The following is a 66,243-nucleotide window of genomic DNA, read 5'->3' as shown; positions in this document are numbered from 1 at the left end:
ACACACTACAAATAAATAAGATGATAATGGGTCTTCTTATACCAATTCCCATGAAGCCTCAAATGAAGAAGTAGGCACCCTATTTAAAAGTACCATAGAGCATTCTCAATGGCTTATGTATAATACAAAAATATAAATTATTTGAAGAATTGTTCATAAAATGAGTTTCGTACAATTATGTAACAGAACATGTAAAATAGAAATCACTACTATTAACAACGTGTTTCGTAGACCTTTGGGCCAAGTCCTCAACGGTCCGGGTCATATGTTTCAGGGCCTACAACAATGAAGAGGGGATCGGAAAGGTGGCCTTGGGATGGCCTAGGAAACCTTTGATGCTAAGTTAGCTTGGATTTAATAAGTAGTGGAAAATTAAGGAGACGATGAACATTAATCTATCTTTAGTCAGAGGATTCGATCCCCTTATCTGGTGGTCGAATGGGCCTTTTATACTCAATTTGGAGAGTCAAATGACCATACCTTAAGACTAGGGAGAAGGAAAATCCTCCCGAAAATCTTTCTGCCATGCTATCTTTAATGCAGTGTGGTCTTCTGGACTCAATCATTTAATACGGCGTGGTTATCTGGTGAACCCGATTAATGCGGTGTGGTCTCCTAGAGTTGATGGGTAGTCTGGTCTCTTCCCCTTGGAGTGCTTCCTCTTCCTTCCTCCGACTTGGTTTCCCGCACTTCTTATGCAAAGTCTCATCTCAATATGGGCAGTTATACCCGACCTATGTAGGTCATGGGTCGATTCTAAACCATTGGGGGGTTCCCTATGGGAGATTCCCATAGGGTCTGGGAGATATGCTAGATGTTGGGCCTGGGTCAACCTCTGTGGGCATTGAGGCCCCCGACAAAAATCCCTTTAACAGTTACCCCGCCAATTCTCATCAGGTTGACCGATGGGAATTTCTTTTTGCTCCCGCTTAGTGCTGCCAATTACTCGTCTCGGTGTTGAATAAGAATATTAAGGGTCTGGTGATTCCATGTGCCCAACTCTGATTCCTCCGTTGTCGTTCCACCTTCTTCGCAAGGATGACTGTCAGACGTTCTCTATTTTGTGCGATTGTGCTATTGTACAGGGCCTATAAATCCTTCCTTCTTCGCACTCGTGGTACTTCAAGAATCAATAGCTTCGTCAATACTCATGTTGCCTTTCTCTTTACTCCTCCTTGCTTTCGACCATTTACGCTTCTCCCACTACAGTTCGACTCTTGTTGCCTGGATGGCCTCTCAGAAATCTGCCAACCCTGCGAGTTCTGGTGGCCGCCCCGAGGTTGGTTCATCAAACCCGGGCTACACAGGCCACTCCTAGCATTCCAAGGCCACTTTCGACTTTCTTCTCTTGCTGGCGCTGACTTACCATATCCTGGATTCAGTGGTTCTCGAGATTCGGGGGCCACACGAAGGGGCTGTGAGTGCTTTCTTCCCCAACATGTTTTCCTGTGGATTGAGACTGCCTTTCCTTCGCCCGGTTTTTCAAAATCCAGTACCTCTTAGGCTTGGTTCCAGCTCAAATTCATCCGAATGCCTGGCGGATTCTGATCTATTACTATATTTTGTGGTGACAGGTGTTGTCGAAGACTAACTCGAAGCATTCTAACCTTACTTATCGTGAATTTCTCCTGACCCATAATGTGAAGAGGAGGCGTAGGGAAAATCTGTAGTTTCAGGGGAATGCCTACCCTGATTGTACTGGAGCTGAGGTACTACAAGGTATTAGATTGGATCGGCAAGTTCTTCTTCCTGTCTGGCCAAGGGTGGGAGTTTCCAATGGGCCAGGTTGGCTGGGCTGAGTTTCCAATTAGGGCTTCCTGTGGGATCGTGTTGAGATACAAGGTTGTGCGTCTGACTGCCACCCCAAGCGTGTTGTGCCGTATCGCAATCATTAGGGACTAGGTAACCAAAAATCCCTTCCTTTTATACTCGAAAGTTCTCCTTGGAAAGGACAGCCTCGACACTTTTCTCCCTCCAATAGCTCATGTTGCTCCTTCCGCAAGGGGTATCGTCATTCATCCACTATTGGATTCTTCAAGGAAATGAACCTCGGAGCCTCATCCCGAAGGTAAGGGCAAGAGAGTCCATTCAGAACCCAACAAGGATGATCCATCCTACCTAAAGACCTTGGCTCCGAGGGCCATCAGCACTAGACGCCTGGGTCCGGGCAACCCTTTGTCCCTCTTCTTCTGCCATGCTGGCCTAGCGCTATGGGGACGAGGAATCCTCGAATCCAGGCACATCTGCTACGCCCTTTTCTTTTGTGGCACAAGTTTTTTATTCTAGCCCAAAGGCTCCTTGAACCGCTACTAGGGTGCAAGATGTCTCTTGGAGGGCAAAAGTGGTGAGCATGCACTTATGGAGTGCTCTTCTAGATAGGGCATCTCGCCAAACTCGAGTGGTGGGGCAGCCCCCAGAACTAAATGTGAAATGTCTCTTTCCTCGGTGTCCATAGTTTGATCCTTGGTCAAGCCCTTTGTGTCTGAGGATGCCTCGAGCCATCTTAGGGTGGACTCAGGACCTGTCAATGAGTGCACATCCATTTGTAGGTCTCTTGGTCCGGACATTGCTGTGGATGGTGTTCCCTCCGTTGCCACCGTTCTTGGGCCAGTGCCGTATGCAAACGTCAGTGTAACCGAGAGTAGTCAATTGGTGGCCGAGCACAGCTTTCCTACCCCGCCTAGTCCTGGAGAGGCCACGGCAGGCAAAGCTTCCACCCTGACCCCGCCGAGCCCAAGGATGGCTGTGACAGCAGCAGGGAGTCTCAATGAGGGAGATTAGAGTAACCATGGGGGTGAGAACAAGGTGCCCTTTGTCATGCTTCCCGCTCAGCCAGCAGGTGAGAGTGCTCCCGTTTCTTCAAGCCAGGGGCCATACGAGGAAGTTCGGGATGAGCTCACGAGAGGGGAATTGCATCCTCTGAAGGTGGTGAAAGAAGCCACTCCAGTTTCCCCTAGGCCAGGGGGTGAGGCTTGACGGGAGATGGCTCTGGAGCGGGAGGCCGATCTGCTATTGAGATTCCTCACATAGGTCCTTTGCTTTCTTCACCCTCTAAGCTTTGTGTGCTTTCTCTTGGTTCTAACATGCTTTCTTCCTTTTCTAACTTAAGGATCTGCAGGTAGTTAGGAGGTCCATCGAGCATGTAGTAAATGGCCAGGAGGCTATAGAGAGAGAGAGAACCTGCATCTCCTATCCCTGGTGGAGCGGAAAAGGGAGGAGAGGAGCTGGTTGGAAACGAAGTTAGCTATGGCTAGAGAGTGGGCAGTGAAAGCACAGGGGTCACTGAGCAAGCTGAAGGAGTCACAAGATTTGCTTCATATGGAGAGCAAAGAGTTAAGGGGCCTCCGGGATTTCGACACCCATCAACTTAGAATGTTAGAGGAGGAGTGCTCAGCCTTGTCGGCTATTGTAGAGGACAGGGGGACCTTGTTATCTACAGCTAGGATTCGTGAAGAGGAGGCTCTGGCTGACTTGGGGGTGGCCTATAAGAGGATTGCCACCTAAGATGTGCTCATTTAGGATCTGTAGAGTGACTTGTCATAGGTGTAAAAGGTCGCCACATGGTTAAGCTAGCACCTGGGGAAGGCTCTTTACGTCCGTGATGAAGCCTGGTCCCACGGGTACTTGGAAGGTCAAGAGGATGCGTGATTATGTCATCCTCAATCCTTAAAAGGATTTGGGGCATTAGAGGCGCACTTGTGGGTGGTTAAATTTAGAGACCTCGAGCCTGACACGGCTGCCCTAAACCATGCTGGCAAGATAGGGCAAGAGCTAATCCCGGATGCCCTCTACCCGGAGGATGATCATCCCTCCAACCTCCCTCCCAGAGATGATTCCGGTGTCGACTCAGGGGGAGGAAGCTTGGAAGGAGCTTAAGGTTTACCCCGGCGAGCCTGCACAGGGGCCGAGCTCTGTCGAGATAGGCCCCTCTGACTGTGGGGAAGATCGCAAAGCTTCCTGATCTTGACTTCTTTTGGCGTTGTTATCTTTTTCTTTCTTTTTGTAGCCTTTTACTTTGGGTTTGTGCCCGTAAGGATTATGGACACTATGTGTCCCTTTACTCTCATATGCCCTCTTAATTTAATAATATATTTCCTTTATGCTCTGATTGCCTCCCGATATTCATGTTTCTTCTTCTCCTTTCTTTCTATGTTTTTTTTGTCTATCCGTCTATCTACCATAGGCTTTCCTCCTTCTGAGAGGACGCCTCATGTTCTTGCCTCTTTGGTTTCCTTGTCGCACACTATCTTTTAGTCTTCCCATGAGACTAGTTCAATGGCCAATGTGCCATTTGTGATTATGTGATAATCTTGTGCAATTGCCCATTCAATGCACGCCCATCAGTCTCTTCATGTTTATGGTGTTGGATAGTGCCCCACGTTTGTCTTGGGATTCATGTGAGGCTCTTCGCGAGATTCGCCCTAGATTTGATGGGGCACTCAGTGCACAGGTTCCTTGAATTTCAAAAAGTGAACCATTGCTCCCTGCCTATAAATGGCTCTATCATCACCCCTTCTTGCCTGCTTTCCAAGCACGTGTTAGTTCTATCTTCTTTTTGTGCTATTTTTGGCCGTTTTTGGTTTTGATGGATCTCATGGCCTTAGACTAGCCTTCTGGTATTGCATCTTGCAGTGGGCTTTTGTGGAGACATGCACTTGGCAGTTTCTTAGAGCTTTCAGAGAATGTTTTTCCAGAAAGTATGTCATTTTTTATCACTAGGAAATGCCTTGAAAAGAAGGAATTTTCTCAATCCTCCGACTTAGCCGTTCGATGGGTTTTTCTATCTCAGAACTCCCTGTGCAGTTCACATTCCGCCCTTACACCTCAACTCGCCCCCTATCTAGGGCGGAGCTAGACTTCTCCCTCAGGCCTAGTTATAGGAGGAGATTTCTGACGTCCTAAGCCTGCTCGGGCTTAGACACGTCCAAGTCGGCCAGGGGAGGAGAAAGAGGAGGCACTTGCGCTAACTAGAGGGGGGCTATTATGGAGACTGTGTAGGGTTTTACCTTCAACTCGAGGTCTCTGTTGTCCCGCCTTTTTTAGGGGATTCCACAGAGGGGTGGCCTCTATTTGTCAGTTCCATATGGGCTCCCAACCTTTGCATAAGTGGTTTTGACTGAGGCCGGTTTCCCTTTCTTGGTTGTCCTCGACGATTGTGTAGTTCAGGAGCTTAAGTTGATCGATGCTGCTCCCAGCTCCTTCCCCGTTGGGCTCGTCTTTGAGGAGATTCTTGTCCTGCAACCCCTTTATACTTTTATGATGGTGCCTCTTCGGCAACCCTATCAATGCCACCTTTTTTGTTGATGGTGCCTTACGGTACCCTGCCGAGTCCGACATAGCTAGTGGATTACTTTGATTTTCTCTTTGCATGGTTTCTTGCGGACGTGTTGTAATCTTTCCGTTGTAATTGTTCTGACAGTTGATGAATAAAATGTTCTTTCATTTATACTTTCAAACTTATCTCTTTCCATATTGCTTAACAATGCTTTGAGCATGCCCCTCACGGGTGGTATTATGTTGGTTGCTTGTTCGAGGCTTGACCTTTTTCTTTCAATCTCGATAAATTAATAACCTTTCGGGTTGTACCCCGTCAAGTATACTGGCTTCTCCATCCACTTATCTCTGTGAGGATTGAATACTTGTCTGAATGATGTCCCGTTCACTTTAAACTTCTACTAAGGCCCTATGTTGCGTGTACAAGGCCTTTTCAAGAGTTTCACGGTATGTAAAATCGGGCTGACTTCACTGATCCTTGTGAGTGGTGTGTAAGCTGGAACTCGCTTAGATCCTTTGTGGAGGTTGAGCGGTATGTAAGACTGGGCACACCTCGCCCTTGCGCTTAGCAGAGAGTACGTGTGAACCTGCACTCAACGAGAGGCTCTACATTAAGGTCAGGCAGTATGCAAGACCAGGAGCACCTCATTGACCCTTGCACCCAGCGAGAGGGGACGAGTGGCACGTAAGCCTGCACTGGCCCAGATCCTTTCCAGAGGTGGCGCGGTATGTAAGATCGGGCGCACCTCTTTGACCCTCGTGCTCGCCGAGAGGGAGCAAGTGACGCGTAAGCCTGCACTCGCCCCGATCCTTTGTGGAGGTCGTGCGGTATGTAAAACTGGGTGCAACTCGTTGACCCTCTTGCTTGGAAAGAGGGGACGAGTGGCGAGTAAGCCAACACTTGCTAGGGTCATTTGTGGAGGTCACGCAGTATGTAAGACCAGGCGCACCTTGTTGACCCTCGCACTCTACTAGAGGGGGTGAGTGGTGCGTAAGCCTACACTCGCCCGAATCCTTTGTGGAGGTTACGCAGTATGTAAGACCGGGTGCACTTCGTTGACCCTCGCGCTCAGCGAGAGGGGATGAGTGGCGTATAAGCCTGCACTTGCCCAAATCCTTTGTGAAGCTCGCACATTATGTAAGACCAGACTCACCTCGTTGACCCTTATGCTTGGTGGGAGGGGACAAGTGGCATGTAAGCCTGCACTCACCCAGATCCATTGTGGAGGTTGCATAGTATGTAAGATCGGGTGCACCTCGTTGACCCTCGAGCTCGACGAGAGGGGACAAGTAGTGCATAAGCCTGCACTCACCTAGATACTTGTGGAATTCACGTGATATGTAAGACAGATTGCACATCATTGACCCTCACTCTTGGCAAGAGGGGACAAGTGGTATGTAAGCCTACACTCTCCCAAATCCTTTGTGGAGATCGTACAGTATGTAAGACCGGGGGCACCTCGTTGACCCTCACACTTGGCGAGAGGGGGCGAGTGGTGCATAAGCCTGCACTCGCCCGGATCCTTTGTGGAGGTTACGCGGTATGTAAGACCAAGTGCACTTCATTGACCCTCACGCTGGGCAAGAATGGATGAGTGGCGCGTAAGCCTGCACTCATCGAAATCCTTTGTAGGGGTCATACAGTATGTAAGACTAGGCACACCTCGTTGACCCTCATGTCGACAAGAGGAGACGAGTGGTGCGTAAGCCTACACTCGCTCGGATCCTTTTCAGAGGTCATGCGATATGTAAGACCAGGCACTCCTCATTGATCCTCGCTATCGGTGAGAGGGGACAAGTGGCACGTAAGCCTGGGCTCACTCAAATCCTTTGTGGAGGTCACGCGGTATGTAAGACTAGGCACACATTATTGACCCTCTCACTCGATGAGAGGGAATGAGTGGCGTGTAAGCCTGTACTCACCTAGACTCTTTGTAGTCTTGCTACAAAATCAAAGCCCAAATATACGTATTATTTTATTTGACAATTACCAACATGCCATGCCTGAGCAACGCGGTGAGATTCCTGGGTCTCTGCTCATTTTTAGGGCACGCGACATCTTTTATGATTGAGATGGGTAGTCTTGGGAGTATCTAGCACCCCACTAAGGGAGGGGTAGGGGTGCCTCAAGCCACACCCTCCCCTTTAGCCCCCCTAGGGAAGTCATCATCCCTTTTCCACGATGGGATGGGGTCAATATTTGAGAAGCTTCAAGGTTAGCCCTGCTCTCCTCTGCAAGGAAGGTCGATTTAACCCGGGATTAGTCCCACCTGTTAATCCTTACATGGAGGTAGTATATTCGGGTAGTATGTCTGACTGGACCTGCTCCCATCTGTTGACATCGCAGGAAATGGGAATGAAGGCCAGGCTGAAGTTATCCCATTCTTCGTCATGGTGAAACATGGTATGTTCGGTCAACCTTAGGGCTGGACTCGCTCTACCCCATGGGAGGGTCGAGATGGCCTCCGGCTCATCCCGCCCTTTGGTACCCCCGAGAGGAAGTTGTTTGTTCAGACAGTATGTATAACTGGACCCGCTGCCGTTGGTTGACGCCCAAGAGGAACGTAATGTGGGTCGGCTGCTAAGTACAGACCTGCACTCTACCAAGGGAGAGGTAGAGGTGCCTTAAATCACTCTCTACCTTATACATTCCCCCGAGGAAGGTAGTCGACAACCCTTGGACCTAATTACTCTTCATCATGGCGGGATGGGGTTAATGTTCGGGCAGCCTCAGGGTTGGTCCCGCTCTCCTCTGTAGGGGAGGTCGGTCTAACCCACGGTTAGTCTCACCTGTTGAACCTTACGTAGAGATAGTTTGTTCGGGTAGTATGTCTAACTGAACCCACTCCCATCCATTGATACCACAAGGTAGGTGAGGGCCAAGCTGGAGCTATGCCCACTCTTCGTCATGGCAGAACGGGGTATGTTCGGGCAACCTCAATGCTGGACCCGCTCTCCCCCACGAGAGAGTCGAGATGGCCTCTGACTCATCCCACCTTTTGGTACCCCAAGGGGAGGTCTTCTATTCAGCAATATGTCTAACTAGACCCGCTCCTGTTAGTTGATGCCCACGAGGAAGGTAGTGTATATCAGCTATTTGAGGACAGACCCACACGAGGAAGGTAGAGCAACCCTTTGGCATTATACTCATCCCTTTGTCACCCCACTAGGAGGTGACTAGTTAATGTAGAGTTAGAGTTTAGAAGTAATTGCAGTGGAAACTCGCTTCATTGATTTCTTGAAAAAAAAAGAAAAGAAAAGGCTAACGCTTTCATTAAGTAGAGTTCATACAAAAAAGGGGATCGAAGTTATACAAAAGAGAATAAAAAAACCGAAGGTCCTTCTTCCTTTTCCTTCTTATGCACCCCTCTTCCTCCCTCCAGTCAGTATAGCTCGTGTGATGACATGAGCTTGTCGCAACTTTATGAGGGGTGCCTACTCGTGCTAGGGGTTGCTCCTCCCGCCATCAGCTTCAGCTCCTGCACATAGCATTCTCTTGCTGATGCTTGTTCTCCTCAGAGCTTGTCCATCCCTTGGGCCATTGGGAACTTTACCTATAGGTGATAGGTGGAGGTAATTGCTTTTAGTTTGTTAAGCGTTGGTTGGCTGATTATGGCATTGTAGGATGAGAAAGCTCTTACTATCAAGAAGTCGACCATGACCGAGGTGTTCTGAGGTAGGTTGCCGACCAAAACAGATAGGGTGATGGTTCCTACTGCTTCAACTGTTTTCCCCGAGAAGCCCTTGAGCAGCATTGGGGCCAGTAGGAGTCGAGCTGCATCTATTCCCATGAGGACGAACGCTTCACAAAACAAGATATATGCCGAGCTGCCACTGTCGATGAAGATCCTTCTGGTGGTGAAGTTAGCAATCTACATGGTGACCACTAAGGCATCATCATGCAGGTAAAAGACTCCCTCCTTGTCAGTTTCTCCAAAGGAGATCAAAGAAGTAGGCTCGCCCCTACGATACTTAGTGGGGCGGTAGGAGGCCGAGTAAACTTCTCGATTTCGAACCTCTCTCATGTGTGCTTTCCTTCCAGATGAGGTTGCGCCTCCACTGACAAAACCTCCCGCGATGGTGCAGATTTCTCCTGCCGGGGGCACCTCTTGAGGTGGTTGCTGTGGAGGGGCGTGTCATGGGTCCTGTTCAACTTTCCTCCTTCTATGGCTTTCCCACCTCCTGTGCTGCCTCTGCCGGGACTCTTCTCCCGAGAACGCTCTCACCAGTGTGAATAGTAATGCCCCATGCTGTGGGTGGATGACTAATGGTAGGTGCAGTAACGACACTTCTCTGAGTTTGGTTGTTTGTCCTCCTTCATGACAGTGAATGTTGATCGGTTGTGTCAGTGTGGTGGGTTCCTTACGGTGGACTCTTCTTTCCTTACCTCCCGTTGCTTTCATTCACCCTTCTCACAGGTGTGGCTTTTGGTGTTGGTTTTCCCTTTCCTACTTGCTTGCTCTGGCTCTTATCGTCTAGGTTCAGCCAATGCGTAGAGGGTATCCTTGACATTTATGAAGTTTTCTGCTTGATCCATGAACTCTCAGAGGGTCGTGGGGGTCCTTTCGGCCAGTTCTGCCACGAACGCCGATCGGGGCCAAACTCCCCCAATGAGTGCTACTAGGGTGATCTTTTCGTCTTGGTCCTCTGCGGTCATTCATTCCTTTTGAATCGAACTAGGTAGGTCTTCAAGTTTTCATCTTCTCTCTATTTGACGGTAAGGAGGAAGATGGCAAGGCACATTTTTCTCCTGCTGGCCATGAAGTGAGTAAGGAATAGGCGAGCTAGTTCGCCGAAGTTTTGGATGGAGCCCAGTGCTAGGGAGCTCAACCACGTCCTTGCGAGTCCCCTTAAAGTCAGCGGGAAGGCTCTGCAGGCCAACTCCCTAGGAAACCCATGCAACATCATGTGAGCCTTGAAGGTTTCGAAATGCTCAAATGGGTCCCAGGTCCTGTCATACTTCTCCATAGGCGGGACCTGGAACTTTGGTGGTAGCGGAACCGCCATCACCTTCGTGCTGTAAGGACCCATGCTGATAAGTAACTAATCCACTGTAGATGAGCTCCACATTTTTCTCATCATTTCCTCATACTTTCCCTTGACGTTCAATAGCTCATCTTGCATACGTTTCCTTTCTTCTTGGTCATTTTCGCCCTCTTTTTCCCTCTCTGAGACTCCTGGTGCTCACTAGATCTCGGATCCCCAAGGTGCACCAACTCCTGAAAGTTGTCTTTGAGGGCCTAGTTCTCTGCTCGAAGGGCATCCATTTCATTGGTGAGCTTTCCAACGAGCTGTTCCATAACCACCAATCTTGTTTGCATGTCGACCAAGTTTTCTTCTTCTACGTCCCGCACCAACTGAGAATGGGTCCTCGCAGGCATATGAAAGATGCATTTGTTTTTATAATTTTTTGAATCACACAGATAGCACCAACTATTAACAACTTGTTTCATACACATTTGGGCCAGATCCTCAGCGGTCTGGGTCTTCAATTTCAAGGGTCTACAGCAACGAAGAGAGGATCGAAAAGTTGGCCCTAGGGTGCCCTAGGGAAACCTCCGATACCTAAGTTAACTTAGATTTACTAAGCAGTGGAAAATTAAAGAGACGATGGGCATTAATCTATGTTTAGCCAGAGAACTTGATCCCCTTACCTAGTGGTCGAAGTGGCCTCTTATACTCGGCTCGGAGAGTTAGATGGCCATGCCCTACAACCTGTGAGAATAGGAAATCCTCCCGAAACTCCTTCCACCATGCTGTCTTTAATGAGGCGTGGTTATTTGGTGAACCCATTTAATACGGTGTGATCTCCTGAAGTTGTTGGGTAGTCCGGTCTCTTCCCCTTGGCTTGCTTCCTCTTCCCTCCTCCGACTTGGTTTCCCGCGCTTCTTCTGCAATGTCCTATCTCAATGTAGGAGGTTATACCCGACCTACACGAGTCACAGGTCAATTCTGAACCACTGGGAGATTCCTGTGGGTTTTGGCCAGGCCACCTTAGGCTACTCGGGGTATGGGAGACATGCTGGATGTTGGGCTTGATCCGGCCTCTGTGGACTTTGAGGCCCCTAACGAAAATCCCCCTAACAACTACAGTAAACTACTACATGTAGCGGGTACTGTTACTTTCAAACAACTTTTTAATTATTTATACTTCATTTACTCCCTTATATCCTTTTACTTTTACATTTCAATATAAATTCTTTTTATTGTTCATCATTTAAAACACCTCTATTTTATTTTTATTTTTTTCTAAAAATGATCTTGGGAATATTATTTATCCAATTTTTTCATATTTTGATTTTATTTTTAATTTTTATTGGCTTATATATTTTTATTTTGTGTGTATAGAACTGAATTATATTACATTGTATATAATAATATATTGCAAATATAAAAACATATATATGGATATTACAAATTTATTGGTAGAAATGAAATGCTTCAAAAAAATAAAAAGATATTATTTAAATGATATGAAGAAAAAATAAATAAGTTGATGTATAATATATTGTAAAAATCAGTATGTAAAATAAAAATAGTGAAATTTGGTAATATAGTTTAAAGGATAAGATAAAGGAACCATTATGAATACTCTTAGAAACTAAGTTTATACATGATAATACTAGATTCACCCACTTCTAATCAAAGCCCAGTTTCAACGTAACTTTTCAAGAAATCCTCACATTATCATAAGTTTTACTCATATCCAGCTTTAAAGACATCATACACTTTCTTCCTCTTCTCCTCTTTCTAATACAATGCACAATTTCAAAAGTTACAAGCACATTATCACTAATTAGGCGGCTTGGTACAAAAGCATTTGGACTATTCGACACCATATGAGGTAAGATAAATTTTAGCCTATTAACAATGACTTTAGATATAATCTTCTAAGCCAAATTGCACAAGCTAATAGAAATTTCATAACTTTTTCAGGCATTTCTTTCTTTGAAACAAGAACAATAAAAGCTTCATTCAGAACAATAAAACTTTAGGTATCACCACATTGTTTAATGAATCTAAAACTATTTTAGTAATCAAAATACCCACAATATGCCAATATTTCTGAAAAAATTGTGGACAAAAACCATCAGGCACTGATGCCTCCAAAGGGTGCATTTGAAATAAAGCATACCATACTCAATCCATTGTATAAGGCTTCATAAGATCAACATTCATATCCTCTGTAACCTTTGGAGTGACAGATTCTAAAACAAGATTCATACCCGTAGGGTGAGATGTAGTAAAGAGACCTTGAAAATAAGATAGAATAAGAAAAGCCATGTCCCTGCCATCTTTCCAACAATCTGAATTATCTTGAAGATGAGTAATAAAACTCCTTGTTCACCTTTGGGAAGCTTATGAAGGAAAAATTTTAAATTCTGATCACCCAAATGAAGCCATAAAGCCTTTGACCGTTGCTTCCACACAGCTCCTCTCGTTCCAATAGAAGACTTATATCATCTCTAAGTAGTCCAAATCAGACTTTGAAACCAATAATGGATCACCACTACTAACTGATTGCGTTTCCTTTTTTAAAGTACATAATTACCCAAATTTTAACTTATAACATACATTATACGAAGAACTAATCAAGGTTCAAATTTATCACTTGAAATCTCCTTCAATTTTTTTTTATTGATTATGCCTTTTACTTTATTACTTCATGAGAATTTTTAATTTATTAGTTATCAATTAAATAATGTTGCCCAGATGACTAACACAAGAGGGGGGGTGAATTGAGTTGTATTAAAAAAAATAACAATTATAAATCAAATATATAATATAAAATATAAACAAAATATGAAATAACAATAAATATAAAGAGTAAGGGTAAGAGAGAAGCAAACTCAGTATGTTAACGAGGTTCGGCCCCACTGCCTACGTCCTCGCCTCAAGCTACCCCTTGAGGATTCCCAAATTCACTATTCAACCTCCTTCAGGTGGAGATAGAAACCTATTACACCTTTGAACAACACCGCTACAAAGGATCCGTGTAGAACACCCTCTACACTTGCAATCACCTTACACGTGGTGATTCAACTATTCCCTGTGTAGAATACTTTCTACACACACAAGGGTTATACACACCCTTTTTCTGATACAAAAGCTGATAGTGGGTAGGTTATCAGAAAACACTCCTCAACGAGTGAAATAAGAACAATACAGCGCAAGCTATATCTCTCAAAATGAACAAGGATTAAGGCTCAATGTTTAGAGAAGAGAGAATGAAAGCTTTGAATGAATGTTGTATGCTCTTGGTGTTGTGAATGTGAAGCTCTCAATTGATCTATTTATAGGCATATGAGACTTCATATTCAAATTTAAAAAGATTCACATGTCAAAGACAACATCATTCACTTTTTCAAAAAATTCAAATAAAAGGTTCTTCTTTTTCAATTGTCAAAGACAACATCATTCATTTTTTCAAAGAATTCAAATAAAAGGTTCTTCTTTTTCAATTGTCAAAGACAACATCATTCACTTTTTCAAAAAAATCAAACCTAATCTTTTACTTTTGGCATATGACAAAATGAGCACACTTTCATTTTCAAAAAATTCAAACCTAATCTTTTACTTTTTGTATAAGTCTAAAAAAGCATTAACCACTTTTGAAAATATTCAAATAAAACATGCACATGTGAAAGATGACAATCAATCATCTTTAATATTTTCAAAGTTCAACCCTTTAATCAAGGCATGCACATGCAAAAGATGACAATCAATCATCTTTCAAAATTTTCAAATTTAATTTTCAAAAATATTCATGCACATGTGGAAAATGTATTTTAATGCTTTATGATAAAATATTAATTTTGAGCATTAATCCTAATTTCGAATTTTGAAGAGATTTACAACATTACTCTATAATTTTAATGTGAACTTGTTCCCTTCTTGCTCATGCTTGTTTCCTTGATGTGCTTGACTCCATTGTGTAGACAACTTGAGCTTGAGACTTCTTTATTCTTTGAATTCATTTGTTATCATCAAAATCCATGTGTAGATTTATAATCACATGAAACTTGAAACCTTGAGTTCAACAATCTCCCCCTTTTTGATGATGACAAATATTTGATAGAACTTGAAACCTATATTAATACTTAAGCTCCCCCTGAAAATATGCGTTAGTTTTTCAAGCAAAAGTATAAATATAATTCCAAGCATATATAACAAGTTTAGCAATTTAAACAATGTTAATGTTCTAGTCTAACACTTCTCCCCCTTTTGGCATCATTAAAAAGGATCCGCAACAAGTAAATGGACTGAAGAAAACGATGCGTTTAATAGTCACTGTAGATAGTTGAAAAATGGAGCCGTCCGTGACCCGACAAGTGCTGCAAAGCCTCGAGGCCTAACTCTATGAGTTTAATACGGCTGAAGATTTAAACAATCGCCTGATGTTGTTGACAAACGGGATTGAAGGCTCCGAGTTTCTATAAAAAAAAATGATCATTTTCATCTACCGGATGCCAAAAAAATAATCACTTCTTGACCTGAGTTCTGTTTTTCCACAACGATAGAATGGCTGAGCAATTCTCTTCCACTAATGTTCCAGACTTGAATCAAGAACCCTTGACGCATCAATCATCAATCTTCTCTCCTGAGGCCGTCAATACCATGATAGGAGCAGTGAACCGTTTTTCTAGTAAGGCTGATTCTAAGATTATTGCAGAATCAAGAATGCTCAGTAATCAATATGCTGCCTCTGTTACGATCATGTCTCGAAGGTTAATGGCGAGGGTGAGTGAGATTGATCATCTTAACATGCAAATATCTGAGTTACGACAGAAGCTTGCTAATAAGGATAGTGAGAATAAAAGGCTAAAGCAAGAAAACCAAGAGTTGAAAAAATTTGCAGATTGGTATGCTCATGATCTGCAACCACGAATAGAAAAGCTGGAACGAGAAAGGGTTCAGATACAAGGTCAACATCGGCAGATAACAGCAGAGGTTCATCGTTTACTAGAAAAATAGGGACAATCTACTGTTAATCTCGCTGGCTTAGTAAGAAAACTTTTGACAATGTGTGTCCAGCATATCTTGTATTTCTTTTGACTAAATAAGATTTGAAGATAAAATAGTTTGTCTTATTCTTTATGCTATCTCTATAAAATCAGTCCTGAAGTTCATCTAATCCGCATCAAGTTTTCATCTCATCTCTATAACTCATCTGCATTCCTTCAGCATCCTCGTTTTAAGCCTTCTATTTTTTTCTCAATGGCTCATTCTTCTAACATTTCTCTAGATCCATCCATGAGGCATTCTGCATCTCAACCTCCTGTTCTTTCTGCAGCTACCATTGGTGCCATGTTGCAGCAAGAAAATAATAATCTGACTAATAAGTCAGATTCTGATGCTATTTATGACTTGGTGAGTCTTGGGACTCGCTACTCTTCCTCTATTGTGGCTTTTTCTCAGCGGCTACAAGCCAAAAATCACGAAGTTGAAAAGCTCAAAGAACAAATTGTTGTACTTCAACAAATTGTTCAAGAGTCTCACACAAGGGAAGGAATCATTCGGCAGAAGAATAAACAGTTGAAATCTTTATTAGATTCTTCATTCCGCTTGCCGGTTCCCATGAATAAGAATGACATGATATTGTATGAAGAGAATGAGCGTCTCAAACATGAGGCTAAGAATCTCAAATTTATGTAAAAGTAAAAAAAAATCTATCTCTATTTTTATTGACTCTGGTCTATCTTTTAAGAGATATTCATAGCATGCATCATACCTATTTCTCTTCTGATCATACATAATCTATCTTCTGGTAAAGGTTTTGTGAAAATATCTGCTAACTGATCGTGTGTGTTTGTGAACTCTAACATTATATCACCTTTTTGCACATGATCTCGAAGAAAATGATACCTTATTTCAATATGCTTAGTTCTAGAATGTTGTATTGGGTTCTTTGAAAGATTTATAGCACTTGTATTATCACATTTGATTGGAATGTGATTATACATGAGTTTAAAATCTTCAAGTTGTTGCTTCATGTAGAGAACTTGAGCACAACAACTACCCGCAGCAACATATTCTGCCTCAGCAGTAGATAGTGCAACAGAATTTTGTTTTTTACTAAACCAGGAAACTAATGCATGACCTAAGAAATGGCATGCTCCACTAGTGCTTTTTCGATCTATTTTACAGCCAGCATAATCTGCATCTGTGTAGCTGATTAGATCGAAAGATGTGTGCTTAGGGTACCATAACCCTAGGTTAATTGTACCACTAAGATATCTAAGAATGCGCTTAACTGCAATTAAATGTGATTCTTTTGGAGATGATTGAAAACGTGCACATAAGCACACACTAAACATAATATCTGGTCTACTGGCTGTTAAATATAATAAGCTACCAATCATACCTCGATATATCTTCAAGTCAACTGGCTTACCGGATTCATCTTTATCAAGTTTAGTTGATGGGCTCATTGGTGTTCCAATTTCCTTAGCATTTTCTATCCCAAACTTCTTCAGTAATTCCTTAATATATTTTGATTGATTGATGAATGTCCCACTTTTTGTTTGCTTAATTTGCAATCCGAGAAAGAATGTAAGTTCACCCATCATGCTCATCTCAAATTCTTCCTGCATAGTCTTAGCAAAAACTTGACACATATTTTCATTAGTAGCACCGAATATTATATCATCAACATAAATCTGAATCAAAAGAATATCATCATTTTCATATTTAATGAAAAGAGTTGTGTCGATTTTTCCTCTTGAAAAACCTTTTTCAATCAAGAAACCACTGAGTCTCTCGTACCAAGCTCTAGGAGCTTGTTTAAGTCCATATAGTGCTTTTGTGAGTTTGAAAACATGATTTGGGGAAATATGATTTTCAAAACCTGGAGGTTGCTCAACATATACCTCTTCATTTATAAAACCATTTAAGAAAGCACTTTTAACATCCATTTGAAAAAGTTTGAAATCTTTATAACAAGCATATGCAAGTAGCATTCGAATAGCTTCTAATCTTGCGACAGGTGCATATGTCTCATCATAATCGATTCCTTCTTCTTGATTAAAACCTTGGGCTACAAGTCGAGCCTTATTTCTAGTAATGACTCCAGACTCATCTTTCTTGTTTCTAAAAACCCATTTTGTTCCAATAATAGTATAATTTTTGGGTCTAGGAACAAGTGTCCAAACATCATTTCTTTCAAATTGATTCAACTCTTCTTGCATAGCTAGAATCCAAGATTCATCAAGAAGTGCGTCATCAATATTTTTGGGTTCAATTTGAGATAGAAAAGCAGTATGATTACAAATATTTCTAAGAGATGATCGAGTACTTACACCTTGTGAAGGTTCTCCCAAAATTTGTTCAACTGGATGATCTTTCACAAATTTCCACTGTTTGGTTGCATCTTGTATTAAATTTTGATGATCTTTCCTGATGGCTCCATGTTGAACTTCCTCTATTGCTTTCTCTTTGTTGAGATTGAGACTTTCTGTGTTATTTATACCTTCTGTTTCTTCATCAATAGATTTCTTGGAGAGTGGAGAATTAGATTCATCAAATACTACATGCATAGATTCTTGTACAGTTAAAGTCTTTTTGTTGAATACTCTATAAGCTTTACTATTAGTAGAATACCCGAGAAAAATATCTTCATCAGATTTTGCATCAAACTTGCCTAAATTATCTCTGTCATTCAAAATAAAACATTTGCATCTAAATACATGAAAGTAACCAATGTTGGGCTTTTTCTCATTCCAAAGCTCATAGGGGGTTTTATCTAATTTAGACCTTAACATAACTCTATTTATAACATAACATGCAGTACTTACCGCTTCGGCCCAAAAATAACTAGGCAAGTTGTTCTCATTGAGCATTGTTCTTGCCATCTCTTGAAGAGATCTATTTTTCCTCTCTACTACCCCATTTTGTTGAGGAGTTCGAGGAGCAGAAAAATTATGAATAAAACCGTTTTCATCACAAAATGTTTCAATATTTTTATTAACAAACTCTTTTCCCCTATCACTTCGGATACTTGAAATAGTATAGCCCTTTTCATTTTGAATTCTCTTGCATAACTTGGTAAAGGCATTATGTGCCTCATCTTTATGAGCAAGAAAGATGACCCAAGTATATCTAGAGAAATCATCAACAATAACAAATGCATAATATTTTCCTCCTAGACTTGCAACTCTATTTGGTCCAAAAAGATCCATGTGTATCAGTTGCAATGGTCTAGTAGTGGAAATATGTTTCTTAGTTTTAAAAGAAGTTTTTGTTTGTTTACCAAATTGACATGCATCACAAATTTTGTCTTTAAGAAAATATGTTTTTGGTAAACCTCTCACAAGATCATTTTTTGAAAGTTTGGAAATAAGTTCCATGTTGGCATGACCTAATCTTCTATGCCATAACCAACTAGTTTCATTTTGAGCTGACAAGCAAATAGCATCTTGTGAGGTAATTTCTTCAAAATCAATTGTATAAACATTATTGTTTCTAAAAGCAATAAAACAAATATTACAATCATGATCATTCAAAATAATGCATTTATCCATTTTAAAAGTAACTGTAAATCCTTTATCACATAATTGACTTATGCTCAAAAGATTATGTTTTAAACCTTCAACAAGTAGAACATCTTCAATTATGAGAGAAGATTCATTACCAATTTTACCTATTCCCACGATCTTCCCTTTCGAGTTGTCTCCAAATGTCACGTGTCCTTTTTCTTTAGATCTAAGATCAAAGAACTTAGTCTTGTCTCCCGTCATGTGTCTTGAACATCCACTATCTAAAAACCACTTATTTTTGCTTGTGGATGACTTCATGCATACCTATAAAAACAATTAAAATGATTTTTCTTGGTACCCAAGTTCTTTGGGTCCTTTATTTATTAGTATTAGAAGAAACAAGATTTTTAGGTACCCATATGGCCCTAATAGTCATTGTATGATTTCTTCTAATAGGACAAGTATGATAATTATGACCATTTCTATTACAAAAATTACAAATAGCATGTGACATATATGAAAAACTTGAATGATTATAATAATATCCTTTTTTGACAAAATTATTTTTATGAAAAGAATTTTGAATATTAGTCTTTGAGGTAGAATGATTATCAAAGAAATTTTTATAAGGTTTGTATTTTTGTTTTGGCATATATCCCAAACCTGCCTTGTCAAAAACACATCTTTGACTACCAAGAAGTTTTTCAAAATTTCTTTTTCCATTCGTAAAGTTTTCAATAATATTTTCTAAATCGGTTTTCTTCTTATTCAATTCAAGATTTTCATCTTTCAAAATGATACTTTCTTTTCTTAAAATTTCAATTTCGTTTGTTAAAGAAGAATTTTTCTTTTTCAAAGCAGTATACTTGATACCCAATTTTTCAAATTCCTCATAAATCTCTTCTAAAACATTTTGCAATTCTTCATATGAAGGATTTTCAATATTATCAAGATTTGTTACCTCAATGTCATCTTTAGCCATAAGACAAAGATTTGCTGATTCTTCATTGCTTGCTTCACTATCTGAGCTACTTGAATCATCATCCCATGTAGCTTTCATTGCTTTCTTGCCCTTGTTTCGATCTTTCTTTAGCAGAGGACAATCTGGCTTGATATGACCAGGTTTATTGCATTTATAACAAATTAAAGTGTCGTTTTTACCTGAATCTTTCTTGGAAAACTTTTTGAAAGATTTCCTCGGAGGAGTTCTATTTTTCTTCAAGAACCTCTGAATTCTTCTTGTTATCATCGCAACTTCTTCATCTTTATCGTCATTGTCCTCATCTTCATCACTTTCACTTTCATGAGGAACAACTTTAAGTGCTAAGCTCTTCTTTGGTTTTCCTTCTTCTTCTCCTCTTTTCAATGTGTACTCATGGGTGATAAGTGACCCGATGAGTTCATTGACTTCGAGCTTCTTGAGGTCTCTAGCTTCAAGAATCGCTGTAACTTTTGATTCCCAACGTTTTGGTAAAGAGTTGAGAATTTTTCTTACTATCTCCACCTTGGAATAAACTTTGCCAAGAGCTGTCAAGCTGTTTATGATGTTAGTAAAACGAGTGTGCATACTAGAAATAGATTCATCATCATTCATCTTAAACATTTCATATTCATGAGTAAGAATATAAATTTTTGATTCCTTGACTTGCGAAGTTCCTTCATAGGTTACTTCCAAGTTATCCCAAATTTCCTTTGCCGTAGCGCAATTCATTATTCTATTAAACTCATTTCCATTAAGAGCATTATATAATAAATTCATAGCAGTTAAATTTAAAGTATAAAGTCTATCGTCTTCACGATCAAACTCTTCTTCTTCCTTTTTGACCTTTACTCCACCAACCACTTTTGTTGGAATATAAGGTCCATTTACAATACATTTCCATATTTCTCTACCTTGAGCTTGAAGAAATATTCTCATTCTAACTTTCCAGAATGAGTAATTATCTCCACAAAAGAGTGGAGGCCGACTACTAGATTGACCTTCACCAAATGAAACTGCAATGTTAGCCATAAGATCTTAACTCAAAAGATAGTTAATCTTATAATAGAGCTCTTAGCTCTGATACCAATTGTTGCCCAGATGACAAACACAAGAGGGGGGGTGAATTGAGTTGTATTAAAAAAAATAACAATTATAAATCAAATATATAATATAAAATATAAACAAAATATGAAATAACAATAAATATAAAGAGTAAGGGTAAGAGAGAAGCAAACTCAGTATGTTAACGAGGTTCGGCCCCACTGCCTACGTCCTCGCCTCAAGCTACCCCTTGAGGATTCCCAAATTCACTATTCAACCTCTTTCAGGTGGAGATAGAAACCTATTATACCTTTGAACAACACCGCTACAAAGGATCCGTGTAGAACACCCTCTACACTTGCAATCACCTTACACGTGGTGATTCAACTATTCCCTGTGTAGAATACTTTCTACACACACAAGGGTTATACACACCCTTTTTCTGATACAAAAGCTGATAGTGGGTAGGTTATCAGAAAACACTCCTCAACGAGTGAAATAAGAACAATACAGCGCAAGCTATATCTCTCAAAATGAACAAGGATTAAGGCTCAATGTTTAGAGAAGAGAGAATGAAAGCTTTGAATGAATGTTGTATGCTCTTGGTGTTGTGAATGTGAAGCTCTCAATTGATCTATTTATAGGCATATGAGACTTCATATTCAAATTTAAAAAGATTCACATGTCAAAGACAACATCATTCACTTTTTCAAAAAATTCAAATAAAAGGTTCTTCTTTTTCAATTGTCAAAGACAACATCATTCATTTTTTCAAAGAATTCAAATAAAAGGTTCTTCTTTTTCAATTGTCAAAGACAACATCATTCACTTTTTCAAAAAAATCAAACCTAATCTTTTACTTTTGGCATATGACAAAATGAGCACACTTTCATTTTCAAAAAATTCAAACCTAATCTTTTACTTTTTGTATAAGTCTAAAAAAGCATCAACCACTTTTGAAAATATTCAAATAAAACATGCACATGTGAAAGATGACAATCAATCATCTTTAATATTTTCAAAGTTCAACCCTTTAATCAAGGCATGCACATGCAAAAGATGACAATCAATCATCTTTCAAAATTTTCAAATTTAATTTTCAAAAATATTCATGCACATGTGGAAAATGTATTTTAATGCTTTATGATAAAATATTAATTTTGAGCATTAATCCTAATTTCGAATTTTGAAGAGATTTACAACATTACTCTATAATTTTAATGTGAACTTGTTCCCTTCTTGCTCATGCTTGTTTCCTTGATGTGCTTGACTCCATTGTGTAGACAACTTGAGCTTGAGACTTCTTTATTCTTTGAATTCATTTGTTATCATCAAAATCCATGTGTAGATTTATAATCACATGAAACTTGAAACCTTGAGTTCAACAAGTAACAATACCTATATATATTTTGTATAGAGTAAAATTGGATGAAATTCAATTCAAAAATAAACACTCTTGTTTTTCCTAAAATCTTCTTGATTGATAAATGCTTCAAGGGCTCGTTTGAGAAGTAAGATGAGATGAGAATTCTGTGAATAATAGTGAAATAGTTTGATTAAGCCTACGTTTGGATACCAAAGACTTCTCAGGTATTCTTAAGCATGTTCATACGGATGAGAATACTCATGCATCCAAACAACATTTGACCATATTCAAGACACTTCCGTCAGAAAGCATGTGCATTTGATATTATTGAACTGAAAAGATGAATTCCTTATTACTCACAGCACCTACCTCTCTCCCTTTGTCTGACAGCCTCCTTACTGTTGCCTTCTTTCCTCTTCTCTTTCTTCCCCAACAAGCTTTCTCCCATCAAGTCCAAGCAATCACCACGCATGGTGCACTTAACCATAACCCCACTACAGTGAAAGCTAACCAAGCTCCAGCGAGCATACCTTGATCGAGCTCTCCCTCTCTCCCATCATAGATGTAGCATACTTTCTTCCATTAATCTCTTTTCCTCTCTCTTCCTTTTTGTCGATAGCAACCTTTCCCTTCTTCCCCAGATCACTTGTCTCCCATCACAGTCCAAGCCATGGCTTCCCCGAGAGGAATCCCCCCAAAGTGAAAACTAAAGCATGCCAGAGTTCATACCCTGACTTCACTTTCCCTCTCTCTATCTCTCTGCAATGCTATCACCATACTTGCTTCCTCTCTCACTCTCTCTCTATCTGCGACTTTTTCTCCTCTCTGGCCCTTCTCACATCGAGGTGAATCTGAGTCACTGTGTCCCTATTAGCTCCTCAAGCCCGCCTAATCCATGAATAACAGCTTTTTTAGATTGATTTACCACTAGCCAAAAGAAAAGGGATTTGTGAACTCGTGCCCTAGGTTTTATTTAACTCTAGGCATGCCGAAAGGCACAATATGCACCACTGAGGCTCGGCTATGATCACAACAACACCCAAGAGGTGCAATAACCAGATTAGTCATCACAGGGCTGAGAACGTGCTCATTTAGGGTATCCAAAAATAAACTCCCCAATCCTTATTATAATTTGTTTATTATTCTATGAGTTATGCCTAGTTCAGTATTTTCAAATGGATTTGTTTGCATGAGATCGAAACTATTTGGTAGCTGAGAATAGTTCCTAAGAAGAAGTCATTTCGGGAATGTACCCTATAAAAAATGTTTGGAAGTTAGCACGAAATTTTCTAAAGAACTATGCATTACGGAGAATCCTGCTAATTTTTTCGGAGTTCTATTTTGAAATAGAGCTCCTTTATTTTTTGTTCAAGTGATTAGTATACGCATAATTAGGTCCCATGTCATCCTCTCTCTTGCCTAAAAAAAAACAAAACAAAAGGGGGATGCACATCAAGTGTTTGACACAATACCCAGGAGAAAGAATATATTGTCACTTACTGTTCTTTCATATTGAGATCATGTATTTACAGACTATATACAAACAATTGTTGTTCCTATCTTTTTTCCATAGTGGTAGGATTAGATGACACTTGTGCTATACATTACATTATACACTAATCTTCATTTCTCTGATGTCCATGCATGGTCTCTACTGTGAGTCATTTTCTCTTCTATGCATGTATTCTTTCTGTTGTGAGGGACTCTCTTTGTTGTGCATGCATGGTTGTAGAGCAATACTACCTGGATGTAAATTTTGCAAATAGACCATATAAAACATAAAGTTTCCAAATTCTGAAAACCACATTTTACTATTGTGATTAAATACAAAAGATAAATGTCCTCTTTACATAAGTTTCTACCAACACATTTTCTAACAACATAGAAAATGAGAAAATTGCAAATCTACCGACACAGTCGGTACAAAATAATTGCAAATCCAGTACAAACCACCAAAAAAAAAAATTATATTCTCTTGAAGCCTTCATGGTTTACAGTGCACATCTCATAAAATTATACAAACCTCTTGCACTCATTGTTCATTATTGTTATATTTCTTCCATACCTACCCTGGGAAAAGGGAAAGAGCTTTTGCCAGTATCATATGCTCATGGTTGAATGAGATAACTACTCCTTAAGAATTGAAACATGCATCATGAAAACTATATCAATGGATGTGATATCTTCTACTTATGTTAATAATGGTGTGTACCATATATCGATGGAAGATTGCTAATGTTTTATTATTTGTGCTACGGACAATTTAGAGAAGTATTTACATAATTTGATAACTATCTCTTTTAATTCCTAATATTAGTACCAGATGGATTTTTTAGATAAGTCATATACGACATAATTGATTTATTTTTTCTAATATTCATTATTAATAACATAAGAATACACACTTTTTGAACTGTATGCAAATGGTTAGATGTACTTTGCTGATATGTTTTTAAAACTGCAAAATGGACAGAGGAAGTGGGTCAGATGATGAGTATCACATGGTCCAAACAACGTGTTAAATGATGATCCCCAAGTGGAGGCAAACAATGCCAAAGAGGGAGGATTTGGTAGCTCCCACTATCCAACATGGGAGGAATGGCAAGAGTGGCAGAGGAATGATCCCAACCGGTTTAATAACCTAGCCCTGCTTATAGCCACTGCAAAACAACAATTTGTCGAGCCAGCCCATGGGCAAATTCCCTAGCGTAATATTGGGATTCACGAACGAGATTATATCACCATAATTCTCAATGGACACCCAGAAAATTGTCTGAACATGTTTCCTATGGAAGTATATGCATTCCAAGCGTTATGCAATACATTACATGCGGATGTCATTCTCAAATCAACAATGGAGGTTTATGTGGAGGAAATTGTTGTAATGTTTGCATGCACGGTCGGCCATGGCTCAAATCAACGGATCGTAGCCGATCGGTTTCAACATTCGGTTGAAACCGTTAATCGACATGTGCTCAAAGTGATGAAGGCACTATGTTACCTTACTTCTGAAGTGATAGCACCAACACAAGGTGATAGGGTGTCGCCTTATATTCTCGGCAATCCACGGCATTATCCATGGTTCGAGGTAACAAATTCTTCCTCTTCCATAAGAAAAATTCAATTATCAGTTGACACAATCACAGTGTACTCGATCTCATTTACTATACATGCATAACTCAAAATTTGGGGATATGCGTGTAGAGATGTCATGGTACAATCAATGAGACTTTTATCGATGTAATGGTGCCCACGCAAGTAACTAACGCGTATATAACTCGGTATCATCGAGTTAGTCACAATGTCATCATAGCATGCGATTTCAATATGATGTTTAAGTTCATATACTCCGGGTGGGAGGGCACTTCCCATGATGCTTGAGTATTTATGGATGCGTTGTATCGTATAGACACCCAATTCCCATGGCCTCCTGAGGGTAGGTATTATATATTTATTGATTTCTGGATATGTGATATTGCATAATTTTTGAATAAAATATTAGTAATAGAATGTTTATATTTTTCATGTGGATATTACTTAGTAGATTCCGCCTTTCCGTGTATTAGGGGATTTATGCTACCGTATACGATGGTGCAATATCACAGGTCTGAATGTCACGGCAATCGTTCATTCCAATGATATCAAGATTATTTCAATTATTGGCATTTTTCCCTACAGAATGTTATTGAGTGGACATTCGGTGTTCTAAAGAAACAGTTTAAGATATTGCGATACATGAATGGGTATAAGCTAACCAGGCAGCAATATATTATCATTGGATGTTGTGTTATACATAATATTATTCGAAACACTACACCGAATGATAAATATTTGCGTAAGTTTACCAATCCAGAGACTTATTCGGGCCAGACAGTTGAAGATGATTCAGGGCGAATGTTGCATGTTCTAGATATGTCATCTTTGTCTACACAGGCCATGGCAGCAACAAGGGATTCAATCGCACTTAGCATGTGGGCGAATAGGAGTGAGAATTAATTATTGCATTAAATTCTATGGTATTTTATGACTCTATTTGGCGAAAGCCCCTTGTTTTGGAAAAAGTTATTCACTTTATGTCATTATATTTTAACATATTTTATTTGCAAACATGTGAACTTCAAAATTGAACTTATGTTGAAGTTGGGTGGAAATAGATGTAGAAAAATGAAATTGGCTTTTATTGCTTATATGAGCACACTAACAAGAGCCAAAATTATAATTGGGGAGACATGATGATCTCCTATTAAAAAATAAAAAAAAAAGCATTTAATTTTTTTACAAGATTGGAATTAAATAATTTTAATACTTCTTGAATAACAGCATTACAAAGCACCTTTTTTTTTTATTTTCTAATTCTTATTATAATTTCGACTGGATTTAATTAAATAAGTCTCAAAGTGCCAAAAATATTCTATAGAACGTATCTAAGTGTTTTAAAAAAATATACAGCCAAAAATTGATTTTTAGCTTAATTTCGATTTAAATAAATTTTTTTTTTAAAAATGTGTGCAAAATTATTTTTAAAAGATGTTAACAATTGTTGTTTCTCATAATTATTATATATATATATATATATATTAAACAATATATAAATAAAATCATCATTTCACCATCATTATTAATAAATTCTATTATTGATGAGACCCACACATTTTTCACCTTCCTATTCAAAAGTCAACTTAACATATTTCATATATCCAAACAACTGAAAACATTCTCAATGAGACCCACAAACCCATTCCAATCTCTACTCACTACTATTCACATCACTTCTCAAGTATTCTCACTATTCAAACGTGCCCTAAGATATTTTATTAAATTTTGAGAAATGAGATAAAAAAGTTAAATACAAATATTAGAAAGTTAAGATATTGGTAAAATATCATTTTTTTAATATAATTTTTGTTTTGAAATTTGAAAAAGAAATATTGTTTTTTGTGTTTTGTTTATAAATTTGAAGAAGTTGTAATGGTTAAATAATAATTAGATGAAAAAGTTAAAAATTTAAAATTAAAAAGTGTTTGCATTTAAGTGATATCTGAGAAGAAAGTTATGAGAAGTTTTAAGATGAGATGAGACCATCTTACTTCCAAAATAAGCCTTAACTCGCGCACATGCATGCTTTGCTTGAGAATTCATGTAAGAATTGCAATGAAAGTTGAAGTTTTCAAAGGAAAGTTCATTCAGTCCGATGGCCCCTAGAAATTATTTGTACCCAAGATTAATCGAACCTGAGACTTGGAGGGAGTATACCACCAAGATCAACCCATTTACGACTTGAGCCAACCCCTACGAGTTATATATCCTTCTGTTGTATAAGAGGCTATTGGCATGCAAACAGTAAATTTTGTATGATGTTATTAATTACATTTAGCCGCATGTGAATAGTGAAGAGGGCAACCGTGATAGCTTACGCAGTTGATTTGATTAAATAACCCTTTGGGCAAACCACCAAACCCAACACATGATCAAATTCAACAACTTGGAGGTGTGGATGAGTGGCTGAAGGCATTTGTTTGCTAAATCGACATACAAGAAGATTGTATCATGGGTTCAAATCTCATTTCCTCCAGCATGAGAGTGGAATGAGGGGAGAGACAAAGACTTACCAGCGTGCAGCAAGATCGGCAACACCAAGGGTCAAAGATGAAGTCAAGATTATAAGTTTGGAAGGGCCGGATATTTTTAAGTTTGGAACAAATAGTTAAATTAAAATATTTTTAAGAATATCTTTAACGAAGTGATAAAAAATATGTAAATAATAAGAAAGAAACAAATAAATTTTAAATTTTTATTTTTCCATGAATACAGGTAATTTTACACCTAAGCTTTTCATATATTGCAATATATTCAAAAAGTGAACTGAACTATGAAAACGACTATATAGGAATTATATAAAAGAGGTAATATCATAATATATGTAAACAATAAACTAAGTTCTGCCTTTCGCTGGATAATGTATTGCAATAGCATATATTTAAAAAGTATTTAATTGGCATAATTATATACCACGCTGCTAGCTATCTAGTGAATATGGAGGGTTTTGTTAAATATGTTTTAACTAGATAATTACAATTTTAAAAGAGAACTAGTCTACAATGAATATCGTATTTTAATTTAAATTTTTAAAATAAAATAGAAAAAAAATTAATGACCATAAATATTTTTAGGAAAGGAAAACACATGCAGAGGAGAGAGGAAAATATTTTAGGGGGGTCATGGCCACATAGCCCACCTTGGCCTCGTCACTGCCTAGGATAGCAACATGGGTGGTGGCAGAAAAGAGAATATAGAGAAGAGAGAGGAAAATAGAGAGAGAGAGAGAGAGAGAGAGAGAGTTGGGGGGGGGGGGGGGGGGAAGGGTTGAAGAGAGGGGAGCTTACTGGCATGAGGTGGCACAATCGTTTTGGCGTGTAGATTGGGGTATGACAAACAAGGAGACGACAATGGGAGCATGTTGTAGCGGAGATAGAAAATAGAAATAGAGAGAGAGAGATGTTGGGTAGGGGCTGGATATGAAGATGAGGGATTTAGGAGTAATGTTTTGAATACCGTACCGGATGCCGTACCAGTCAAAGCACTGAAATGAAATATTTCGATACTGATACCATTTCGTGTACCGTTTCGAGATAATCAATATATGAATAAATTATATATATAAATATATATTGATTATATTCCAAAATAATAATCTATATATAAATAAATTATATATAAATACATATATATATATATAAATTATAAATAACCTGATATGAATTTAGAGTCAAAAAATAAACTTGTAGTTTGAAAAAAAAAAAGTAAAGGTCGAAATACCGGCCGGTACAGACCAAAATATCAAACGGTACGATCGGCCAGCTGGTATTTAAACTGGTACAAAATAAGTATAGTTTTTATACTAGATCAGCGGTCAGTAGGGTACGAAATTAAAAACAGTACTTAGGAGCCTAGGGCAACCCTCAAGAATCAAAACGTACCGTTTGATGCTGCTGCTTCTTTTTGGGCGGGTTTGATTAATATGTCTTGGGCTGGCCTCAATTGTCCACAATAGATATTATTTATTATTTATTTTACATAATTATCTCGACTATTATTTATATTTTATTTATATCATTTTTATAAGAATTTTTGTTTCATTTCCACATTTACATTTTTGCCCTCGAGTTAGAATAGTCAAATAGCCTCATGATTTGCACAGTTATTTTTTTGTACTTGATTCATTATTAAAAATACAATAAACTTTTCTGTTATTCTACTATTAATTAGAATATAAATAATGAAATAATAATAACTTATAAATACTCTAAATTTAAATTTTTGATTTATTGAACATTTGTGGAACAAATTAACAACTTAGGATATTTGTTATATTTTTTTTTAGATTTAAAAATAATAATATTTTCTCTATATAATATTATTTAATAATTATTATTATTATCTTCTTATTTTTCATAGTAATTCATAAAAATAAATCATAATCATTAGACTAATAATATTTATGTTTTAAACTATTATTAAAAGGATTAATAACCCTTTTTTTCCTTTAAAAATATTTTGGTAAGAATATCTTTTTATTTTCTAAGATCAATATTGCAATTCCAAATTTGAAAATAATAATATTATTATGTTGAGGTTCAAAAATGAAAGTGTGTTATTTAAATTTTAAAAATAATATTTTATTACTATAAAATATTGGTTAAAAATAATTATCTTCATATTATTTCTCATAATAATAAATCATACTGAATAACACTTTTTAAATTAATATTATTTTCAGTTGGAAAAAAATTATTCTTTTTTAAATTTCAAATTAATAGTCTATTTTTACATTTTATCATTCTCAAAGATAATTATATCCATGTAGTTTTCTCAAACAATTACATATAATATTTTTTTTATTTCTTTCATTTATAAAAAAATATTATTATTACCGTTATTATATGTACATATCTAATTGGTCGTATAACGAGTGAAGTAATGCACGTCCTATTACGATTTCAATATAATTGATTCTAATTAACATTAGATCGATTTGTTATGTATTTAATAATTTTACATGATTTTTTGTTTTGTTTTCAAATATAATTATAATCAATTGTAAATGACTATCTTTACATTTATTATTCTTATTATAAATTGATATACATCTTAACATTTATATTTGTCAAAAAATGCAGTAGCACTTTCAACACACTATTAATATAGAATAGCACGTCGGCTGCTACCAATATATTGACAAACTAGCAGCTCAAAGGTGGTTGTTTAGGTGGATGTCCGAAAGGTAAAGTAAATCGTCAAGGCAATGGCATGATGCATTAAGGTCGGTCGACCTTACTTTTCCTTTAGCGCACGCGGAGTGGCTATAACTAGCTAGAAATGGGGTTGTGTTACTTGTGTACGTGTAATATATATACACATATACGCGCTCCAGCACCGGGGCTAGCTTTATCCAAACTCAATTCAAAGATCTTTTCAAAGCCAATTAAGACCAATCACACGCAGTTGCTTGCATTCCTGATTATAGTAACCGGCCGCCAAGGTAGAAAAAAGGCCAATAAAGACCAAACGTGGAGTTTTACTAGTTTACAAACGGCAGAAAAAAGGCCATGACCCTGCAGTTTCATTATTTTTGGGTTGGTTGGTTGATATCTATATTTTGATATTTGAGATGTGACACTAGTTGAAGAATCCATACGTACGTGTCTGCATGAGAATCACGTATAATGAATCATGAATGTGGGGGCATTATTGGCTCTTCATAAATTTCTGGTTTCTGTCGGTTGGCACAAATGTTACCAGTATTTATGGGGCAATGCTTTTGGAGTTTGGAGCTATCCCATCGCACCAAAGGTTGAATATTCACATCTCCAATCAATGGATAGTACTTGTCATCAATGTAGAGAGGGGGAATATGAATCATTAATATTCAGACCACTTGGTGATGCACATTTCATGGCTCAGACCAACCGCATAAAAAGATCATAGAACGAGTATATATAAGGTTGATATTTACTTTGCCAGATGCTTTTCCGTAGCATTTCCTAAAGGCATATTTAATTAACACGCCCTTTGACCTTGAAAATGGGCAATTACTATATCTAATCCGATTCACTTCCATTAATGTTGTTTATAGATCAACCTCTTTTCATTGACTATTTCTTAAATTGTTCCATCTTTATTGATGAGTTTCTTTGTGTGGAATTTGATAAGGATTTATTTTTATTTTTTTGAAAAATTTTTAATGAAATTTGGGCCATAGAGTGGAGGCCGCCTTGACCGTTTTGGATCTTGATCAAATACAATCCGTTGATTAGGGTTTATTATATATTATATTAAATCTTTATTTAATCGTTACATTGTATCTTTGATTATCATCTGAATAAAATTTTCTACGACTCCATAAATATTGGCATGTTTATTTAAGGGACAATTGCAAAATTTATATAAAGGGGGGACTGTATGATATATAAAAGTTTATATATAACAAAAATTACTTAAAATTGGCCATAAGTATATAGAAAGTTGTAAGTTTGAATTTGAAAAAAATATCTAATATGCCAATTGATCTCATTGTTCTTTCAACAAATAAATATCATGCTTCAATTATCACATCCTTTGTTGATATAGACTAGCAAATAACTTATAAGAAAGTCATCATTTATTTTGTTTCAAAACATTATCTCAACAATATTAAAACTGAAAAAAGTCCATTCAATTTATTTCTATTCCAAAACTTAGTTTTAACAATGTTTATGATATAAAGTTTTTGGCTTGTCCATATTATTCAAATTAAGTTTTCAAAATAAATGGTAAAGAAAATGACCCATGAAAAATCATATTATGATATTCAAAAGTAATTTAAACATACATATAACAAATAAAACAAATTAAAAAATTCATATTTACATGATGAATCATGGAGCATATATTTATATATATAGATATGATTTATGGACAATAAAACATATTTGGGATTAAATAAATTCACATATTATCATTTTTACATAATTTTGGATTAAATTAATTAAAAATATCAGAATATTTTAGGGGTTGGGCGTGGCCCCTCCTAAATCTGTCTCTGCTTATATCGTGTGTGATTGATTTTATTGTTACTTTATTATTTTTTCTTTCTTTTTTCTTTATCATTCCTAATGGATACGTCGATTGGCACACATATATCTATATATATATATATATATATATTTTATCAAGATTGGCACATTTTCTAGTTTCTAAAGCTGAGAAGAATAAGTTTGGGGAAGAAGAAATTGGTATGAGTTAATATAGATTGTGATATCAAATACAAATGGACTTTAAGTTGAGACACAACACATTAAATGCAATTATAATTAGAAACGGTTGGCTAAATGCATGGTTACATCAGATCAAATGTTTTCCTAAATCTTATTCAAAAATAGCTCCCCATATATATATAATATTGTATATTTCAACTTAAAATCGCATCTGATATTTCAAGTTAAATATTTTATAAACAAATAATTTATTTATTTATTTAAGTGAATTTGAGCATATTCACTAAGCACTTAAATTTTTTAAAAAAATATAAATTATTTATATTATATTCTTATAATTCTTATCCACAGCGTAAACAAAATTTATTGTAGTAGTACTACTTCTACGTTTTAAAATATGACATTTTTATCATTTTTAAATAATTTTTTATTTTTTATAAAATAATATTTAAAATTTTTTTATTAATGTCATCTCATCGTAAGGAGATGAAAGTATAGAATGTAATATTAGTGTTAAAATTTGTATACACTAGTAGACTAGTTATTTATTTGTTTATTTATGTATATGATGGTTGATGGGTTTGGTCCCAAGTACACCAATGTCATAAACATCCAAGTGTGCACCTGGCCCATAGCGACGAAACCCATTTGCAAGTAGTCTTGCTGTATCACGGGCTTTTGAGCTTCATTCACTTTTAATACTACTTAGCATTCTTATTATTATTACTATTATTTTTTATTAGTACTTAAGCATCCTTTGTGGCTTATTATATATATAGATAAAAATAAGAGGTTGAAAAATTAATAGTTGAGACCTATTTATTTATGGGTTTTAATTTATTTATTTATTTAGTCTTAAACTCTGCACACTTGTACACCTCCAATATAGTGTCATTTAGTTTTTGAGCAATGCTATACTCTCTATATCACATCTTATTTGTATCTTATTATGTAAAATGTGAATTATTTAATATTATTAGATAATAAAAAAAGTATCCAATAAAAGATCATTTAATAATAATAAATGTGCAACATCCTACATAGTAAAATATAGAATTTTTCTTAATTTTTTGGAGCATTTTTTTGTGTTAATATTACTTTCTAATAAAATCATGTCATGTCAGTGCAGAAATTCTTGAGCCTAATTTATCTCAGAAAACCAATTCAATAAGAGAGGTATGGGCTTTGATTATAAACATACCCAAGACCTTGTCTATAGACAATTAAGATTATTCTTCAACAGTACCCTCTCTCACATACAGATCAGTATTTTTTTTAATACTTGTTATAGGATAAGTAGTATGAGTTCTTATTCGTCTTATGGCAGACTCTGATATTATTAAAAAATTTATGAGTCTAATTCATTTTATAAAACTGATTCAATAAAAAAGAATTATTTATTATTTATAAATATGTCTAAGATTTTATCTACAAATAATGTAACATTATTCCTCAAGAGTAAGTATTGTAGAGAGTGTTTTACATACCTACTCTAAATATAAATTTTTTTAAGATAAAAATTAAAAGTGATGTGAGGAGAAAGATGGTGGGATTCATAGGATTTAAAATCACCAAAGTGTTGCAGGTGTCGGCGATTGATTCACAGCCGTCCATTTTATGCTTTGTTTGTTCAGTTTGTTAAGTACAAGTTAAAAGTTATCTTAAACATCCCAGCATTACCAATCTTGTGACCAATGTTTAATCCCTTCCCTAACCCGTGACTCCCCGGAAACTCCAACCCGTGAGTTGCCATCTTACACGTGTCACCACTCCATCTGCCCATTCAAAGAAAATGTTCCGATTTCAGATGTCTTAAACACGTGTCACCACTCCATCTTCCCTTAAGTCATCTTAAGTATCAGCAATATCAACTTATAGTAGCATGTGAGTCCCTCTCTCTCTCTCAATCACTCTTCGCCATTATGGAGTGTGGGAGGACCCCACACGAGGCACAGCAAGGCGGGTCCCATGAGCAAGAGACCAATAAGAGACGGCGAATTTGTGTGTGGGGTACTGTAGCTGAATCCGACGTGTCATGTCTGAAAACCACAAACACATAAACATCATCAATCTCTGTTGTCAGATGCATAGCATAAAGTGCACGCCAAATGCTGTTTAGAATATTTTATTTAAGTCCACCCGTGAGAGTGTGCACGTGAAAGACAGAGACAAACACATGCATCTGCAATGCATGCCAAAACAAAAGTCGTAAAGGCAAGATCGATCGATCCACCTTAATCCTCTATAAAAAACCCTCTTCTCCAGACTCCCATTTTCAATACAGCTAAACCACCCATGTTTGGCACCTGTAAAGCACATCAACGTGGGCTAGCTTTGCATGCTGACTGAAACTTCCCTATATATTAATCCACCTCTTTCACTCAGGTGAATTTATGCTGCTTTTATTCCCGCTCTTTGTTTGAATATACTCTTTATCTTATTTTCATTATATTATACTAACGTGTAATACTCGTTGATTTCTAGATCAGTTCTTTAATGCTGTCATGTCGACACAGTATGATAGAATTATAATGATAATAGACTAGCATATTATAATACTTTTATTGTTAAGAATTATGCTATATACTGCGCTACTCTCATCCTAGTTTTATTACGGTATATCGAGATGACATTGTCTATCAACCATTACATCAATTCCAAGTTTTTGTATATATATAATTTGGTTTGAAGGGTCACATGAGATATAAAGGCATGGGACTCAAGAGTTATCTTTTTTTAGCCTTTTGGACGTACGAATTAGCCATAGGAATTGGACATGGACAGTACCCGTGGATGGTTTAATGCTAGCTGTTGCATGTCTCAGACCTACTACGTACATGCATCTTAGCTACATACATAGCCACAAGGAGCTAAACAACAACAAGAAGTCACGAGTTGTATGCTTTTTGCATCAAATCCTCCCACATCCACCCATTGCTTCAGCTGATTTTTTTTATTTATTTATTCTCTCATTCCCACATCTCCAAACTATAACAGGACACGTGATCTCTCTCATCAATAAAGGAGTTCACGAAGCAACAATTAATTAATGAAAATATAATATATCAATGGTATCCACATGAAATGTAGTAAATGCATGCATGATATGGGATGACGATACATGATGTGACATCCACATGGCCTTAATTTAAGCTGAATGTACTGATCAAGGTATATACAAAACATCTCGATCAATATTAATTGATGTTTGATTTAGCTGACGATAGAGATAAGGGAGGCCGAGTTAATGGGGAGAGAGTTCAGTAATACAAATAAACATGGCATAAAATCATCGTAATCTACATATACTGTAGTGTTTGGAAATTTCTTAGTTGTCTACACTTCTATGTATCTTCCTTTTCGATATGATTCCCTCTTATATACACTATTAAGGCCAGGAAAATTGCTGTATTCATGATGATGATGATGAAAACTTTGAAGATTCGCGCGCGCGCATATATATATATATATATAAGGTATGAGATTTTAAGTTCAGAGCTAGCTATGATCTGGGTGCCGCTCATTAGGTTAAAACCAAACGGGAAACTGTCGTTCGAATGGATATTATATCTGGGTGCTCAGTGCACAGGAGATGCTTTGAACGACAGCACAAATTAAGACAAGAAACCATAAAGAATACATTTAAGTTTTGGCACTCCTTTCTAGGATATGATAGGGCCTAAAAAATCAGTTCACAAGCTTAAAAGTACTGTTGAAGATTCAATTCCTCACAGCTTGATCACCTCATCACTAAAGAACAACAGGGCAGAAAACATGAAATCTTTGGACCATATGAAATTGAAACTAAATGAGGGAAAATAAAATGAGAGAACAATGAAGGGTGAGAGACGATCCACATCCACTGAAGGACAAAGACTACTTTGCTAAGGTTGCCATAGAAGACCAACCTCCAAGAGCTCTACAAAAGCCTCCAACCGTTCTCCGAGGGACAATGACATCACAATCAACTGTAACTTGACAGGTGTCAACCGTTAGGCATGAGATTAGTTCTTCTGAGAAACGCTCGGTTGAATATAAATGTGAGCCTTCAAATGGTCCTTGCCTGCCAGAATACTTCATTTGAGGCCTCTAGGAGTCTTAACTCACTCCTTTCTTGATCGAGTTTTAACTCAATCCTTCTTTCTTGATCTTCGTTCTTTCTCCTTCATTAATTTTCTGCAATAACTCTGAAGACTGAAGTTTTTGTCACTTTCCAGAGGAACACTTGGGCAGCATTCTGTGGTGCTACCTGCTCAAACATTAAGAGGCATTCTTCAGAAACCCACAGGGTTGAAAGATTGTCTTCATATAAGCCTTCAAAAATTTGCTTCTCATGGAACTTGCTCGCACGCTCCTTGTCATATGGATCACGGCGAGCCTTTTCTTCCAGAATTCAAGCAATGTGGAAGGAAGATACCATTACCACAAGAAGCCGAAGGCTAAAAGCTCCCCTGCTCCTCCCTCTGAATCTCAAGACCCTTCATCCCCTGCTAATCCCCCTTCTGCTCCTTCTGACCCGAACCCAAATGACCCTGGAAGTTCTAACAACAACGGGGTTTTCGATGTAACATCTTTTGGGGCAGTCGGAGATGGTTGTACCGATGACACTGCTGCATTCACAGCAGCATGGAAAGCAGCTTGTGCAGTAGAATCAGGAGTGGTCCTAGCCCCAGCTGACTATCGTTTCATAATTACTTCAACAATCTTCTCAGGGCCATGCAAGCCAGGACTTGTATTCCAAGTAAGCATTTCAAACAGAGATTCCTCGCTCTTCTGCTAATTTCATCCAGTTGAGTGCTATATAGAGAGTTTTGATCTATACAGCTCAGTTCAATCTAAGCTTCATTTGTGTTAAAGGTGGATGGAGTCATAATGCCACCGGATGGACCAGATTCCTGGCCAAAAGCAGACAGCCGGAAACAATGGCTCGTGTTTTACCGACTTGACCAGATGTCTTTCACAGGAAAAGGAACCATTGAAGGGAATGGCCAGAAGTGGTGGGAGCTCCCATGCAAGCCTCACAGGGTGATTTATTTATTCTAAATTCAATTGACACTATGTTAAACTGTGCATATTTATTCATTTCCATGGAAATGAAAATATTACATTACTGAATGCGAGCGTTTTGCCATTTCAGGGGCCCAATGGATCGACAATGCCAGGACCATGCGACTCTCCTGCAGTAAGTAGAATCATTGAAAACCCAACTTAAAGATTCAATAACCAAGTTGGTTCTTACTGACTAAACAACAATCCCTTTTTTTTTTTTTTTTTTTTACAGTTAATTAGGTTCTTCATGAGCTCAAATTTGGTGGTCAGCAATTTAAAGATCGAAAATAGTCCTCAGTTCCATATGAAATTTGATGGCTGTGAAGGAGTATTGATAGACAAATTGTCCATCTCTTCACCTAAACTTAGCCCCAATACTGATGGGATCCACATTGAGAACACCAAGACTGTTGGAATATACAACTCCATGATAGCCAATGGTAGGAAATTTAATTCGTCTGGAAATTGTTTTACTTGGTTATTATATATAGACCTTCATGTATTATGCATTAGATGTAATAATGCAGATTGATTTAATGCAGGCGATGATTGCATTTCCATTGGACCCGGGTGTTCAGATGTTGACATTGAGGGTGTAACTTGCGGGCCTAGTCACGGGATCAGGTGTTTAATCAATCTTTGATCCTAAATAATTTGATAGTCCAAACCTTGGTTTTTAGCTCAGTCGAGGGAAGTTGTTTTTTTGTATTCATTTTTACTCAGTCTTGCTGAATTTCAGGGATAACATCTTTTAGTTTAGTTTACCTGAAAGCATGTACATGGAAAATAATTTGTGACCACAAACCTCAAGAATTCTTTAAGTAGCATCTGGGAGGTATATTCATACGAGCAGAACAGTGAAAAAAGCAACAGGGGAGGATGGCACTTATTGACTTATAATTGTTCTTTGTTGTCATATAGAAAGCAAATAACACTTCCTTTAGGAGCATGTTTTGCATTTAAACACCCTAGAGTTTTTATCCAAACTCTAAGGCATAAAATAGAACAGAGATAAACACATACAAGGGGTCCCACAGCACTTATTAAGTATTTAATATCTTGAAACTACTTTACATATCTATATCTCTTCCAATCTTGGCGTTAGAGTTTGGGTAAGAACTCTAGGAGATCAAAATCCTGTTATTTCTTAAATGCTCCACACATGTAAGTGCTCGGAGCCATGACATGCTAACTCCTTTGTTTTCTTCTGCAGCATTGGAAGCCTTGGAGTGCACAATTCCCAGGCATGTGTTTCTAATATAACAGTCAGAAACGCAGTCATCAAGGAATCGGACAATGGGCTCAGAATCAAGACATGGCAAGGCGGGATGGGTTCTGTGACAGGCATAGCATTCGAGAACATCCAAATGGAGAATGTCATGAACTGCATAATCATAGACCAGTATTACTGCATGTCAAAGGCATGTTTAAACCAAACATCAGCTGTACATGTCGACGACATTTCCTTCAGGAACATAAAGGGCACCTACGATGTGCGCCAGCCCCCCATACATTTTGCATGCAGTGACACAATTCCCTGCACAAATATAACACTCTCAGAGGTGGAGCTTTTCCCACAGGAAGGGGAGCTGTTGGATGATCCATTCTGCTGGAATGCCTACGGAAATCAGGAAACCTTGACTATACCTCCCATTAATTGCTTGCGAGATGGGGAACCTCAGACTGTGGCAGAGCTTTCAGCATTTAGTTGCTAAGACAGTGAGTGAACTGGTTTTGGTTATTGGTTTTTGATATAGAATTAAGAATACTGTATAGAGCCCAAAGGGTCCTTATCTGTTATGGGTCTTTATTTATTACTTAGGCTCCATCCCTATTTGGGTTTCCTGCCCTTATTGTGTGATGAGATATGGAAATGGGTCTACCCTTTTGGCCTATATTGTAATAGATTTGATGCATACTTGTTATATGCAATTATTGGCAGTTTGAATTTCATAATCATGATGTTTCTTCTGCATTGTTTATTGGTAGAAATGTATGCCACAACATCCACCACCGAGTTGCCTACTCAAAGGACAGTGGTGGAGCCAAGATCTGGGTTCATCACAGCGGCCAAAAATAAAGATTTGAGAACTACAACAACTATAAAGAGATTTCATAATAATAAATTCACAAACTAATATAGTTTCATACGGTATATTAGATCTCATTTACAATAAGAGTAGTTTTTTAATCTAACATACCACATCAGTATATATGTTTACTTTTGTGGAATTTTTTTGTATCTAAAGCATTAAATATAAAGATATATATATATATATAACAAAAAATTAAAAATGTTATGATTATGTAAAAGATATAAACATAATTTCAATGAGAACATATTTGCAATGCTTGAGACAACATATCCTTGTCCCCACAATTTGCTAATACTCTAACCTATTAGGCGCTTACTCAGTTGCCACCTTCAATATTGCAACTATTGGTATTGCTAACACAAAGCAATTGGCAGTTGTGCTCTTGCTGATACCTCATGAGATCCATCAACGATGATAGCAAACAAAATCTCCAAGATCTTGACACTAGCATTATAGTATCAACCGCTACAGAATTTGCTATTTCTTTATGATTGTCTTGTGTGGCCATTTGATGATTTTCATGAGTATCTTTTAGTAATGCAACTTGTTTTCATTGGATTATTTGGCAAGGAAATGGTATCAACAATCATTCAAGAAGCGTTAGGCCAGTTTTTTTTTTTTTTTTTTCCTTCTTCTTCTTCTTCTTCGAGTTCTTGTTACAAACTCTAGTAGATTGTGATATTGAAGGAAGTATGGTTTGTGTTATAATCAAAAAATGTCATATAATGAATAATTATTAGGTGCTCTCGGAACTCAGATTTGTAGCATTTCTATTCTATCATAAGATGCCATATCAATTAAAATTGGTATTTACTTGTATAATTTTGATTACATGACATGCAGTAATAGGATGACAGTATCACATCATTCGAAGCACCCTTACATAATATAAAGAAAAAATTCAATAGACACTTTGATGCCATGGGCTGAGGCTGAGACCTAATACTGTGATACAGCCTTAGGTCACTTAGGCGGAAGGCTCAAAGGCGCGACTTGGGGTCAAAGGGTTGGATGTGCAGGTCGCGTGCTTGAGTGAGTTTTTAAACAGTTCTTATGTTTGAATTTAGAAAAATTCTATTTGCAATCCTGAATGGGCGACTGTGTCTACAATTGTATTGATGAATATATAGGTAGGTGAAAAAGTATCATTTTAAAAAATATATTTTTATAATTTAAAAAAAAAAATTAAACATAACTATATTGGCTTATATGAGTAGTCTCCTAATATATATGTAGACTAACTCTTGAATTTATAAATAAAGAATCCTTCCTTTGAATCTCTAACTTAATTTCTCTCTTTATTTCCTGCTAATATTTACAATTTTTGTAAAGATTCACTAATTTTCTAATTACCATTTTCACTCAATTATTTCAACAGTTCTTTCTTTCTTGTGAGATAAGAAAGCAACTGAACCCGTTTGGATATTGAATTGAGTTGAGATGAATTAAATTCTTTATAAATAGTAATGAGTTAAAATGGTGAAATAAGTTTTGTGAAACCCACCTAAGATGAATTTAATTAGATATGTTTGGATATTAATATAAGTCTAGATTTATTTATGAGAAATTAAAAAAAGTTATAGGTCTCACATGTAAAAAAGTGTTGAGTTCAAAAAAGTTATGAGTCGTATGTGTAAAAAAAATTTGAGTTAAAATGAGTTTAGTGATTTAAGAGTTGAGTGTTTAGATATTAAACTCAGTTTAAAATTAGACCAAACTCCAAGTTCCAAACGGGACCTAAACTATCAGAGCATTCACATCTCATTCCCCATAAAATTTCCTATAATTTAGCTTAAAAGTACATTCCTTAAAATTTTTCTCTAAATTTTACTCATATTTCAAAAATTCCCTATATCTCATTCCCTATTATTTCTCTATTCTATTAAAATAATATTTCTTTATTCTTTCTTTACTACATTTTTCGCTCACCTCCCTTTATAAACTTAACTACAAATAATTTTATAAACTTAAAATAATGGTTTGGGGACAACAGTAGATTCTCATATTTAGAGATTCTTTGTAGCAACCTCATCCATTCACCCCAAAATGGAGAATGGGATGGGGGTGGTTTGAGATGAAATCCTTAAATATTTTCTCAAATTATGAAAAATCCGGTGCTTTGGAGGCACCGGATGGGAATGCTCTCAGACACTTAATAGGTGCTTACAAATCTTCAAGCTAGACAAGAATGTAATGAATAAATTAATAATTCTATTCGAGACTTCAACAAAAGATAAGTTTTTAAGAGAGTTATTTATGTACGCTCAACTTGTAAGGGACATGCCGTTCTGGATGAAAGCTTAGACGACCGGGAGTAAAACCAAAATCTCATAGGAGTAAAAGCATGCTTAGTGGAAGGCTAAAAAACATGTAGGACTAGAAGCAACATCTCAGACACAAAACCATAAAACTCCTAAAAGGGCTACCCTTAGGTAAATAATAAATAATGCATGTACATATTTTAGCATATATAGAACTTGGTATTGCTATTCATAAAACTTGTAGTTACAATTGCACCCCGCGCCCAACATAATTTCCCAAAGAGTAGAAGGCAGGACAGTAGTTATTGCAAATTTCATGTTCAACTCCAATAATTTCTGCCAGTGCCTACGTTTTGGTAACCTGACAATAGAAACACCGCCAGTTTTTGCTATTTCACATCTAAGTTCTAACCAGTTTTCCCTAAATTAGATGCTCTTGTTCCTCCAGTTCTCGGACTAAATGGCCCTCCTCCGCCAAGCTGAGGGCTTTGATCCCCTCTAAGTTCACTTATGCGAGGGCTGTATACTTTATCCACTTTATCCAACAACTGTGGGCTCTGAATACTTCTAAATTCTTTGGAGGGTGTTGCAGTGCAGCTTGTTATCTTAAGACTGCACATCCGTCTAATCTCACCCCGACTACGGGTTACTATGCCATCTAGAATCTCTCCATCATCGGCAAAAGAAGCTGCCCGACTCATCAGCCCCTCCTGATAAGGACACAACCAACACCAAAGATACCTTGGTACATAAGTGAGCAGTATTGTGGCGTTTCAGTTTAATCCTAAATGTACATTCATTAAATTAATGAAACAAGAATCATGCTACTCGAATTTACAGAGCAAAAATATATTCGCATATTTCAAATTTGGACCTACAGGTTTAACGGAAAGAACTAAAACTTACAGTTGTGAGGTTGAATGGTAAAGCTGGCACCTCTTCATACTCTGCTGCATCTAAATCTTGAAGATGTGCCGCTTTAAAAAGCTTTGGCAAAATGTATTGCCTCACAGGAACCAAAAGCATAATCATTAAAGGGAACAGAACGCCAGCATTTGGAACCCATGTAACCCCAAAACAAAGAAGAAGATAAGCAGTCTGGAAGATTGTAAATATTGCAATTGTCTTGAAAGGTACAGTTTCCACAAAAGTGGCATGATACTCCCCAAGTACTCTGAAAAAGGATGCAAAAGAATCCACATGGTTAATTCCTTACTATTAAGATGTATAGGTAAGATGATCAAAGATATTAAGAAATGAGATGAGAGGCTACTTGTATCTTCTGCTTGGAGCCGTGAAGAGCAATAAGATCCTTTCCCAAAACTGGTTACCAGGTAGGCTTTCAATGGCCATGAAGGCAAAATAGCCCCAGAGGACTGAGGTTGGGATCTTCTTGAGTAAAGGCATGGCTGCAACACATCCTCCGATCATTATAGCTTGAAGCAGGTTACTGAGTCGCTGTTCTTTCACCTCAACGGGCAGTAAATCATCGATTTCTTTCTCAACATCAAACACACTCTCATCAACTGGGACATCTATATTCCCCATACTTGAAGCCATTTGAATTGTTGTGTTTTTCAATTCCTTTAATCCCTGCTCAGAATACAAATTAGGCAAGGTCACATAATTATCGGCACCATACTAATTTATCAAACTTCTGAAGAATTAAAAATGGTAACGAGAAGAATGAAAAAAACCATGACTATTTTTTTATTTTTTTATGTCAGGAACCTCTCAAAGGCGAGGCCTTTCAGACCTACCCCTGCAGAATAAACCTCAGTCCCGTGCACTGCACCCTCGAAAGTTTCCCTACACGGAACTGGTTAAATCGCTACTTTTCACTAGAGGATGTGGCCCCAAAAGATTGTTTGCACCCATGAGGCATTGAACCTTGGACCTTGAGGGAAGTGATACCTAAAGACCAAGGCCTTCACCACTTGAGCCAACCCCTTGGGGTTACCATGACTAATTATTGGAATGACATTAAATATTAAACCATCTTAGCCTTTATGTTCTCTACAAATATTGTGTGAATTATTGAAAACTTCACAATTAATATGGAAATATTGAAATACTTTTGGAACAAAGAGTCCAATAACCAAGCTCTGCCCACAAATAAATAGACAAGCCTTTGGCATTTCAATACAGATGCAACAATCAGCCCAATTTTATGTTATGTAACATCGAAGAAAGAAGATATGAAGTTGTCATACCCTAGCTGACCGTTCCTGGTAAATTAATGGACTCTGCATCTGTTGGTAGGCTTCCTGCATGCTTCCATACAATTGCCCCAAGCTTGCATTATTTCTCATAGACATACGTGCTGTAGCTACAAGTCGATTTCGAAGTAACTGCAAAACAGGATGGTATTGCTATGAGGATATACGTACACCTCCTCAATGGATGTGTGTTTTGTGTGTGAATGAGTTGTGCCTGCTTCCTGAAAGCTTTCTTTAGTCGCTGTTCCTTAAAAGAGATGTTTGGAAAATATGAATTTGTAGTAAACTGGCTGGCAGCCTCATGGTTGTAACATAAATAACAATGAGACTGAGCCACTGATTGGCTGGTAGTAATTGGCAAGCTCTGGGTTTAGTAGCTGAACAAGGAGCCCAGGTTGTGGTTTCTTTACCTACCTGGTGCTTCAGCGTAGCCAGAGTTTTAGTATGCATTGGAGACTGTGGAATAACACCATTTGATGGAGGGATCCCTATTAGACCACACAAAATGACCTGTCATGCAGCAACGGGATTAGAAATTCAATGCAAGTGGATGCGAAGCACCTTATATTGCAATTAGAGAATAAAAAAAGAACCAAAATTTAAAGAAGACTTTTCTACAACACAAGAAAGGTGAAAGGTGTGTGCAAGGACATTTACATACCATGAACCCCAGAAGAAGTAAATCGTAATGATAAGAGGAGGGTTTCCTCAAATTGAATTCTTTCTGCTGAGCGAGTTGGGAAGCTACACTGTGGTCAAAGTAGTAAAGCACTGCAATCATTGTTGCAGGAATGAAAGCCCCAAATATATAGAGAACCGGCACATTTAGCATGTCCTGTCAGTTTTTTTGTTAAGCCATTTAACACGTACTGTGCTTAGGAATCCAATTAAAGGGGATAAGAGTACACAATGCTAAGAAGAACATGCCTTAATGACAGTCCAATTCTCGTATGCACCCAGTGACCATGGATTTGGACTAAAGAGGCGTCTAGGGATTCCTTTCGGAATACTTCGAGCAGTTAAATAGGAAACAGCAGTCCAAACTAGGACCATTAGTGGCACACCATAATCTGCAACAAAGCCTCGTAGCCATCCTGTGGAAGTTAAAAGGAACTCCATTAATTCAAACATATTAGAGCGCTAAGGACCTATAGCAGCAAATATGCTCACATACACAGGTTTAAAAGGTCCTTTAGTTTTATCTCTCTTTGAGCTCAAATTGTGCATGTTCACAAACGAGTCCCTTATTGAAGCTACCAGCAAATTGAAAGAGCTTAAGAGCCTGTAATATAATTATTGAATCTACCAGGCTAAACAAGATAAAGGGTGGAGTGGAATTCCTTGAATGAAAATATACTGAAAAGCTGATCAACTTACCAGATCCATACCGCCAAGACCTTGCTTTTCGGCTTCTTATTGCGGTAAGCAGAAGACCAAATGACAGGACCAAAGCAAACATTCCATTTGCAAATCTCCATGAAGGCTGAAACTCAATTGACTTTGGATTTTCTCTTTCAGGCATGCCAAATTCACCGACAAGTCCCTAGCAAACCCAATTTAAAATATAAAATTCAAAAGCAGAATTTGGAACTAATCCCTCGATTTTTATTTTTTATTTTTTTAATAAGGGAACTAATCCATTGATGTACCAAAAAGTATTCATATATGTACTTGGTAAAAAATCTCAATCACTTTACCAGAGAAGTGGGAAAATAAAAAAAGGATGGTTCTTACTCTTATAGCTTCTTGCATGAAGAGCATTGCGATAAGGAGGCCAAATAATTCCCCTGCTAGCCGAGTAAACCTATTAATAATGGAGCAAGCCCCTAAGATAGCCAGCAGGAACAGCAATATCGCAGTCCAGACACATACCCTGTCCATCCAAATGACCATATAAGCTCAAAAAAATACAAACAAATAAACCACAAACTACAATATAAACTCCTGATTATTAAAAAATAATAATAAAAAAAATAAAAAAATCAATCAGATTGTAGAAATACATCAACAGCATAAATTCCACAATCAATCCATTAGTTGGCAAGAAGAAAAAAATGATACCATCCAGTCCATGCTAAAAAGAGCTTTGATCCCAAATCTGGCCTGTCTTTAGCAAAATTGTACATAAATGTATACATAATTACAGTTGGTTCTGCCACTCCAAGAATCAGCAGAGGCTGACCTCCTATGATTGAATGTATAATTCCACATAGTGCTGTAGAAGCTAATGTTTGAACTGCTGTTAAAACCCCATCTGTTGATACCAGCAATTATCAAATTCACAAAATCTTGAGATATACAACACAAATATTTATAGACTTAGATATATGCACCTTTTCTAAACTTGGATAAAAATGATGAGTGCTTATGGAAAACAAATAACAACATTTTCACAATATTCATACAAGAGGATACCTGTCTCTCTTTCCAACTGTTCTCCAAATGAAATAACTGGGATTGCTGATGCGAAGAATATATATGTGGTGGGGGCCAAAATCCTAGGAAGAATTCAGCAAGTTACCAAGCTAAAATCAGCATTTTGAAACAAAATTCAATACTTGAACGTTGCATTCATTGCAGGAGAAAGATATACCTGAAGCCTGTCCTGAAACCACCAGTCCAGTCTTGTCTGTAACACATCAGCCTCCCACGAAGATCATTCCTGATACCACGAAATGGCACAAACGTCTCCTCCATAGTTCGTAAGGAAGGTGCTTATGGCAATCTAATTGGTAACGAGGGGAATGAGTTTGACATTGGAAAAATACACATTCTCCAGTTTATATTAAATTACATGAATTTGGCAAAGTAAAGAGGGAGCCTAGATGTCATTAAGATTCGATTAAATGAAGATGTTGCAAAATGACCCAGATACGGAAAATTTAGAATTCTGTTCAAGACCCAGAATCAAGGAAAAATAAATGAGGGAGAGAGAGCAGCATTGCAACCTAGTCCCAGGGAGAGGTTACGTGCTTATGGGCGTACGAAGCTTCAAGACCCAAAAACATAATTCAAAGAAACTTGAAAATAACAGAGGCGTTGAATGATTAAGCAACAAATAGGACTATCCCTTTTCTTGAACTGAAGTTTCTCCTTAACGCATTGTGGATGCAGTGAAGGGTTGTAACGAAAGCTCAAGATGTATAAGGCTGAAAAATGTGGTTAGTAATGTGGGACTGTAGATTTGATGCCGGTAGTAATGTGGGTCAGAAAAAGGAATGAGATTTACATCGCTATCATTCCTGACCACCACCAAAACAAAAAACAAAAAACATAATCTAAAGCTTGTATAAAGAAGCTTTCAAAAGGTAACGACCAATAGAAGAAATTTAAGCATATCAGTGAAAAAGAAAAGAAAAAGGAGAGAGATTCAAAGCAGATGCATTGTACAATACTTACCGCCTTAAAGCATTGAAAGTGAAAACAGCAGAAAGAAATGCAAGAGATTTTTCTGGCTTTAAAAGGGAGTATGGAGAGAGGTGATAAAAGGGGCCCTTTTACAGTGCATATGGTATGAGACTGAGAGGGAAGAAAGGGTGCCAGTCCACGACAAGCTGGCCTGGAGAGAAGTACCCAAGTCCACTTTTTTCTCTTTGTTATTTTTATTTATATTAGAATACTCTATCCTGAATTTTTTAAGTATATCCGTATATTTATCTTGTGTCGGTATTGGAGAACAAACTGGAACGTGTGTTCTTTATAGTCTCTCAATAAAACTACTTATAGAGAGTTTGGCATTATAGCATATGAATGCATTGGAAAGCAAAGCACCAAAATTAAATAAGAAGTTTTTTAAACCTTTTTCTGGGCAAGATCATGTTGTCTCTGTACCTACTATATTTTGAGCTGCACAATGTATAATAGACAAATTGGGCTCTATGATTCAATCATCTGTCCAGACTCATATGCATTTACTGTGTATCACACTGGATTTTTCAGAAGAATTTTACCAAATAAATGAGTGGTACATTGAATCTGAAAATGTACAATCATCTTTAAAAAAATAAATAAATACGAGACTTATATGAAAAAAAAAATTAATTTTTTAATAATGAATCTCATTATTTTTTAAAATAACTATACAGCACTTGCGTATTTCACGATTGTATGTAATATTATTCATCTAAAAATAGAAACAGCAAGTAGCATACATTAATTGAGTTCTAGCTTTAAATCTAAATATAAATTATGTGATAATTGAGAAGGAATAATAAGGATGGGGAATGTTTGAAGTTCAAAATTGTCTGTTGCTAGTCTGTGCTAAACGTTTTTGGGTTGGGACAAGATATAGCACACCGATGCGGAGTCTCGGACCATTTATTCCCGGGCCCTGTCTCTCTCAAACAGTAAGCTCTCCCTGACGAATGAATGGAACATTTTTTTTTTTTTTCTATTTATTTTTGTTGGCATGAGCGTTGAAACTAAACGTCGACTAATTTCGAGTACGAACAAACTCATCAAGAAGTTTTCACGTGTCATTCAGACAGAAACTTCCTTAATCCCCATATAATATACGTTGTAAAACAGCTGTCGTTCTTGCTTTTCAAAGTAAAGATTTGCTGGACGTGGATCAGTTTGTTGAATCCATTACCTGTCTTTTCTATTGTATTTGCTCTATTTGAGTTATGTAGTCGGACTTCTCCGCCTCCACCCCCCCCCCCCCCCCCCCCCCCCCCCCCCCCCCTTCTTCTCTCTTTTCAGTTTGACATGACTTAACATTACAAATACGTGGGATTCAAGATTATCGAAGGATGAAGAAGAACATGAAGATTCAAGATTATTCAAGAATGATCATTATTTTTCTAAAATGGTAGAATATTTGCAAAACTATTGGACAAAACTCTAATAGAAGATAAAAATCTAATGACGAATTGGAGTGACTTAACGTAATACATCATATATACTTTAGAATAAAATAATAATTTAAAATATTATCACGTCAATTTATCAACTTTAACTTTACAGGAATTTCTTCATTAACTGAGCATTTCTCATTCTAAATAATTGTGCTGATCAAACTTCATGTAGAGTTTCCGAGCATAGGATGATATACTCCACATCTGCAGGCTTTTTACAACTAAACTTTACTACATATTTAAAGTGAATAGAAAAAATACACAGCTACAGATTTCCAGATAAGAATGCAGGTCGATGAAAAGATGATATATCATATGTGTGATGTGATCTATCGGAATTGAGGAGGCCAAAGCAACGTTATCTCCACTACTCCTTCACCTTTCGGTCTTTTCAGTTCTGGTTCTTAGCCATTCTCATGCATTACGAGCCCAAAGCAACGTTATCTCCACTACTCCACCTTTCGGTCCTTTCAGTTCTGGTTCTTAGCCATTCTTATGCATTACAGCAAAAGATCAAAAAGTCCAAAAGGACTTTGCTAAACAACAAAACCACCCATCAAAACACCCCACCAAGCTTTACCTCAATTATCAGAAATGCCAGGTGAAAATTTTACAACTTAAATTTTAACCTTCAAAAGTGACAGTCATTCATAATAAGTCTATCGACTTGTAATTATTATATTTTTTTCACTGCAATGAAATTTGTTTGTCTCTCTCGAAACAGATTCACACCCCTAAAACGACAGGTTTAGGGCAAAAGACAGAGCCAAACTGTGGGCAGGACGGGAAAGGACTCTACTTCAAGCACCGACTCAAATGGTTCCACAATACATAATAAGTGAACATGGTTACTTCCTATGCTTGTGTACAGTTTGATAAACGGTCTTCAACCGTGACACTTGGCAACCATACCAAACATGGCTTGAGGGCCCACGTAACAACATTACAGGACTACATTCATTTAACCAATCCATCGTCATCATAAACAATCATTCAATTTTGTTCAAGCTCCCTGGGGTATGTCCATTTCTTCAATGAGCTGTCAGTTGCTATTGGCATCTAGATGATTGTTTATATAATACACATATAAATATGGACAAGTGTAGATTCAACACCTGTCCAAAATATGTACAAGTGTTAAATCTACACATAAATCTTATACAAGGAAGTTCAGGAGCTTGAATGGCTTTATATAATACATTAATCTATTTTACAATAAAAAGAACTTCTACAATATGATGGATCCCATTGCGAAAGAGTGACGCTAAAAGAACGAACGCATTTGTTTTGGATTGCTTTATGTTAAGATACGACAAACGTCCAAAAGTAACTAACATGCATCTGTTTCTAAGATACATTATAACATTTTAGTTTTATGTTTTCTTTCTCATTTCACTTATATTCCTCTTGCTCAAGAGGTGGAACATGCTTTCATCATGTTAAAGAGAAGAGAAGTCTTTTAGTCACAAAAAGATTTTATACAAATAAACTCATAAATTGAAGCGATTTCATGTGATATATTAAATATACTTTATAATAAAAATAACTTTATAATATGATATATCACATCAAACCAAGTCAATTTGTGAATTTACTTTTGTAAATTTCTTCATGACTAAAACATTTCTCAGAGAGAGAATTTGATAATATTACCAAGCTCATAGAAAAGAACTATATTATTAGGCATTGATGCATTGTTTATATGTGACGAAAATGGCTAAAAAAAAGCACATATGAAAGCAATGCATATCTACCAAACTCGTTTTGCCAAAAATTGAATACACACTTGCACGCATTTCCACATATAGTTACGGGCAATGCAATAAAGCTCCTCTTGGCTGCCGAGAAATAAAAATAAATAAAGAAATTCAAAACCTAGTTCACGAAACATACCAAACATATATTATGATTTTAGTGACTAACCCTAAAGTAATAAAAATCTTAATCTTATGACAGTATCATTTTGGAGTTTACCTCCTTAAAAGAAGAATCGAAATGCCAGAATTACATAATTCATCATCAGAGAGATATCCCTGGCAAGCAATTGGTTCACGACAATATGCAGTGGAAAAAATAGTAATATGGAAAATCTCAATCATTGTTATTAAATAATTATCATTTAAGAATTCTTATTTTTTGTCGTCTGATAGACGGCCCTAATTTAGATTGACTGCAGATCTTTCGTTCTCACTCCAACTCTGACATTACACCTAACAGTAACAGCAATACTATCAAGTTGAAGGAGAACATTCAAGCAGAAGTGCAGACTCCCTTGACCTTTCCAGGGTGGGTCAAAAACAAAAAGCTTTTTATGGCATCTAATCCAGATACCCCATAGATCTACATGACATTCGGCTCACAATATCAACTTAACATCAACCACTAAATTATAATAACAACAATAACGATAATAATAACTATATCTGACACATTGCATTCAAATGTTAATGGAAAAAAAATGAAACAAGAGGAATATTTCCAACTCCATTACCGTACCAAACAACAATTCTTTGTGTCTAAACGAGTTAATTGACAAACATTATGCAGGATTGCGAATTGACCAACAAAGAGAATTCTTTTGTTTTTGTCCTTTTTTTTTTTCTAAATCTTGAATATATTAGTGAAAGAAACGGGAAAAGAATTCTGAAAGAAAGGTTACAAGTATTTGAACTTGATTTGGGCAGAGCAACAAAAGGAACCTTACCTCACAGAAAATCAAGACATCCGTATAAGTGTTGATCAAAACAACTGCAGCAAACGGGGAGGGAATGAAAACCAAACCAAGATGATCTCAAACATGTATTGCAATTCACCAGCTCATAAAACCACTATTGAGTATGATATCCTCAATGTAGAACATTAGTCTTTCTGCACAAAAGGAAGAGCATCCTCCAACACAATAGTTCCACAAAATAACTAACGCTGTGAAAAACCTCTGGCATTCATTAACGTTGGGATCCATTGTTAACAGAAGCACCCCCCTTGTCAAGCTGCAGTGGCCTACGATCAAGGGGAATAGTCCCAACTGTTAGAAAACCAGATTCTGCAAATCCGTTAACTTTGATGGGCACTGAGCCTACTTTGACAATATCAGCAGGTTCAGTATTAGCAGCTGGCAAGGGCTTATTAGGCTCAGCTTGCTTTGGGTTTATGGTAAGTGAACCAATCTTTAAAGTAGATACTACATCAGTTTTTGTCTCGACTGCAATTTGCTCGTCATTTCCATCTCCAATACTTGGGTTGATAACAAAAGAATTAGAAGAAACCTGCTCGGGAGCAGAGACCCCCGTCTTTATTGTTGAGCTATTTGAACCGTCGTTGGGCTTGGTAGTTTTTTCATCTTCTCTGGGAGGTAGCTCAAAAACACCATTTAGCCTGCGAGGGGGATTCAATGAAGGTATAAAATACGGAACTTCAAAGCTTTTCACAAGTAACCTGGCTTTCTCTTCCTCCATGATTTTCTGACGATTTTCATAGTACATGAAGTCATCAAGTAAGGAGGTCTTTAGCATGTAATTTTTGAAGACTTTCAACATCTCCAGACCTTTCTTATACATTACCTGCATAAAACGATAATTATTTAACAGGCTAATTTTTAGGTAAAATATAATATAACTGCAAACAACCTATTTCAAATGCCAAACTCACTATCCCAAATCCAGGATAAATGAAGTTGCTTATTACTTATAGTTGCTCAACAAAGCCATGCCCTGACTACCTGTAGTTGGCTGCACAGATCCCTTTTTGCTTTTTCTACTCCGCTCTATCTAGGATTGTGCCCTCCATCACATCCATATTAATGAAGAATTCTCATTTTTTCAACCTCAAACCAATTATTGTCAACCTTTCTCTACTTCGATGCGTTCAACTTGAATTATTTTACAAAACCATCATCATGATTTTCAGTATATTCTATCACATCTGCTGGCTTTGTGATTTGCAAGATATAAAATTTAAACCACCAACAAATATGGTTCAAATTGAAGGAGCTATTTAATGATGATGAATGTAGAATGTGGTTTGGTGGGGTTGTAATTAAATTGGTTACAACGCAAGAGGCAAGATAAAATATTCCAACAAAAGAGCATCGCTGAAGGCTCTTAAAAAATCACAATTTCACCTAATTTATTTAAAAATAGTCTTAGGTGCAGTCGAATGGTGAAAAAGGAATAGCCAACCCCAAATACAAGTCCATATGTATATACCGTTCAAAAGGTATTCAAATTATATTATTGTGAATTGCCTATAAAAAATGTATTAACAGCAAATTCATACATCAATCAAATCATAAATCATGTTGGTCCAATAGCACAACCAACTAAAATTGAGCAAACAATACAAAATATATAGAGCACTTGAATAAGTGAAGCCATGAATGCGATGTCCTACTAAAAAACAAATAAGTTAAAACCACGAGAGGTTGCCACATTCAACATATTTCCTGAAAGAATGCAATGAAGTAAAACCAACAGGTGGTATACCTCTTGTGTATCTCTGCTATTAGTCACTGGTTTGTTCTCATTATTTTCTAAAATAATGTGCCTAAAATTGGTGTTTGGGACATCTTTGATAATGTGCCACTTCACAGGGAAGCTCCCACTCCATTTATCTTGCTGCCAAAAAGCCATATCCTTATTGAAGTCAACTGGGCCAACCATCTCTGCAACACCACAGAATTGACCACTTGCATTAACCTGTACAAGACAATCTAACATAAGTATGGACCATCAAAACAAGAAGATGATTCTTGCTTCAGAAAGCTGACAGAGAATATAGAGAATAAAGAAACATGTGTAAGTAAAAAATTACCACTACATAGCCAAGCTATATAATAAAAATACTCACAGAAAAGAATAGGAAGATAGGACAGCCTCTAGGCTTCCCTGCAGCCACCCTCTGTGCATCTTCATAAGCACTATCCAACTTCTTGTTTCCATGGGGTGTAGATGACCAAACAATATATTTAATGCTCTTGTGTACATCATCCTCGCTGTAAGATTTTATTATGAAGAACTTCGCATCCACGTAATCAGCAGGAAATTCATCCTTATTATACTGATCAATAGAGATAATAATATTTCCCTGTGCATTACCATCTCCTGCCCTTCCTGTGTATGCTTTGCTGGCAAGCTGACTTTTTGATCTGTTAATTCTAGGGCCCCGATTCTGCTCACCTAATGCCTCTGGGCTTCCAAATGCATCATTCAGAGCTCTGCCGACATGGATTTTGGAACGAATCTTACCCCCTACAGCCTGTCCATAAGCACTTGATCCAAAGCCAGATAAACCATGGCTGACAGGAAGAGTTACTTTTAATTGGTTTTGATGAGCTAGAACCTTTCCATTGGAGATATTATCTACAGCTGGAACTGAGCCAGAGGCATTTCTGACCTGTAACACAAATTACAAATCAGAACTTTGAAAATAAAGAAAGAACCAACAATATGAGTGCCAAGCATTTGAGAACTGAAACAGATATTTACAACTTGACAATTAGACATTTACAATATGAGTAATGCTACTTTCCATGCTCAATCTTGTCATCCTTAGTTAATGATACAACACATTTTAAGTGGCTTCATACGTCAACTACTTAAATAACATTTCTATTACAATATAACTCCATTTAATTTACTGTTTATTCTTGCTCTCACAGGCCCCTAAGGAGGGCAGCCTCTGTATGAGACATCTAGTCATCCATTCCTAGAATACAACTTCATACAAGGATCAACACCATGGAGGTGACAAGGAACTTCTCAATTTAAATACTGCACTTCTGTTCTTCAGAAGACACTCCCACCCACAACACACCCACTGCAAGGGCTTGTTTCCTTTTTTTTTTTCTTGGGGAGGGAGGGGAGGGGAGACAGATGTAGGATTGGTAATATGCAGAGCTTGATTAAGCAAAAACATCGTACCTCAAGAACATGTGATGAAGGAGGTGCAAAACTACCAGCAGAAGCAGTCCCATGTATTGCAGATTGTTTACTTGGTCCAACATTAGCTCTTGGGCTTTCTGATACCCTGGCCAAAGAATTACTCTGATTCGAAATAGATTTTACAGAGTTCCTTGGCAAGGCTCCAGTAGCCAAACTGTTGTGTTTTAAACTTCTTCCTTCAGGTCTATTCATCGATTCACCAGTATCGTACGAGTCAGCTGAAGTACTAGGGACAATATCTGGTTGAACAATAAAGGGAACATAAGCAGGTGAAGAAACGGTGTTCTGATAAGGGGGAAGAGTGTAATACTGCTGTGCCCCAACAAATTGACTTTCAACACCTATCATAGCACCGGGTATGTAAGGATTGTATGGGTTGTATGGCGACTGTGTATATCCATAGCTAGGCGTATAATATACATAAGGCGAACTTTCATTTTGCACACCCTGAAGCAGAGTAATTTTAAGTTCAGAACAACCAAAAAAAATGAATATCAACTAATGACAAGTGCTTTGTGTGTGAGAGAGAGATCACTTACCGTGTGCTGAATGTCAGGACCATCTACACCAAAAACCCTATTGTGGTCCTCCCAGTCGCCAGGTGATCCAAATCCTAATCACAATAAATGATGCAGAAGTAAGAAACTGCCAAGCACAATCCTGGTAAAACTGACAACGGGGTATTTAAATTTACCTGTATAATAGTATCCATAGTTGGTGGCAGTGGGATAATACAAGCCCTGATCAACAACAATTTCAGGAGCTCCTTCGGTGTACATAGTTTCAATTTGTTCATGTAGTGGACTTGTCAAGTGTGAGTTTGATTCAGCACCTTGAATCTAAAAGTCAAGGCATGGAGATGTTATAGAACATCAAAATAACTCAAAACTGATACAAGAACTGACCTCACAAGACCATTTGAACTAGGAGTTGACTAAATAATGGCTAAAAAAAGAGGAAAAAAAAACTCAAGCAGTTACTAAGAAAGTACCAGATAAGTCTCTGTGTTTCCATGTTCAGAAAAATTATACATTTCCATCCCAGGACTGCCACTCCTACACAAGATTTAGAAATAAAAAGTGAGAATACAATAGAGGTCAACACGTACTACTGAATGATAATTAAAAAGAACATCATGCCAGACGGATCCATAACATTGAACTGCAGAAAACATTTTATTGGAAACCCTAGGCTTGTTTCAACTTCTACTTAAGAAAAAATAGCCAACTTCCCAAATAAAAGCCCCCAATAGGAGCTTAAGACTCTCATCCATCTCAAATAACTGCATAAGAAGGCAACTGGCATGATGGGGAAAAATAAGTGGGGTGGCAAGGATAGTATATTTCAGACCCAGAAAGCCATGTGATACTTTTTTATATATAAGTAAGAAGAATTCATTAATCCACATAATTGGGCAAAGCCCAAGAACTAGGGAAGTATACAAGAGTTAAACCTAATTACAAGCTAAGAACTGTGAAAAACAGCATAAAAGTCATTAAAACTAATCCCATTCAATACAAAAGCCGAAGCCCAAAGTAACAATGTACGAAAGAAAAAATCACTAAACCCTTCCACTGAAGGTTCCCTATTATCTAAACAGCGACCATTCCTCTCATTCCAAGTACATGCAATACTTCCTAATGAAACAGTCAGATTTGTTATTTGTTATCCCCAACGGCGTTACCACCTACTTACACTTGAAAGATCAACTTCTAATCACAAAACAACTTAATACCTCCAATAGGACTACGAACCTCTAGACCTCCTAGCACAACTCCAAGGTGAAATTCTTCAGTCTAAGCCATTATTTGTAAATAATGGTAAAGATTTTTGACCTTCCTTATCAATTGCATTTCATTATTTTGTATTATGAGATGGAAAATCTGAAAACTTCAATCCAATAAGAGATGTGTGTGTGTGTGCGTGTGTGTGTGTGTGTGAAGAACTCGATCCTTAGTTACCTCAGGAAGTCTAAAAGATTTCAATGCCCTCCATCAGACAAGAATATTGTACCAATAATGGTCTCAATATGGAACTAAGAACAGCAGAAACAAACTATTAGAGAAGCTAGAGAATCTAACCAAGCAAATAGCACTTTGAATCCTCGAAACATAAACCCAAGTTAAAAATTATCTGCTGCAGCTTCCAACAAGCAATCAAATACATATGGTTGTGGGTGTATTTATATATGCATATAAGGTTCAAACTAAACTAAAAAAAGTCACAAAAATCAGACAGAAACCTCTCAGTCACAAACGCAAATTTTGAGTATCAAATCCAAACCAGCTTAGCAACCCAATAGTAAATAACAAATCTGCCTCGCAAATCTATAAAACAAGATCGTCAACTCCCAAATTAACCCGCTTATACACAAATTCATCCATGAATAACAAAAATAGAAGCTAAAAGAGAAAAGAATACTAACTGAACTTGAAAGCCTTTCAGCACCACAGTGTTACTGAACCCTACCAATACAAATACACGGGTAGAAATGAAAAACAATGACAAAAGTTAAGCAGCGAGCGTTGTTACCAGAAAAAAAGAGGAGCTGAATCAGGCCATGGGGAATTGGATCAATTATAGAGAGAGGTAGAGGTTTTCTTCCGCGACATTTTTTTAGCTGTGCGAAGGAAACGCACCTAAGAAACCCTAGAAAGGAAAGAAAGGAAGACTTGAAAAGAAGGCGGTTGAAACCAGGGAGGGAGGGGAAAGAATTCCCAATCGATACGAAGCGTTTTACTGTTTTTTTTTTTAACTTTTTCTTTGTCTGGGACGAGAGTGCCCCTTGCAGGTGTGTATCTAGCATCTACGTTGCCACTTTTTTTTAATAAATAAACTTTTACTAAATTAAAATTAGAACAAATGACCGGTCGGAGACCGACAAAATCGGATATCAATTCTTCCAGGGCAATCGGCCCTTGCAAACAGTGGCCAGTCGACTATGCCACGTCAACTGTTATATTAAAAAAAATAAAAAATAAAACAGTTTATTTTCGTGTGGTCGACGTCGTCTTCTTCGATTGTGTAGTTCGTATTTGGTTAAAGACGACCACGTGAAAATTTTTAGCAGATCTCTTGGAGGATCTGCGAGAGATCTAGTTTAGTTAATTTTTGAAGCTCTATTTACTGATTAGAGTATTGGATGCTTGAAACTCTATCTTCAAGCTTTGTGATTCAACCAAACATGATCTTAACCTCAAGAGCGGGAGTGCTATTCTAGCTTGGATTGATTACAATTAAGTTGAAAATGTCCTCAATGTTTCGGTTTTTCCCTTTTCTTCAAAATCCAGTAAGCCACTCTTATCACTTAAAGTAGATCTTTCGTAGATCCTTCAAGAATTTATGTTCATTGAGTTCTCTGCTTCGATGGGTTTGCTCGCTAGCTCACACAGCATCTTGGGCTGAAGCTTCAAGATCAACAGGCAAGCAACAGCCCTTGATCTCTCTTCTCTATCGTCACTACCAAGACCCAAGAAGAAGAATACAGCTTTTTTAGTAGGGGTTTATGTTTCAGCTATCATCTTTTTACTATCCATCATATGATCTGGGGAAATGGGAGTCGAGGGAGAAAAACATAGAATCAATTCTTCGAGGGAGAGAGGAAGAAGGGAGAGTCATCTCGTTTGGGGAAATTGGGGCAAACACTAAAGGGTCCGGCTACTACGCCCAGCGTTTTTTTTTCTTTTTTTTTTTTTCATTTTTCATTTCATATTTTTTTTAATTACTTTCTTAATCATTAAATAAAAAAAAAATACATCAATACATTTAAAATCACTTTTTTAATCATTAAGTAAAAAATAAAAATAAAAATTTTTGCCAAGGTTTCAACCCGGGCGGTCAACCCCAGGCGACAAAGGGGCTTTTTCCAACACTAAAACAGTACCCTTTTTATTTTTCCACGTCAGTGCCATTTACCTCGCGCTTGTACCAGCCGACTACTTATAGCTTTTTTCATCGAATATATTTTATTCATGATGCTATTTTATAAAATTAAAATAATAAATTAATATAATTTAATGTGATACATTAAATTATAAAATTATTTTTATTATAAAATAAATTTAAGAGATGTTTAAAAAATAAGATGAGAATAGAAATCTGTAAATAGTAGTAAAATTATTAGAGTTATGAGGTTTTATGAGGTTTTAGGAAATGAAAGATAAAAATTTGAATAAAAATATTATTAAAATATAATTTTTCAATATTATTTTTATTTTGAGATTTTAAAAAGTTATAATTGTTTTTTATATTTTGTTTGAAAGTTTGAAAATGTTATAATGATTAGACAATAATTAGATAAAAAGTTTAAAAATTTGAAATTGAAAAGTGTATGTTTGACTAATGTTTAGACTTGAGATATGATGCAATAAGATGAAATAAGATGAAACTATTTCAATATCCAAACAACCACTTAACGTATTATATGAAAATACATTAATTTATAAATTTATTTTTATAAAATCTATTTATAGTTTTAACAATTATCTGACAAAATATTCAATTACAATCTCTCTAGAGCATATAATTAATGGATCGTTTGGATGGTGAATTAAAATGAGATGAAAGTTAAAAGTTGAATAAAATATTATTTTTTAATATTATTATTATTTTGATATTTGAAAAGGTTAAATTATTTATTATATTTTGTGTAAAAATTTAAAAAAATTATAATTATGAAATGAAATAAAACACTTTTTAGATCTAAACCGTGCCTAAAAATAAAAAAATGAAGCCAAAATATTGATTTGAGACCATATTTTCTCTATAGATTGAGGTTGACAAATTTTTATACAAAACTACAAAGATTTTGCATAAATGAGTGTTAAAAGTTAGAATGGTTGATGATGCATTATAGTTAGGTTAGGTTTGGATAGTGAATTAATATGAGATAAATTAAAATAAAAGTTAAAAGTTAAATAAAATATTGTTAGTGTTATAAAATTAAAAGTAAAAGGATATTGTAAGAGAAAATATTTAAAGTGTTGTTATTCAAGTACTCAAAGTTACTTCATAACTAAAACTTAATATGTACAAATGAATGACCTACATATATATAGGCGTATATCGGTGGTGATGTTGAGGTAGTCATTTAAAGTCAGTTTACAATACTCCCCCTTAGATGACTACCTATAAAGAATATATTTCATGAAAACCTTGCTAAAGAAAAATTCAATGAGAAAAAAATCAATGGCGAGAGAAAAATAGTATATTATTCATGTGTACCGCCAAGTGTTTTAGAATTAGTTTATTAAAACCTTGTAAAGGAAAATCCAATAGGACAAAAACTTAGTGAAGGAAAAATAGTACAATCAAAATAAGTTTTCAAGACATTTACTCCCCCTGAAAAGTGCATGATAATTGGTCTTTAAGTCTTTATATTTCAATATTCTGCACAATCTTTTTAAGTGTTTCAGTTGGTAATACCTTAGTAAATAAATCTGCCAGATTATCACTTGAACGTATATGTTTAACATCAATTTCACATTTCTCCTGAAATTCATAGGTATAAAAAAACTTAAGTTAAATATGTTTAGTTCTATCACGTTTGATATATTCTCCTCTGATTTGAGCGATACAAGCAGCATTATTTTCATATAAAATTGTTAAACTATCAATGATTATGGAAAGACCACATTTTTCTTGAATATGTTGAATCACTGATTTCAGCTAAATACATTATTGACTTGCTTCATGAATTGCAATAATTTCCGAATGATTTGAAGAGGTGGCATATGGTGCTTGCTTGATAGATTTCTATGATATAACAAAATTTTCAAAAGTAAACATGTATCCTGTGACGCCCCCAAATTCCGTTTGGGATTGGACGGACATTTGAAGCGTCGAGACATGCAACACAAGGTTACCTGCCCCCGTTCATGACATATAAGATGCAATAATCCTAACATGCATCTAACATTATGCAATATTCGCAGCGGATAATTTTTTTTTTTTTAGCAATACTATGCACCAAACTGAAAATATCCCAATACTTAAAACATACTTCATACATAAAGATCCATTGAATAACTAAGATCACAGTACTATTCCAAAATAGTTATGATCCAATAGTACTGGAGATGCAACTCCATCGTACAAGTAGTAATTTAACTACTATATTAACATTAACGACGCACCGTCGTTCAGTCGACTGTGTCTAGTTGGTCAGCTCCTGATCCTCCTTCAGGTCCTGTAACAAGATCTACCATTCGGGGGGGAATGGTAGTTGGGACTACCACAGTGAGATTTGATTACAAATCTCAGCAAGTTAACAAAAAACTTCCATACAGACTAATGATGCATGGATGACAGTAAAAGCATAAATGCATAATCAAATTCATAAGTAATTAAAGTATAACTTAGTGTACAACATAGCATAATTGACATAGCTTAAATTGAATCATGAAGTGAACTTGACTTAGCATGAACTTGCTCTGAAACTTGACTTAGCATGAACTTGCTCTGAAACTTGAATTAACATGAAAAATACATACTCCACAGTTGTTGTGGCCCCATGTATTCTACGTGTAAATACATACTCCACAGTTGTTGTGGCCCTATGTATTCTTCACAAACTTGACTTAACATTAAAAATACATACTCCACAGTTGTTGTGGCCCCATGTATTCTACACAAACTTGACTTAACATGAAAAATACATACTCCACAGTTGTTGTGGCCCCATGTATTTTACGCATCACATTTGTAGTTAAATACATACTCCACAGTTGTTGTGGCCCCATGTATTCTACACATCTTGACTTAACATTTAAAAATACATACTCCACAATTGTTGTGGCCCCATGTATTCTACACAAACTTGACTTAACATGAAAAATACATACTCCACAGTTGTTGTGGCCCCATGTATTTTACGCATCACAATTGTAGTTAAATACATACTCCACAGTTGTTGTGGCCCCATGTATTCTACACAATCTTGACTTAACATTTAAAAATACATACTCCACAGTTGTTGTGGCCCCATGTATTCTACGTGTAAATACATACTCCACAGTTGTTGTGGCCCCATGTATTCTACACAAACTTGACTTAACATTAAAAATACATACTCCACAGTTGTTGTGGCCCCATGTATTCTACATAAACTTGACTTAACATTACTTGAAATACATGACCAACTTGAGAGAGAAACATTTCGTAACATGGCATAACATATAATAAACAACATATTTAACATGACATACTTGCAACAATGAATATTACATGACTTGACATACATGTAATAGATGGCATACTTAGCATGACGTACTTGTAACGTACAATAATACATGACAGAATATATTATGTAACAGATAAAAACTGATGACAGAATAAATTCTGTATAACAGACAATTACGTAATAACTTAGCATGGCATGACATATATAATAACACATATACATATACTGTAGTTCTTTTACTTAGCACACATACACAGTAGACTGCTAGTAAGTTAAAAGCTAACTTACCTCGATCTCCGCGTTTCTTATAAAACCTCAAGCGCGATCACGAGGAACTGTAATTAGTGATTCTAAAAGTTAGTACTAAATCAATAATAATTTGAAATATGGAAAAATACTAACTTAAAGAGTAAAATTTCCATTTTACTTTCTACATGTAGGAAAATGACCGTTTTACCCATAACTTAAGGATTTTGCATACTAACTCCAAAAGTCACCAAAATTTACATGCCTCATGTAAATTTTATCCTCAACTCAAATATCAATTTAGAAAAATTTAAAACTAATCACAACTATTAAAACTCCATAGGGCCGAAATTCTCATATGCTATTTCTATCGATTTTTGTTTCCAACTTGTTTTGATCAACCTTTTGATCTATGACTTATAAATATGTGATCTTCAAACCAAACCATCACATGGTTTAAAAAGATGTCCTAAAACATATATAAGCTTCTAATTCAAGATCACATGGTTAAAAATTAACCAAAACATAAATTTAGCCAAGAACATCCACACTTTGGCTTATCTGAATATCTCTTTGCATAAAATTTCATATCTTTGAAACTAACATCAAATATCTTCAAAATAATAATATAACATGTATATAAGATGCTTAGGATCCTCCAATAAAATTATCAAAGTCATTAGAATAGGTTTAGACCACCAAAGAGTTAAACTTTCTCAAAATAGAAACTGTTTTTCTTCTTCCAGTTTCTAAGTTTCTAAATCTAAGCAAATATTTCATCAAAACCTTCAATCATGCAAAAATCCTCAACCAATAGTCATATATACATGTTAACAATACTCCATAAAAATTTCGGACCAATATCTATCCATTAGCTTGGTCAAAAATTCCAAACTATAACATATTCTCCAGTTTATCTCCCAGAATGACCTTTCTATAGTTTACACAATATTTGACTGACCAAATGATCTTCAAATGGGGCAAATAAGATATCCATGTAAACTAGACTCAAAAAGGAACAACTTATATGAATGAGACTTTATGATAAAACACTTACAACAGCTTCGAAATGGGCATGCAAAAAAACTCCTAAAAGCTGTCCGAGAGAGAATGTTTGATATTCTTTTAAAGAAACGTGTAAATGAAGATAAGTTCGTGGGTGATGGCTGGAGATGCTTATGGAAGAGATAAGGGAGATGATAAGGCTGGAGTTGAGAGTTGAGTGTGGTTTTCTCCTACCCAAAATATCTATAAAATATTATCTCAAAATATTCTATCCAATAATATCTATAAAAATCAGCTCAATATATTTTCCAAATGTGGAGTAGACTTGGAAGAGTAAGGTGGCTAAAATCTTTATATGTGTATTTTAAATCTCTATTCTTAAGATATTTTCCAAATGTGTATTTTGCTTAGGTGTCATGATCTCACACCTTGATTTCCTTCACAATTCCATCTAATGGTTTCTCTTTGTGCCAAGTATCTAATACTATTCATTATGTGTGGTTAAGATCTTGCCAAATGTCCAAATAAAATATCGCTATCCTAATTTGGACATTTCACACTATGATTTTGAAAACACTGCGCTCAGTACATTTACCGAGGTTACTATTCACTCCAAAAATAAACGTAATAAACTTAGTACTGAAAAATTCTAAATATTCAATTAAGCCTAGTGGTGTAGACTATAATGTATTCTGACACTTTTAACTATCTCAAATAATTAAAATTGCATTTCTGGCACCATAGTGAGTGATAACACTAACTATGTTGACAGGCTAAAATTTATGCGATTAGTCGATTCGTGTAAACTTACAGAGTTTTCACGAGGTTCCTAAAGTCAATAGAAATTCCTTAATTGAATTTCTAGCGGGCTGTTACATATCCAATTTGAGATCTACCTCTATGTAGATCTGAAAGATAACTTGCATCTACATATCTAACCAACAATAGACTTGATCGATGTTGATAAAATAATTTCATATTTACTATACCTTGGAGGTAACGAAAAACATGTTTAATACCATTTCAATGCTTTCGAGTTTGTGCAGAACTATATCTTATAAGTAAAATAACTGAAAATGCAATATTAGGCCGAGTATAATTTGCAAGATACATCAAGACTCCTAATTGTACTGAGATAAGATACTTTAGGACCAATGATTTCTTTATCATCTTCACAAGGATGAAATGAATCTTTTTGCATATCAAATGATTGAACAACCATTGGAGTACTCAAGGGATCAACTTTGTCCATATTAAAATGCTTCAAGACTTTTTCTATATACGTTGATTGATGAATGAAAATTCTATTTTGCAAATGGTTGAACTGTAGGCTAAGACAAAATTTTGTTTTGCCAAGATCTTTCATTTCAAATTCATTTTTTAAATATGTAACGATTCTTGTAATCTTTTTAGGAGGTTCAAAAAATTTAAATCATTGACATAAACTGCAATAATGGCAAATTCGAATTCTGATTTCATAACAAAAACACATGGGTATATTGGATTATTCTCAAATCCTTATTAAAGCGATTATACCACATGCGCCTGGATTGATTTAACCCATATAAAAAATTTTTAAGCTTGATAGAGTACATATTTCTGAAGGTAATTAGATTAGATGCTTCAGGCATTTTATATCTTTTAGAAATTTACAAATATATGTCATGATTCGATGATCCATATAAATATGCAGTGACCACATCCATAACTGCATATCCAATCCTTTTGTAACTACCAAGCTAATAAAAAATTTTCCTCATAATTAATCTCGGGTTTCTATAGGAAATCTTGTGCGACCAGTCTTGTTTTGTACCTCACAATTTCATTTCTCTCATTATGCTTTTGTACAAATACTCATTTATATTCAAGAGACATTACATCATTTGGTGTTTATACAATAGGTCCAAAGATATCTCGTTTTGCCAATGAGATTATTTCAACTTTAATAGCTGATTTTCATTTTAGCCAATCATTTTTACGTCGACATTTTTCAATGGTTCTTAGTTCACTTTCTTTATTATTTCTTGTAATGTCAAATGGCATCTTATATAAAAATATATTGTCGACAATAGTTTTATTTCCATCCAAAATTTCTCCAATACTCATGAAATGTATTGAGATCTCATTAATTTTAAATACATGTCCATTTTTAAGGGAAGACATTTCATGAAATACCTCTTTAGAATATTCTTTTTCAAGAGATTGAGTCTCTTCAAGATTATCAATTGCTCTTCTGGCCTATGTTGTGGGTATGGGCTCTTCAGGAATACCAAATTCATTTTGTATTTTTCTCTTCCGATAAATTTTGTCCTTTACATCAATAAGTCATCCATGCTTCAGGTGTGTCTTACACTCATTTATTGTTGTTTTGACAACTTGTCATTTAGGAACTGTAATACTAACTGGAACATTAACAGCAGGAATATATGATTTTACAACACTTTTAGTGTCAGTAAATATATCTGGTAATTAATTTACAACACTTTGCAAATAGATAATCTTTTGAACCTTTAGTTTATATTCATTTGTATGAGGATCAAATTGGAAAATGGTTTTATTTTTTCTAGTAATTTCTTGTCGTGTTTTAGGCACCGGCTTCTTGTTACCCAATGTTGAAAAAATGGATTTATTAAAATGATAATTCTCAAAACGTACCTTAAACATATCTCATGTAAGAGACTCAAAATTTCTATTATCTAATAATAGATGGAAAATCAAACTCAACATATATCCTAAGTTTACGTTGAGGACCCATTTTTGTACATTGTGGATGTACAATTAGAACATATATAGTACATAAAAAAATAAGAAGATGAGAAATATTTTATTGCTGACCAAATGTAAACTGTAATAAAGAATATTTGTGATATTCTGATGATCTAACCCAAATCAAGGATGATACATGAAGTATAGCGTGTCCCCATGCAGAAACAAGTAGTTTTGATTTCATAAGTAAAAGTTTAGAGATTAGCTAAAATCTTTTGATTAGCTAAAATATTTT

At 36.4% G+C, this 66,243-nt stretch overlaps 3 protein-coding genes across 10 annotated transcripts; 1 reads left to right on the top strand and 2 right to left on the bottom strand.

Annotated features, from left to right (window-relative positions):
- Positions 1–34,618: 34,618 nt before the first annotated feature.
- On the top strand, positions 34,619–39,396 carry LOC122300331 (polygalacturonase At1g48100-like). 3 transcript variants are annotated; one of them, XM_043110900.1, is made up of 7 exons: positions 34,619–34,776; positions 36,609–37,132; positions 37,249–37,416; positions 37,529–37,573; positions 37,673–37,880; positions 37,983–38,064; positions 38,654–39,396. In XM_043110900.1, exons 2-7 carry the CDS (start codon positions 36,725–36,727, stop codon positions 39,153–39,155), a joined length of 1,413 nt encoding a protein of 470 aa, XP_042966834.1. In that variant the 5' UTR covers positions 34,619–34,776; positions 36,609–36,724; the 3' UTR covers positions 39,156–39,396. The 3 variants fall into 3 exon arrangements, with proteins under 3 accessions (XP_042966834.1, XP_042966836.1, XP_042966835.1); XM_043110902.1 differs by lacking the exon at positions 34,619–34,776 and adding an exon at positions 34,840–36,431; XM_043110901.1 differs by lacking the exon at positions 34,619–34,776 and having other exon boundaries at positions 36,450–37,132.
- Positions 39,397–41,941: 2,545 nt separating this feature from the next.
- On the bottom strand, positions 41,942–47,582 carry LOC122300330 (probable boron transporter 2). 3 transcript variants are annotated; one of them, XM_043110899.1, is made up of 14 exons: positions 47,416–47,582; positions 46,965–47,258; positions 46,610–46,741; positions 46,432–46,514; positions 46,078–46,270; positions 45,751–45,889; positions 45,394–45,559; positions 44,944–45,110; positions 44,678–44,851; positions 44,431–44,526; positions 44,011–44,148; positions 43,071–43,390; positions 42,704–42,971; positions 41,942–42,507 (listed from the first exon to the last, which is right to left on the bottom strand). In XM_043110899.1, the coding sequence occupies exons 3-14, from the start codon at positions 46,711–46,713 to the stop codon at positions 42,205–42,207; spliced, it is 2,151 nt and encodes a 716-aa protein (XP_042966833.1). In that variant the 5' UTR covers positions 46,714–46,741; positions 46,965–47,258; positions 47,416–47,582; the 3' UTR covers positions 41,942–42,204. The 3 variants fall into 3 exon arrangements, with proteins under 3 accessions (XP_042966833.1, XP_042966831.1, XP_042966832.1); XM_043110897.1 differs by having other exon boundaries at positions 46,610–47,258; XM_043110898.1 differs by lacking the exon at positions 46,965–47,258.
- A 3,749-nt stretch (positions 47,583–51,331) lies between these two features.
- Positions 51,332–57,580, bottom strand: LOC122300329 (YTH domain-containing protein ECT4-like). Of its 4 annotated transcripts, none has more exons than XM_043110894.1 (9): positions 57,344–57,580; positions 56,773–56,846; positions 55,803–55,866; positions 55,506–55,650; positions 55,351–55,424; positions 54,791–55,258; positions 53,718–54,263; positions 53,354–53,566; positions 51,332–52,432 (listed from the first exon to the last, which is right to left on the bottom strand). In XM_043110894.1, the coding sequence occupies exons 3-9, from the start codon at positions 55,848–55,850 to the stop codon at positions 51,818–51,820; spliced, it is 2,109 nt and encodes a 702-aa protein (XP_042966828.1). In that variant the 5' UTR covers positions 55,851–55,866; positions 56,773–56,846; positions 57,344–57,580; the 3' UTR covers positions 51,332–51,817. The 4 variants fall into 4 exon arrangements, with proteins under 4 accessions (XP_042966828.1, XP_042966830.1, XP_042966827.1 ...); XM_043110896.1 differs by lacking the exon at positions 56,773–56,846 and having other exon boundaries at positions 54,791–55,050; positions 55,153–55,258; XM_043110893.1 differs by lacking the exon at positions 56,773–56,846.
- Positions 57,581–66,243: the final 8,663 nt, after the last annotated feature.

This window comes from Carya illinoinensis, chromosome 2, assembly GCF_018687715.1.
Source record: "Carya illinoinensis cultivar Pawnee chromosome 2, C.illinoinensisPawnee_v1, whole genome shotgun sequence".
NCBI classification, from domain to species: Eukaryota; Viridiplantae; Streptophyta; class Magnoliopsida; order Fagales; family Juglandaceae; genus Carya; species Carya illinoinensis.
The sequence above is the reverse complement of the archived record's forward strand: the minus strand, read 5'-3'. Positions and strand labels throughout refer to the sequence as shown.

Coding starts and splice junctions, on each gene's coding strand:
- LOC122300331 (XM_043110900.1), top strand. CDS start 36,725: ATGGAACTTGCTCGCACGCTCCTTGTCATATGGATCACGGCGAGCCTT. Junction 37,417..37,528: donor TCCCATGCAAGCCTCACAGG/GTGATTTATTTA, acceptor TTGCCATTTCAG/GGGCCCAATGGATCGACAAT. Junction 38,065..38,653: donor GGGCCTAGTCACGGGATCAG/GTGTTTAATCAA, acceptor TTTCTTCTGCAG/CATTGGAAGCCTTGGAGTGC.
- LOC122300329 (XM_043110894.1), bottom strand. CDS start 55,850: ATGGAAATGTATAATTTTTCTGAACATGGAAACACAGAGACTTATCTG. Junction 53,567..53,717: donor CTATCTTCCTATTCTTTTCT/GTGAGTATTTTT, acceptor TGTCTTGTACAG/GTTAATGCAAGTGGTCAATT. Junction 52,433..53,353: donor ATAGCAGAGATACACAAGAG/GTATACCACCTG, acceptor CGTTTTATGCAG/GTAATGTATAAGAAAGGTCT.
- LOC122300330 (XM_043110897.1), bottom strand. CDS start 46,713: ATGGAGGAGACGTTTGTGCCATTTCGTGGTATCAGGAATGATCTTCGT. Junction 45,560..45,750: donor TCATGCAAGAAGCTATAAGA/GTAAGAACCATC, acceptor TGGGTTTGCTAG/GGACTTGTCGGTGAATTTGG. Junction 44,149..44,430: donor TGGCTACGCTGAAGCACCAG/GTAGGTAAAGAA, acceptor CCTGTTTTGCAG/TTACTTCGAAATCGACTTGT.